Source organism: Cricetulus griseus, chromosome 2 (genome assembly GCF_003668045.3).
Source record: "Cricetulus griseus strain 17A/GY chromosome 2, alternate assembly CriGri-PICRH-1.0, whole genome shotgun sequence".
Classification (NCBI taxonomy): domain Eukaryota; kingdom Metazoa; phylum Chordata; class Mammalia; order Rodentia; family Cricetidae; genus Cricetulus; species Cricetulus griseus.
The window spans coordinates 5,410,710-5,481,831 of NC_048595.1; the positions used below are offsets into that span (position 1 = coordinate 5,410,710).

Consider the following 71,122-nt stretch of genomic DNA (forward strand, 5'->3'; position numbering starts at 1 on the left):
ACATGCTAGAGTCATCAGTTAGGAGGGAGTCTCAATTGGGAAAATGTCTCCATAAGATCTGGCTGTAGGCAAACCTGTAGGGCATTTTCTTAATTAGAAATTGATGGGGGAGGAGCCAGCCCATTGCGGGTGGTACCATCCTTGGGCTAGTGGTCCTTGGTTCTATAAGAAAACAGCTGAGCAAACCATGAGGAGCAAGCCAGTAAGCAGCTCCCCTCCATGGTCTCGGAATCAGCTCCTGCCTCCAGGTTCCTGCCCTGTGTGACTGCCTTCAGTGATGTGGAAGTGTAAGTCAAATGAACCCTTTCCTCCCCACGTTGCTTTGGTCATGGTGTTCATCACAGCAATAGTAACACTAACCAGACTGCCTTTGCGTTTAGAAGCAGTCAGGTAACCATATGAGAGGTGACTTCGCCAGCTGCACGCAGAAGCCACAATAGTCCTCTAGGGGCTTCAGGTGGTGGTCAGTGTCTCTGGACCAGGTCCGTGAATGCTGATCTCATAATTTCTCAGGAGACATTTACAGTCATGAGCACTGACTGTCAGAAGGCAGGGCCAGGGGAGACCCCTCAGAAAACAGACAGTGGTCCCCACTAACTTCGAACCACATGTGTCTATCCTGTCACTCACCCATGCCCCAGCCTCTGCACCACTTTTCACTGAGGGGAGCACATCATCCTCCCATTCACTTCCCATGGTGCCTAGAGGCGCCCCGCACTGACTAGAGTTTCAGCCCCATGCAGATCTGCAGAATTACAAGTTTGATTAGTAGGGCCGTGGTGGTGCAGAGAGCATTCATTTCTCACCAGCTCCCTAGTGACAGTGCTGTGGCTCGGGCCCCACGGCAGGGCAGTGGTCCCCACCTGCCGCTCCCTTCTCTTACATATCACTGTAGTTTGCCCAGCACAGGTGTTTGCTTGCTGCGTTCATGTTACAGTTACATGTTCTATGAATCAGTTTAGGAAAGTTAGGTTTGGGAAGAACACTGGCCAGTTACTTTAAGATGTGATTTCCACCAAGAACACTCTTGGGTCATGAATTAAGGGTCCTAGAAAATCGAGTGTGCGAAGTTCATCTCTTCTCCCTCAAAACCCAGAGTTCCTTACCTTTCTCAGGCTTCCCCGTGGGGTGGGAGTGTCAGCACTGGGATCTGGAAAACAGTGTGACACCAAGGCATCACATCTACTGTTTCTTGTTTTTCTTTTTATAAAGCAGGGACTCATTGTGTAGACCAAGCTGGCCTCACAGAGGTCTATCTACCTGTGACATTTGCCACCACACCCAGCAGCTATGCTTATTTTAAAACATGCAAACCTGAGATTCCAGGCTTGAGGACCAGAGTTCCCATCCCCAGAACCCATATAACATCTGGGTGAGCGTGGAGGCTGTCTTGATCCCTTAAGTACCCAGAAGGTAGAGACAGGATCCCTGGGACAAACTGGCTCACTAAAACAGCTGGACTGAGGAGGTCCAGACTCAGGTAGAGACCCTGCCTTAATAAAGTGAAGAGAGCTGGGGGGGGGGAAGAACCAGTGTCAGATTTGCCCCCCCACAACCTCACATGGACCCACATCCATATATGCATGCCACACATGCAAAGAAGGAAAAAAACACAACGTCCCTAGATTATGTCTGGTTTGCAGCCCTTCCCAAGCCAAGGGATGTGGACTTGAATGCAGAGGAGTACTCTGACACTCAATTTTCCTCATTAGCCATTCACAGCTTGTCAAAACTACAGCTGGACTGTCTGTCAGCAGTGTCTTCTAAAAAACTCTCCATTCTGTACCGGAGAGTTCTGAGCACTGTGTCATTGTGAGGAGGAGACAGTCAACACTGTCATCTCTTCCAAGGTTGCTATTGTTGCTGAGCTGGGGTCACAGGCTATGTGCAGACTTGGGGTTACTCATCAGTCTGGCCTACGAAACATTTTATTTGCATTTTATGCATTGATTCTTCAAAGTCACTCAAAGAAGTCTTTTTGTCTTTTTTTTTTTTGCTGTTTATTTTGTTTGGGCGTGCATGTGTGCATGAGTGCGTGAGTGTGTGTGTGTGTGTGTGTGTGTGTGTGTGTGTGTGTGTGTGCGTGCGCGCGCGCGCACTCGCGCACACACTCGAGAGCATGTGTGTGTCATTGGTAGCCTAGACTTTCCTCAAACTCACAATCCTGCCTCAGCCTCTAAGTGCTGAGGTTACAGGTGTGTACCATCATGCCTGGCATAGACTGTCCTTACCATTCCTTTGTACTGACTGAGAAACTGAGATCCAGAGAGATTAAATAGTTTGTAAAGATGGTAGTGAGACACACAGATTGACACATGACCTCAGTGGCACTGGATAGCCAGCACTGCCTGCCTTAAACAGTCCGTGTATAAAAAGAGTTATGCGTATCCTGGGGAGCCTGGGCTTGCAAGCATTTGCTGAAGACGGAGTGGTGGACAGAGGATGGTGGAGAAGAATAGGCTAAGAAGGGTTTTTTTAGGAAATGTTATTTCACGTAGTTCAGCTTTGTAGAGCTTTCTCTGATAGCTAGAATAGAAGGCAAATTTAGAAGCTATGGAATCCACCCATAAGCCCAAGACGCCTTTACCTGCTTCCCTGAGGCCTTCACCTGCCTCTGTGCCCACTGTCTGCTTCAGCAGTGTCTGCAGGAGGGCAGTCCTCTCCAGCTCCTCCAGAGCCAGGCGAGCATCTTCTTCAAGCACTGTGGGGTAGAGACAGACAAGTAGCCTTCCCTGCCCTTCACCTGGCCATCTCTGTTCCCTGTCTTTGTTGAGTACCAGGACAGGGAGGTGGGTCATGGAACTCCAAATGAGGAGCTCTCGATATCTCACGGTGGAGTGTAGCAGAAACAAAGGTGCTGCATAAGCCAGCAGGAGACTAAAGGGAGGAACTCGTGGACCGCCACAGCCTGCTATCGTGGCCACCCTACCGCCAGCTGCCTTGGACAGGAGGGGGAGGCAGTGGCCCAAGACCCCCAGTGCCCGTTTGGCTCAGAAAGTCTGGTTTGTCTCATCTCCACTGACCCATTGCTACCTGCGGCCCCTTACCTCTGAGGTGAGTGAATGGGAAGCAAAAGAAAGGCTGACGGCCCTTCAACTGCACCTCACAGTGGGGTTCACTTGAGGTTTCCAATGCTGCATTGTGACTTGTCCTGTGTGAAATGTGACTGACACCCAAGGTGTATGGAGTGTGTATAAGAGAGTGAAATGTGGTACATGCATGTAAGGTACGCATGGTAAGTATAGGACACTTGGGGCGTGTGCTATGTGCAAACTGGTGAGTGTGTGGTGTGAGGTGTGTGTGCACCCAGCAAGCGTGGCGACTGTATGTGAGGAGTGAGCAAGTGTGGGGCGTGTGCCTGAGACGTGCACACAGTGTGTACACTGAGCACATGCTGCATGCAAGGGGTGTGGTAAATGTCTGGGTGTGTATGCCAAGTGCGTGCACCAGAGGAGGCTGGCAGTGGGACATGTGTCTTGGGTAGGTACCAGCATGTTGCTTCTCCGGGAGTCTGGTTGGAAAGCCACACACGACACTGGAATGCTGCAAGCTGACAAACACGCATGTGCAGCCTTCATGGGAAGACTAGGCAAAGTGTGTGTCATAACAGCACGTGGGTGCACTCACAGTATTCCCTGGGAGTACTGATGATAACCTTCACACCCCCAGAAGGTGGAGATGTCTGCGCCGAGGGTGTTTGTGGAGGGGCCAACCTGAGGGAAAATTCTGACCAGAACACTAATCTCCCACCTGTTTGGAACTTGAGTAAGAGGCTGCCCTGGTTTCAGTTCTTCCATTGTAGACGTTTGAGCTGGCGTCAGCACCTGAATACCCTTCATTTCTTTTTGCAGTGTGTACTGGCTCTTCTAAAATAACAGAATCGGCTCCTGTCCGGCTTTGACCCACAGGCTCGGTGCCAGAGTGAGCTCAGTGACGCCAGAAGCTGATTGACAGAGTGTGAGTGATACTCAAAAATGATCAGAATGCTGGCGAGAGGACGGCACAGAACAGACTAGAAAGTGTCTAGTTCTCACAGCAGTGGCTTGGGAGAGAACCTACGTAAGAAAATGTCTGAAAGTACCCAAAGGCAGGGTCAGGGAACTGGCACCACAGAGGAAGGCGCTTGCCACCAAGCCTGCCCACATGCTGGAGAGCCAGCTCCATCCGGTCGTCCTCTGACCGCCATGGGGTGTGCATGCATGTATGATAAAGCGTAAAGGAGATTTTGCTTTAAGTAGCCAAACTAAATATTAAATCCAGTCAAATTTTTATGGACTATAATACAATAACCTAATGCCAAATTAAGGGGTTGTGGTAACATTTGTATTTTTTCTTAAATTTAATTTGGACTTGAATAGAAAATCAAGTCATAAAGAAAACATAAACACATTGGTTGTCTATGAGGCCCCCTGCTTCAGCTGCCACTGTGCTTAACTAAGCCTTTTTGATTCATGCAACATGGATGATTGTTTTCTAGCTCATATGATAAAATAAGGACCCTAGAGAAGACCGTGACCATTGATAAATCTAAGGCACACAGTCAGGGTCCCCTGATCCTCTCTTCAGAGCATGGTCACACCTACAGCAGACCCCCATTTAGCCAGAATCCCTTCCTACTCCTGAGTGGCACCTAGAACTGATACCAAAAAAACCCAGTCACCTCACCTGGAAGCTGAAGGGTCTTTTCACCGGTGTCAGTGACGGGAAGGGACAGGAGTGGGTTCAGGAGTCCTATGAAGAGCAGGCAGCAGAAGGCTAGCCTATCCATGATGACGGAGAGCAGTCCTGCTGGGCTTCTGCTCCGGAAGATTTCTGACTCTCTCCTCATCGAGGGATTGCCCGTTTTATCTATCATCCTGTGACCTCAGATGTCCCCTCCAAAAAATAAAATGAAATTATTGGCTAGGGAGGCTAAAAGGCAATCACTTTGCATTGATGTAATTTTTCAAAGTAACAATTCATAGACAATAAATTTACTGGCTTGTGGGCTGGTGTACAAAGTGGGTACTCCGAAAAGTACTGCACAGTTTATAAATCTGGCAAAATAAGGAACTCAGCCATAAATCACAAATGAAAGACAGGGAGAGACATGATGTGGCCAAGGCAGAAGGACAAAGATTTATGAGTCGTAGAAAAAGTGATTCGGGGTATGACGTGAAATATGACGGCTTCCTTTTTAAAAAAATCTTTCACTTGTGAATAGATGTGTTGTTGTGTTATATTAAACCGTTTTGAAACAGCAAAGACATGTAGCAAGCATGGCTCGGAGCTCAAGTATGGACTTGGCTTCTTGTAAAGTCATGAGCACTTGAGTCTTAGATCCAGGTTTCCTGAGAGCAGGACGACACTGATCAAGGAGAACTAGAATACCTCTCCATGCTACCTGGCCGGGATCAAGCCTGGGCAGCGGCTTCCCCAAACTCCACTCAGCCCAGCAAAGCTGCTGCTTGAGGCCAGTTCACATTGCCTCAGTTCTCTGCTTACAAGTGTGTGAGAGTACGTGCGTGCGTGCGTGCGTGTGATAGTAGCAGCAGTAACCGCAGCAGCAGCAGCAGCAGCAAACTGGTCCAACATGCCACAGCCTTAAGCAAGAAGATCCCAAATTTAAAGCCAGTCTGAACTACATCTATGAGTCTTCATTGAACACCAAATTTTAAACCTAAAACTCCAGCTGAGTCTGTAAGTTAGTGGATGATAGATACAAGAAAATGGCAGTAGAAGACAAGAGTCAACCCAAGACTTGTATGGGATAGGTATGGAATATTACAAAGCTGAAGGTAGATTGTTTCTCGTTTCCTAAAATACTGTGCCATAGTCTAGGGATGCAGCACAGTTGGAATGCTTGCATGAGGGCCTGGGTTCAGTCTTAAACATAAGCCAGATATGGTGATGTGGTAATGCCCACATTTGGGAGGCAGAGGCAGGTGGATTTCAGAGAGGCCAGCCTGATCTACAGAGTGAGTTCCAGGACAACCCCGGGCTACACAGAGAAACCCTCTGTTAAAAAAAAATTAAACTAAAAGTCTATGACAGCTGTGTTTGCATATATGCAGTCTGCACACACATGCATGCAAATCCTTCGTGTTCTGCCGTTGCCAACAGGTGGGGGAGCGGCCCACCAGTCTAGGGGTCCTTGGTGACCCTTGAGGACAGTTGTGGGAGGAAGAAGTGAAGTCACCCTTTTCCCTCCCCCAGAGGCTGGTTGCTTGCCAAGCTTTGTCATTCCCTGGTGACTCAGGGGTCCTCCTGACAGTTATTAGTGACGGTTTTACTGCATGGCCTAATTAAGTTATGGAAGGCCTAGGCCTCAATGAGAATTAGCATCTTTTTCAATAGGCTGTCAATGACAATGTCACCTTGTCCCAAAGAGCTCTGAGCCTTCAGCCCCCACAGTCGGGGTGTGAAGGTGTATAATCATTAATTGTAGATGCTGCTCTCTGAGAACCTTGTCCATCAAGATGAGGCCTCACAGAAAAGGGGCGGGAAAGGTCACCTGAGAGCCCAACTCCTCCAGTCTGTCCCCCCACCACCAGCAGCTGACTGATTCTGTGCCCAGAAGTACTAGAGTGCAGGCAGTTGGCTTCAGGAAGGACCCCAACTATAACGGGGTGAGCCTCTTCGCTGATGCAGGTGCTTTGGGGTGACCCATGCTCCTATTGGCTACCCCTCACTCATGCTCTTGTCAGCTCAACAAATTCATTGGTTCTCCAGGGTTAACTTGTGTGGCGCTGCAGCTTTGGTCTGTGCTTGTTGGGAGCACAGGCTTGTTCGCACTTCCCCAGGGAGAGTCAGAACTACACTACAAGAGTTATGGCTTCACATCCATGCTGGGACACCTGCAAATGGTGACCACCTCAAGCAGCATCATATCTTTAGCTGGCTGCAAAGGTCTTTCTTAAAACAGAGAGATCCGGGTGTGGTGGTGCATGCCTGCAATCCCAGCATTTGGGAGAGTGGCAGGAGAGTCACAAAACAAAACAAGATCCTAGACTACTGGCGCACAAAGAGACCTGTAATGTATCACAGCAAAGTAAGTCATTGTAGGTTTGCATTTTGGGTAACTGGTTACTGGTTATTCCCTCTACTGAAAATGTGGTCCACTAGACAGCTGTATAGCTAACTCATACCCCTACTTTAATGGGCAAATTTTATCTAAAACTGCAAACTGTATTTCCCATCCTCTTGCATATTTTCCCTCTCTCTCTTCCTCTCTCTCTCTCCCTCCCTCCCTCCTTTCCTCTCTCTCTCTCTCCCCCCCTCTCTCTGTGTGTGTGTGTGTGTGTGTTACACACGTGTATTCATGTGAAGGGAGCTGTGCATATGTCCCTGAATGACCATGGAGAGGTCAGAGGTCAACATCAGGTATCTTCCTCGACAGCTCTCCACCTTATTTGTGAGGAGCTCAGCAATCAGCTAGACTGACTGGCCAGCAAGCTCCAGGGATCCTCCTGCCTCCATCACCTAATGATGATCGCCAACCATTGGAGTTGCAGGTGTGGCAGCTGCACCCAGCTTTTTTATGGGAAAAAGAACGAAGAACCTCATGCTTGTCTTATAAGATCTTTACCCACAGAGCCGTTGCTCCAGCCCCAATTCTACATTCTTTTTTGTTGTTGTTGTTTTGTTTGTTTGGTTTTTTTGCTTTTCTTGAGACAGGGTTTCTCTGTGTAGCTTTGGAGCCTATCCTGGCACTCACTCTGGAGACCAGGCTGGCCTCGAACTCACAGAGATCCACCTGCCTCTGCCTCCCGAGTGCTGGGATTAAAGGCGTGCACCACCAACGCCTGGCCCAATCCTACATTCTTAATGGGCAAACTTACTTAACTCTTCCAGTTGGCCTCTCCTACCCCTGTATTCTCACCCTCTCTCCTTGCATTTTAAGTGTGTCACATTCACAGCCCAGGTCATATTTTGTTGGTGTGTTTTGCTCACTGGGGTTGTGATGGCATGGATGGCCGTTGTGTGCTGCCTGCCCACTCCTTGCACTGTCAGTGCTCCTTTAGCCCTTGAGCACTGTGCTTGGGCTCTGTGGGTCCTTTCAACCTAGGCTTTGTTGCCTGGTTATCTATCAACCCCTGCAGTGCTTTGAATGAGAATGGCCTGGGGTCATCACATACTTGCATGTTTAGTCCCCAGCTAGTAGAACTGTTGTCCACCCTTGACCAGCAAGAACGACACAACACCAAGGAATCTTCTTCACCACAGTTTAATCAGGAACTTCTTGATTTACAGTGAAATGGCAGCCCCGGGTAGAGGAAGACGGGGCCTGATATAGTCTACATCTACCAATCACCTAACCCTATGTGGTGCGCCAGGATTGGTTGTCTCCAAGCAGAATTAAGAGGATACATGACCTTTACCAAATTAGAAGTTGTTTACCACAGAGAGCACTCGCCATCGGGCTGGCGGAAGGCGGAAACCGGCGCCATCTTTTGGGCACGGTACTTTGCAGCTCCCAACAAACTATTTAGGAAGGATCAGGAGGTGTGGCCTCATTGAAGGAGGTGTGTCACTAGGGTGGGGGGAGGGGGTTGCTTTCAGGTTTCAAAAGTCTGTGCCAGGCCCAGACACACACACACACACACACACACACACACACACACACACACACACACACACCTGCAACTCAGAACCATATGTGAGCTCTCAGCCACTGCTCCAGCACCAAACCTGCCTTCCTGCCGCCCCCATGCTCCCCGTCATAACGATCATGGACTCACCCTCTGAATCTAAACCCCAATTAAATGCCTCCCTTCATGGTGCCTCCTCACAGCAGTAAAATAGCAGCTAAGACCCACCCCGCCCCCCAAATGTGTCTTCAGATAGTAGCCTTCATAACCCTGTAGGTTCATAACTCTGGCATTAACCAGACTGTTGAAAGCCTGTTGCTGGCCTTACTGAAGAAATGACCTCATTGCCCACTTGGAGGCTAGCCCAGGCTAGCCACTGGGCCTCTCTTCCCTTATGTGTTATCCCCAGCAGTTTAACCTGGAGAACTCAACAGGGCATCTTGAGACAGACTTTGGACAAAATCAGAACTTTTGAGTCCAGAGCTCGGAAGCTGCTCGAGTCCACTGTATCCTCTTGGTCCAAGCAAGCCCTTGGGTCAGCCTCAACTCCAGGACTTCAGGGCTGCTTGATCAAAGCCTCACTGGAGGGGCCTCGGAGACAGGTGAGGCCAACAGAATGCAGGACTGGTTTCTGCTGAGGGCAGGTGGCCCCTGCCTCCTGGTGTGTGTGATGCTTGTCCTCTGCTTGTCTCTACTCTGTTTCCTTGCATGTGTGTGCACATGTGGAGACCAGTGGTCAACCTCTGATGTCATTCCCTAGGAGCCACCCATGTCGTTTTTGAGACAGTCTCTTACTGGCTGGGGCTCACCAATTTGGCTAGGTTAGATGGCCAGTGAACCCTAGAGGTCAGCCTGTGTCCACCTCCCTGTAGTGAGATATCCACCCACCGCACCTGTTGCACTGACCATGTTCATTTAGGCGTGGTCACATGTGCAGATGTGATGGGGGAAGGCTAGGTCTGGGGCCCCGGACCCCATCTCGAGCTCTTGGTTCGGGTTGAGTCATGGAGAGCAGTCTGGGTGTGGATTCTCGGAGCGGGAACTTGCAGGTCATCAGTTTCTCATGTAAGTGACTTCTCCCCGAATAAAATTAACCTATATTTAACCAAGTCCCATGTATCTTAATCTGTGCATCTACACCTTCCCAGTGCTGGGATTAAAAGCACGTGCCCCCACACTCAGCTTTGCCACGTGCATTCTGGGTAATTATACTTGCCCTCATGCTTGCTTTACTGAGCCATCCCCCCCAACCCATCAGACTAGAGTAGGGCCCACCTACCATAATGACCTCAGTTTTTACTTAATTACCTCTGGCTCCTCAATCCAGCCACATTCCCGTGTGCTGGCGGTCGGACTTCAGCATGTGAATTTGTGGGGGTCTAAGTCAGTCCCTAACAGGGTCCCATGTCTCAAAGGGAGGACAACAAGCACCATAGACCAGCCTCCTATCCCACGGGCTCCCTTCCCAGGAGTTTTCACAGCCCAGAGTCCAGGTACCACTACAGAAGGGACACACGAACACCTTGGCCTTGGGCTTCCAGACTCTAGAACTTTGGAGAATCACCTCTGTCGATTCACCCACCCTGTCCACAGAGCTTTGTAACAGCACCCAGGGCCACTCATAAGAGGGTGCTGGATGACTGTCTCATTGCCAAATTGGTAGCAACCAGAGTCATCTCGACCACTGGGTGTGTCTGGGTACTGGATTAACCAAATGCAGGATACACATGGCTGGCCTTCCAGTCTCTGTTTCCTCTCTGCTGTGTACTGAGCGGCTGTGCCTCCCACTGAGATGTACTGAACCCTCTGAAAGCATAAGCAAAACAAGCCCTTCCCCCTTCCTGACAGGTGTGTCTGATCACTGCAACCCAGAAGTAATTGACACAGATGCCTTAAACGATACTAAAAAAAATCATTTACAAGATCGTAGCACAAAAGCACCCAACTGTACAGATTTTTTCCTCCTTTCCTACAGAGTGGTTTTCACAGACAGAAGGGAATTCACTGATCTCCCAGGGGAGCCCCAGGAGAAATGTGTTCTGCTGTTCTGTGCTCTGGTCCTTTTAGGGAGCGGCCTCCTGGTTAGCATGCCCCAGAAGTGTGTCCACATTCACTTTCAAGCAGGTCAGCTGGGTGACATCTGCCGTGGTTGCACATGGGGAGGGGGCCCATTCAGGAGCATAACTTACAAAGCCTGTGGATCCACCCTGGCTTTGTGTGGGAGGATGGCAGAGAGAGAGAGAGAGAGAGAGAGAGAGAGAGAGAGAGAGAGAGAGAGAATGTCTATTCTTGTTTTGTGTGTATGTGTGTGCATGTTTGTCTGTGTGCCATGTACCTGTCGGTGCCTGTAGAGGCCAGAAGAGGCCATTAGATCCCCCCAGCACTGGAGTTACAAATGGTTATGAGCTGCCTTATGGGTGCTGGGAACTCAACCCAGGTCCTCTGCAACAGCAGCAAGTGCTCTTAACCATTAAGCCATCTCTCTAGCCCCTCATCTCTCTTTATAAAAGCTTTTTTTAATGAATCGTTTAGGTTAGTAAACAAAATAATGAATTTCATATGGCATCTTCATAGACATGTGTCCCCATACTTTGTTCTCACGATCCCTCTCCCGGGTTCCCTCCCTCCCATCCCTCTCCCTTCCCATAGCATCCTACTGAGATAGCACACAAGGACTGTCGGTTCTGGATGCCAGGCAAGCACAGGCAGACATGAGGGGACCAAGGGACAAGGACATCCTCAGGGGACACTCAACTGCACAGTCAACTCTTGAGGCCCAGCCTGCCCTCCCCAGTCCAGTCAGAATGTCCATGTCCCCACCACCCTGTGTGAGTGAAGCAGATGTCTTAGGTCACATTCAAGCTTTCTCTCAAGCTGAGCAAGTTTTAGCATCGCATGCAGGAGCCCTAAGGCTCTGAGCACAGCCTCCATGCATGTCTGTTTCAACTCTAATGCCCAGTGTGATGGGGGCCTCGGGAGAAAGAGTGTGAGAGAAACAGTGTGAAGTAAGATCAGGAGGCTGGGGCTCTCAGAGTGTGATCAGTGCCCTAGAGAGGGAGAGGGGAAGGGAGAGGCAGGGGGGGGGGAGGGTAGGTGAGAATTCTGTCCGTGTAAAATCATAGAAAACTCCATTGTCCCCAGAGCAGGAGCTGAGCCCTCACTAGGACTGAATCTGGTAGCACTTTGGACGTGGTTATCCAGCCTCCGAGACAGGGAAGCCTTGTCTGTGCGTAAGTCACCTCAGGCTATAGTATGCTGTTCTGGAAGATGGAACAGACCAGCAGGCAACACATGTCTCCAGAGCCTAGGAATGAGGTGCAGAGCTGTGATGACGTCCCTGCTTCCCAAGTGACAGATGCCAGCTCAGACCAAGCAGACTGTTGGTTGTTTGGCTGCCTTTGATGTGACCCTGACCATATTGGAAGGTGGAAGGGGTGTACTAGTCCCTTTTAAAGGTAGGCCCTGGGCTCGGGGGCCCCTCCACTGCAGGGTACCCAGGAAGAGCAACTCATGACACTTGACCATGTGGCTCTGTCCATCCCATTGACAACAGATGGCACACAGGTGCACATGGCCACGGTCCACATTGGAGCTCTGTTCCACAGAGCCCAGTTCACACACTGAGGTCGCAGCATCTAGTGAAAGCCTCTAGCACTCACCAGATGCTTCAGGCAGTATATGCAGGCTGGTGCTTTGATTTGGGACATTGTTTTTTCAGGAGAGGTATCTACAGCTATCCTTTCGACCCAGAAGGCTTCCTCACAAAGAACAATGAGCTGCCAAAGGGATGGTGCCGCGCGCATCTGGGCACAATCCAGCATCGATGTGTCACACACCCGCATGACGGGGACAGGAAGGGTGACGTACAGTAAACATCCGCTCTAGTTATTGATTTGATTCATCCCATTACCCAATGACTCAAATGTCACCTCGCTGGGGCCGGTACAGCTTCGCCAGTCCATTGTCCTATTATTGATATTAAAGGAGACTGAGAGCCAGCCGTGGCACTAAACGGAAATGAAAAAACCACAAGTAATACTCGGAGGAGTGCTAGGACCAGCCACCCGCATGCTTTCCTTTTATGATTAGTGTGGTGTGTGTGTAATAGGTGTACACATTCATATGGGTGTGTGCCCTGTGTTTGCTTGCATATGGGGACAAAGGCCAGTGTTGGGCAAATTCTGCAGTTGCTCTGCGCCTTGTTTTCCCAACAGTATCTCACTGAACCTGGAGCTCTTTGGTTTGGCTAGAAGATCTGGCCACAGTACTCCAGCTTGCCTCCTCTTTCTCCCAACACAGGGATCCTAGGTATGTGCCACCACACCTGGCTTTTCCATGGATGCTAGAGATCCACACTCAGATCTTCACGTTTGCATGGCACCCTCTGAGCCCTCTCTCTAGCCCTGTTTCTTGATTTTGACTGTTTCCTGTCTGTAACTCAATGGAATGGAAGGGGTGGGCTGAGATAGGGCCCCTAAAATATATGTGTCACAACCCTTAAACCTGGATTCTCCAAACAAGACTGTGTTTAGAGACAGAGTTTTTTGACGAGGTGAGTCCAAGTGAGGCCTTGAAGGTGGACCCTGAGCTCAGATGGTGTCCTTGCAGGGGGACACAAAGGGACAGCTGTGAGAACACACTGTGGATGACCCCATCTTCAAGCCATGGAGGTCTTAGAAGGACCCACCCGCAGCACCTCACCCCTCAGCCTCCAGAAGCTCCTCAGGTGCTATCCAAGCTGTTTTGATTTTCTGTCTTTTTTTTTTTTTTTTCGGTTTCTCAAGACAGGATTTCTCTGTGTAACAGCACTGGCTGAACTAGAACTCACTCTGTAGACCAGGCTGGCCTTGAACTCACAGAGATCTACCTGCCTGTGCTTCCTGAATGCTGGGATTAAAGGTGTGCACCCCCATGCCTGGCTGCAACCTGTTTTCTTGGGTTAGAGTCTGTGACTGAATCTGGAGCTCAGTGACGAGCTTGTGTTAAGTAAGATTTTAACATGACGTGTTCCCCATAGGTTCGTGTGTTTGAACACTGTCTCCCACCAGGTGGTGCTGTCTGGTTATGAAACTGTTAGGAGGTAGAGCTTTGCTGAAAGAAGTATGTCACCCGGGGTGGGCTTTGAGGTTGTATACACTTGTCCCACTAACTGTTCCCTCACTGTGATTTCACTACCTGTGAGACTGTCTCATTCTCCTGCAGCCACGCCTTCCTTGAGAATGATAGACTCTATATAGCCCTCTGGAACCAGAATGCCAAAACAAACCCTTTCTTCCCCAAGTTATTTTTGGTCATAGTGTTCTCTCAGAGCAGCAGAATGTGACTGGGGCAGCTCTGCTAGGTGGCCAGCTTGTTTCAGCTACCTGTTTCAGCCTCCCAGAATACAAGAATGTACACTATGCCTGGGGTTTATAAGGCTTCTGGGGATCAAACTCAGGCCTCGACATTTACAGGCACTTTGTCAACCTAGCTATTTCCCCACCTGACAATTCTATTTTATTTCAAATCTCATCCTGATCAGAAAAACAAATCCTGCCCGGCCCACCAGAGCAATTGACACAGTGCCCCTGACTGTCCACGAAATGCACTTGGCCCTTGGGTAGGGCCTTTGTTTGGGTTTCTGTAGCTTCCATAGAACACCATGACCAAAGGCAACTTGGGGAGGAAAGGGTTTATCTCCCTCACAGTTCCATACAACAGTTCATCATCAAAAGCAGTGAGGGCGGGAACTCAAGCAGGGTAGGATCCTGGAGGCAGGAGCTGATGCAGAGGCCTTGGAGGGCGCTGCTTACTGGCTTGCTCCTCATGGCTTGCTCAGCCTGCTTTCCTATTGAACCCAGGACCATTAGCCCAGGTGTGGCCACACCCTCAATGGGCTGAACCCTTCCCCTATGTCAGTCACTAATGACCTCCAGTCTGGTGTAGTGGCCCATGGGAGGCAGAAGCAGCCTGATCTACAGAGATAGTTCCAAGACAGCCAGGACCCTCTCTCAAACAAACAAAAACAAACAAATCTGTTGGGTGGCTTGGGTTTTGTTACTGTCTCATCCTCTTGCTAGTCTTCTGTACTTGTTTTACCATCACTTATGAGAGGGCTGCTGTGGGCTCATCTGGTTGTTACCTAGATTTGCTTATGTGGTTTAGGCCTCTTTTTTGAGTGTATGCAGACTTGGAATGTCTTTGGCAGATCCATCCCTTTATCCTTATTAATACCCACTTTCACCTGAGCTTTGGTTCTTGTTTCAAACTCAGCTTTCTTTAAATGCAGCATGTAGGTGGGTCGTGTACTTTCAATCCAACCTAGTAATCTCCATGTTTCGATCAGTGCGTTTGAAGCATTTACATGTAACACAGTTACTGTCGTGTTTGCATTTGAGCCTCCTGTTCTGTGATGCATTGCCCCCTTTTCCCACTCTTTTTAATCCTCCATTAGCCCCTCCTCCCCCATTCTCTTGGATCATTTGAATGCTTTTTAGTACCTTAGTTAATTTACCTATACCTTTTTTTGTTTTTAATTCCTTTTATTGTGTGTGTGTGTGTGTGTGTGTGTGTGTGTGTTTATGTGTGTCCAGCCCATGTGTGGAGGTCAGAGGGCAACTCTGTAGAGTGAAGTCTTTCCCTCCACCTTGACATGGGTTCTGAGGACTGAAATCATGTCCTTGGGTGGCAAGATGGGGGATGTCCTACTGTATATATGTTTCTCTTATTGGTTGATGAATGAAACACTGATTGGCCAGGCAGGAAGGATAGGCGGGGCTACCAGACAAGGAGAAAGCTGAAGAAAGGGAGGCAGAAAGAGGCCAAGGAGAGATGCCGTGTAGAGAATGGGAAGATAGGATACACCAGGCATTCTCTGGAAAGATAAGGCCATGTAGAAATACATAGATTAGTAGTTATGGGATAATAATTAAGAGTGAGCTAGCCAGTAAGAAGCCCTAGCCATCAGCCAACAGTTTATAAATTAATATAAGTCTTTGTGTGCTTATTTGGGGCTAGTTGGCTGCAGGACCAGGCTGTGAAGAAACTCCAGGTACAGTGGCAGGCAAGTGCCTTCACCTGCTGAGCTATCTTGCTGGTTGAGGTTCCTTTTCCTGCTGTCATTCTATATAGATAGAGCTGGTGAGCATAACACAGAGAGCTGACCTGCCTTTCTGTGACCCCCTGAGCTGCTGAAATCTCGCAGAGTGGGAAGTATCCTGTCAACTTTCATGTCAAATTAACACAAGCTAGAGTCACCTGAAAGGAAGGAACCTCAGTGAGGAAATGCCTCTGTGGTGGCTTGAAAGAAAATGGCTCCCAATGGGAGTGGCGCTAATGGAAGGTATGGCCTAGTTGGAGGAAGTGTGTCATTGTGGGGGCAGGCTCCGAAGTCTCCTATGCTCCAGCCAAACCCAGTAAGAGAGACCACTTCCTGTTGCCTGCAAGCCAAGATGGAGGACACTTGGCGCCTTCTCCAGCACCATGTCTGCCTGCATACCACTATGTACCACCATGATGATAATGAACTGAACCTCTGAAAATGTAAGCCACCACCCCAATTAAATGCTTTCCTTTATAAGAGTTGCTGTGGCCATGGTGTCTCTTCATGGCAATGGAAACCCTGACCAAGCCTCTGGAAGATCCAGCTGAGGGGCATTTTCTTAATTAGTGATTGATGGGAAAGGGCCTACCCCATTGTGGGCAGTGCCATCCCTGGGCCGGTGGTCCTGGCTTTTACAAGCAAGCTGAGAGACCAGGGGAAGCTGCCAGTGAGCAGCACCCCCTCCATGGCCTCTGCATCAGCCCCTGTGTTCAGGTTCAGGTTCCTGCCTTAACTTCGCTTGGTGATGGACTGTCACCTGCAAGTGTGAGCTAAAATAAACCCTTTCCTCCCCAAGTTGCTTTAGTCATGGTGTTTCATCAAAACAACAGTAATTGTAAGCAGGACGGGAAGCAATCCATCATCATGTCTTCGTAGACTTTTCTACACCGTTATGGAATGAATGTGCCTTCCAAGTGAGAAATCACTGCAGCACTTAGATATAAACAAGGACAGATACTTCTGGCTAATGCCCAAAAGGGAGCCAGCCGTCAGCTTAACACAGAGTCATGGCCCCGACTTACACTCCAAACAACTGAACATGTTTCCCAACAACACAAGTTTAAGGTTGGCTGTTGGGACAAATGGAGAGATTTACAGTGTAAAGTGTTGTCACAGTGATCCCTGAACACACCAGGACTGCTGTCCCCAAGCAGCCCTAACCAGGGCTGTCCTACCTGGCTGGCAGAGCTGTGCTCTTCCTAAGAGGAGAACTGGGGAGTGCTCCTTTATCCAAATGCGACTTTCTTTCCTAAGCAAGTCTGGCAGCTCCTTAGTAACATCGATGAATGGCTCCCAGTTTATCACCTTTCTCCTTATTTCTGCAACTCTAGTAACCCTCTAGATCTTTCTGTTACCCCAGAAAATGCTAAGATTTTGTTAGATAGTTTTTTTTGGTAATCTCTGATCCGCTTTTCAAGTGGAATACTTTAATTTCATTCCACTGGGTTGTTTTTTTTTTTTTCTGTGTTGGCTCTTTTCTGTTATATTTCAGATATTGAATTTTCAGGTTATAACATTTCCATTCCTTTTCGTAATTTCCGTTTTCTGTTAAAAGCCCAGAGCTTTCTGTTCATGGGACATCTTTTCCTCATCCTAAGGAGCCACTCTGAGGCCTTTGTCCTGCTCCAGGCAGCTGATATTGGTAGCAGTCCATTTTCCTTTTCCTGGAGAATGGCTCACACTTTCCGGGTTCTTTGTGTGTCAAATAACGTCTGATGCCTCGATGTTGCAGGGCTCTGACTTCTTATAGCTCCTGGCAGTCCGAGCAGATCCAGACAAGACCCATCTTGTTGTCCCTGCCAAGGGTTCTTATGTCACTTAGGCTGTCGCAGTCTCTCCTCTGCTCCTTTGGGTGTAGCCCATGCCTGTGTCGTTCAGAGGTTAGCCCAGGGCCCAGGCAGAAGTTTCTGTTAAAACTTCAGCTCCTTCAGCTTTGATGTGCCACACTGGGTTTGAGCACACTCACATTAGCTGCTCCTCCTACGGCTGTGACAAAGTGCCCGGCCACAGCGACGTCAGACAGAAAAAGGTTAACTTTAGCTGATGGCTCGGTCCATTGTGGAAGAGTCCCGGAGCATGAGGCAGCTGCTCACACTGCAGGCTCAGGAAGCAGAGGGAAGTGAACCATGGTGCTCCACTCACACCTGTCCTTTTATTTGTTTGTGTTACAGCCCAGCTAGGGCCCAGGCAGTGTGGGAGAGAGAGGGCAGTTCATAGCTGTCTGAACTCCTGGTCACAAGCCCCATGAGCATTTTATGTATTCATTCATTCGTTTGTTTGTTTTGGCCTTTTGAGACAGGGTTTCTCTGTGTAGCCCTGGCTGTCCTGGACCTCTCTTTATAGACCAGGCTGGCCTCGAACTCATAGAGATCCTCTGGCTGGGATTAAAGGTGTGCCCCAACACACCTGGCTCCATGAGCATTATAAATGCCACCCTACACTTTAGACTGTGGTGCTGTTACACAGCCTGGGAACTGGACTTTGAGACCAGGGCAGTCCTTCTATCCCCCAAGGCAGCCCAGGGCTCCTTTCTATCTGTTGTCCACGGTGATGCCCCTCCTTCACTTCAGATATTCATTCCATGAAGAACAATAAGCCCCCAGGTGTCTGGTCCAAATTTTCAAGGTCAGCCAGGCAATACAGGGAAATTCTGTCTTGAGATAAACATCAAAGGGTCTGAAGAGATGGCTCAGTGGTTGAGAACATTGACTGCTGTTGCCAAGGACCCGAGTTCAGTTCCCTGCACCACTGGATGGCTCATCCCTTCCTGTAACTCCAGCTCCAGAGGAATCTAATGCCCCCTTCTGGACTCAGTGGGCATGCACACGTATACTTGGCACGATGCCAAAGTTAAGTAAGCAGGATATGGTAGTGGTTAGAAGCTCTGCAGCTCTTACAGAGGACCTGGATTTGGTCCCCAGCACCCACAGGGCAGCTCACAGCCATCTGTAAGCCCAGTTCCAAAGCATCTGATGTCCTCTTCTGCCCTCCATAGGCAGGCATGCACGTGGGGCACAAACATACCTGCAGGCAAACACAAATGTTTAAGTCCATAAAATATAAATGAATAAATTATCCTTAAAGAGTATAACGGGCTGCAGGTGGGTGTCGCCCAGGGACTCACGTCACACTGGTTTGGGAAATAGTTCGAGTGGTTAACCAGGATGGCTTTATACTCTTTCTCCGATTACCAAAAGTCGCACCACGTCCCAGAGTCTCAGCTTGAAAGACTGTTGGCATCCAGGAGAGTGGGAGTTTCTGACACCAGATGGCATCATCTCTCCTGCTCTCTCTCCTCTCACTCTCCCACCTCCCCTTCTGCCAGTCCTCGGTCAGCACACCCTGACATGCCTCAGAAGCTATTATGTTGCTTTGTGTTTTTTTTTTTTCCGGGGGGGGGGGGTAGTCAGAAAGTAATTTTCAAGAGAAGACTCTAGTCTGGTCATCCTTGTGGGGAGCCTGTGCTCCTTCCTGTCTGCACACTGCCCAGTCTCCACCGCCAAGTGGCATGGCATGGAACTCTGTGAGTATGACAGAGACAACATTATAAAAATTGTCAGGTAGTTGCATGCCATTTTCAAGAAGTTCCAAGATGGCGTTAAGTCACTGGAGGGGCCTTTCCCATCTGGGGTGCCTGGAAAGCAGCCTTCCATGCAAGGGGCACCTTACAGTGTGGTATCTGAAGGAACCCTGATGTAATGCGTGGAGCCAGACGGGTACTTAGGACCTGGAGGCTGAGCAGAGCTTGGAGCAGAGGGAGTGGCTATTCTGCTGGATGATGAAGGTAACCACTTGCCAATCTGTAGCAACAAACACTGTAAAAGATGCCCTGGGCTTTGGGTATGGCCTCTGTTGGTAGAGTGCTGGCCTCTCATGCATGAGGTCCTGGGTTCCATTCCCACAACTGCAGAGACCAGGTGTGGTGGTGCGCACACACCTGGAATCCTGGCACTAGGGAGGTGAGAGTAGGAAGGTCAGAAATTAAAGAGCATCTTATCAGTCCCCCCAACCCCCGCCGTGTGTGTGTGTGTGTGTGTGTGTGTGTGTGTGTGTGTGCACAGCTGAAGCTGGGATATATCTCAGTAGTAGAGTATTTGCCTAGCATACATAAGGCCCTGGGTTTCAATTCCATCATGGCTACACACGCACACGCACACGCACACGCACTCACGCAGGCACGCACGCACGCACACTCGCGAACAAACACACACACACACACACACACACCTAGAATTTAAAGCAGATTAAAAGTGAACTTGGGCCCGGCGATCATTATTTAAAAGCACAGCCACTTCAGGGCTGCAGTGTAAATCTGTCAGGGACTTAATTAGCAAAGGGAAACTGAGTTCAATTCCCAGACCCCAAATCAAAGAAAATAAATGCCACTTAGATGGAGGCATTGTAGAGTTGAGCTCCAGGCCAAAGGGAAATGAGATCTCCCTACAGGAGAGCCCAGCCTCTTCCCAAGCCCAGGGTATGTCCGTGGAAGAAATATTTCCCTGGCACTGCCCTAGCTCTTGCCTTACAGCTCTGAGCTCCTCAGGGGTCAGCAGGAAGTGGTGTGGGGGGGGGGTCTCAGGGCTAAGCACTGGCTTCTCATCTGGATGGAGAGCAGAGTGGCCCCCAGTCCAGGCCGGGTCCCTTTACTGTCCAGCTGGGTCACTTGACCTTCAAACCTGACTTTTCCTCCTCTGCTCCCGTCTCCCACCTAAGCTGTTTCCAGCCGCACACGTTATTCATTCAACACCTTTCTCCTCAATGCAGCAGCTACAAGATGGCTCTGCCACCTGTGCCACCTCCCCAGGGCCAACTGTGCTGCACCCAGGTTCGGACTCAGCCTCTGATGTGTCACTGCTGAGTCATAGTTCTTGTTCATTTTGTATCAAGGTTGGCATCCTGGCTTGTACCAGAAGATGCCAGCAGCCTCTCTCCCTTCTTGCTCCATCTGGGCAGAATCCCCATGCCACAATCTTCACCATCTTAAGGAGCCAGCCTGAGGACCCTGTCTCAAACAAACAAATAAATAGATCTCCATATGAGGGTAGATGGTATACTAACTAATCTTAGATAATGACGGGCTGGAGAGATGCCTCAGTGGCTAAGGATGTTTACTGCTCTTGCAGAGGACAAGGGTTCTTTGCCAACACCTACATAGCAGCTTACAGCTCCTCAAGTACAGCTCCATGGGATCCCCTGCCCTCTTCTGGACCCCAAGGCTTTTGCACACATTGTGCACATAACCACACATACATACACACACACACACAATTTTAAAAACCTTAATAATTGCAGGTTCTGATTTGGATTTGATTGTGGCCTGAGAGTTTATATTTCTAACACTCTCAAAGTGAAACCCATTTAAATATTAAATAGGATGTACCTTTTATTAAAAGATTTGTTTTAAATTTATGTGCATGTGTCTATGTCTCTGTGTGTATACCATGTGTGTACAGGTGCCCACAGAGACCAGAAAAGGATGCTGAGTCCCCAGGAGCTGGAATTATAGGAAGTTGTGAACTGTTCTAGGTGGGCTCTCTGCAAGAGCAACAAATGCTCTTAATTTCTGAGCCATCTCTCCACTCCTGCCTCCTGCTTTAAAAAAGAAAAGAAAAAGAGGAGGAGGAGGAAGAGAAAGAGGAGGAAAAGGAAGAAGGAAGGAGAAGACGAGGAGGAGGAGGAAGAAGAGAAGAGGCTTGCTATGTAGCCCAGGTTGGCCCCAGACTCACAGCGTTGTTGACTTAGCCTCCTGAATGCTGGGGTTACAGGTGTGCACCACCATGTTTAGACAGGATGTATGCACCCTTGTAGACCCTGGTCATTCTGTGGGTCATCTATGGGGGAGATCACGTGGGAAAGAAAGAAACAGGGCACACAGAGATCACAGGAAGAATGCTGTGGTCACTGAGAGAGGGGACTAGAGGAAAACGTCCCTGAAGTCTGGAAACAGTTGAAAGTTTTTTACTTAGTTTTTCCACTTTTGCCTCTTTTCCTCTTTTTATATCATGGTGACTAGTTAGACATCTAAGTCATGTTAACATGTAATCTTGTTTTAGGACAAGATTTTATTTTTCAAGACTTGTTCTCTTTGTGTCGGCTGGCGTTCTAAAACTCATTCTGGGGCTGCAGAGATGGCTTAGGGGTTAAGAGCACTGACTGTTCTTCCAGAGGTCCTGAGTTCAATTCCCAGCAACCACATGGTGGCTCAAAACTATCTGTAATGAGAACTGGTGCCCTCTTCTGGCATGCACTGTATACATGATAAATAAATAAATCTTTAAAAAAAAAAAAAAAAAACAACTCATTCTGTATACCAGGCTGGCCTTGAACTCACAGAGATTCACCTGCCTCTGCCTCCCAAGTGCTGGATTAAACACCAACACCCTGCTTAAAATTATATTTCTTGAGCCGGGTGGTGATAGTGCATGCCTTTAATCCCAGCACTGGGGGGGGGGCAGAGGCAGGTGGATCTCTGTGGGTTTGAGACCAGCCTGGTCTACAAGAGCAACTTCCAGGACAGCCTCCAAAACCACAGAGAAACCCTGTCTTGAAAAAAATTGTTTCTTTTATGTGTGTGTGTGTGTGTGTGTGTGTGTGTGTGTGTGTGTGTGCGCGCTCATGTATGTCACACATGCCATGGTACAAATGTGGAGGTCAAAGGACAACTTGCAGGCGTCAGTTCTCTGCTCCTATCATGTAGTTCCTGGGGATCAAATCTGGGTCACCAGTAGCCCAGGCTGGCCTCCCACTCACTTTGTGGCAGAGGCTGATTCTGATTATCTTGACAAGGATTTTTACTTCTGCCTCAGTTTTCCCAACAATAGCTTCATTTATCCATTTCCCGTCTTTTCTTAAGTCTGTTTTAGTCAGTTATGCTTTCTTTAAAACATTGGTCATTTTGTCCTGGCAGGAATCTCTTCCTAGAAATTCTCTCTCTCTCTCTCTCTCTCTTCTCTCTCTCTCTCTCTCTCTCTCTCTCTCTCTCTCTCTCTCTCTCTCTCTCTCTCAGTGTGTGTGTATGTGTTTACACATGTGTGTGCCTTGGGTGTCATACTTCAGGAGCCATCCGTTTTGATTTTTTGAGGCAAGGTCTCTCTGGCCTGGTGCACTCACTGCGTAGCCTGGCTGGCTGGCCAGCAAGCACTGTGGATCCCTTTGTCTCTCTCTCTACCTCTCTGGTGCTGGATTTACACCCAGCAATGCCATGGTCCGAGCACCCCTAATAAGAAGGAACTTCCTGGTTCCAGACGTCTAATTGAGGGCAAGTTAGCCTCTGTGGACAATAGACCCTGGCCAACAATGTGATCTCATTAACTCCCCCAACTGTCATTTCTCCACTTTTTCCCAAGAAGGACAGACTTGAATTAGATGGCCCCAGGGCTCGGGTTCATCCTGAAGTCTCCGGGTTCCCAGGGAGCCGCCTACTCACTGCTGGCGTCTACCGCCCTCTTGTGGTGGAGGGGATTTTTGTTCTTTCCAGTTTCTCATCTGACTTAAAATTCCCAACAGCCAATGTGGCAACGTGTGGGTGTCAAATATTTATATTTAAGCGTCACACTTAGTGACCGCAGTGGAAAAATGGGGGAGGGAGAGAGGGATCCAGAGCCCCCTGGAAACTGAACACATTTAAGCAAGAGTTCGACAAACAACCTGATGCCTGTTTCTGCTTATTGTTGATCCCAGGTTCAGATGTCAGCAAAGAGGATAAAACAAAACGAAACAAATATGGTGCGTGTGACTTAAAACGTTTTGAATCCTAGAATGGACATCTTCTGATACTTATATTGGGATATATTTTTCATCACTTTTGCTACTGTTCAAATTTTATGGCTCTGTTTTTCTTTTAGTATTTTTTTTCTGGCTTTATTTACATAGGAGTGTGTGCAAAATTGAGCCAAGTGCATGCAGGTGCCTGCAGAAGCCAGAGAGAGTGTCAGATGCCCCGGAGCTGACCTGCAGAAGCCAGAGAGAGTGTCAGATGCCCGGAGCTGGCCTGCAGAAGCCAGAGAGAGTGTCAGATGCCCCGGAGCTGGAGTTACAGGCTGAGATAAGCCACCAGACATAGGTGCTGGGAACTGAACCTGGGACCTCTGAAAGAGCAGTATACAGTCTCAACCACAGAGCCAACTCTCCAGCCCCTCAAATTTGGTGGCTCTGTGAAAATACTTTAAATTTTATTACCATTAATAATAATCTGCATGGCGTTTGGACTGTGCCTTCATTTGTGCATTGCCCATGGAGGTCAGGCGATGCCATCAGACCCCCGGAACTGGAATTAAGAGATGGTTGTGAGCCATCATGGAGGTGCCGGGAATTGAAGCCGGGGCCTCTGCAAGAGCAGCCAGGGCTCTTAACTGCTGACCCATCTCTCCAGTCCCTACTGCAATATTGTATAATACTGGGTTTTTTTTTTTTTCTGATCTTTAGGAGAGAGTGTGAATGCAGCTCCCCAGCTACCACAAAGTATGTAGTTAAGTTTCCCACATTTGGGGGAAATCTCAGGGGTCAGCACATCCGAGGGCAGCGTTTGAACTTCACCCTGGGAAACCACCTTGTTCGGGTGATTTGTTTTTAACCTGTTCTCATTTCGGAATAATTCTGATTACTGGTAGTTATTGCTGAGTCTTAAACGTGTATGCCGTGCAGCGTTTGCTACTGAAGTATAGAAAAAGAATTCGGAGAAAAATCTTCTGGGCCGAGAGCCGCTCAACCGCTGAGCACGGTAGCCTGGTGCAGAGCTCAAACTCTACTCTAGATGTCGCTGTGGAGGCGTCTTCCCACGTGTGTCTCGCTTAAACCGGCCCCCTCTTGTCGAATGGGGGAACTCGGCGGGTCCCACTTCTCCCCGAGGTCGTCAGAGGCAGGAGAGACATTTCCCTGGGCGCTGTAGCCCCGGGAAGGCGCGCGTGCTCCTATGCGCATGCCTCACGCAGCCCACGGGAAGTAGAGGGGCTGCTAGGAGGGGACTCGAGGGGGGTGGGGGGCAAGAGAGCAAAGGGCAGTGCGAATGTCACAGAGATGCATAACATACAGGGGAGCCCGTGACTAGGGACAATCAGTATACCCTCATAAAAACACAAATACCACCACAGGGTGAGAAAAGCAGAGAGCAGCGGGCAGGTCTCTCGACAGAGGAGCACAAGGAACACACAGACCGCAGTCCTAGCCCTCGGGAGGCCGGCAGTCATCTTTGAGCTCCGTCCCGTCCCGGGAGTTTCATGATGTGGTGGGCGGTGTCCTCGGCCCGGCAGCTGGGACACAGGGTGGCATCAGTGGCTTCAGATCAGGGGCAGAAATCTTATCAGAACAGCCGGAAGCTCTGCCCATTCGACTTCCGGCTGAGTAGTGATAAGGTATTTAGCCAGGGGGAGCCTCCCCAGCTCCTGTGGAATTCAGAGAAGCCTATCTGGTACTTGGGTCATCCCTCTGTGGGGAGGGGCACTTCCTGTCTCCTAAAGTTTCGAGGAAACCTATCACCGTCGGTTGATTTAGTGACACTCAGAATAGGAGGAGGCCGCACCAGCCTTCTCAAGAGTGCCTAGTGTCCCGGGCCTGAAGCTGGTACCTGCCCCTTTCCTCGCTCTCAGGCTCGGTGTCAATTGCCTTTACCTGTTGACATTTCACCAGCCCTGGAATTTCCTCCTTGACTTTCTAACTACCCCCACGAAGGAGGCAAGCCAACGTAGAGACTCGGCACATTTCCCCACCTTAAGCACAGCTTGGACAAAAATAGTAAAGCAATGTCAACACCAGGAACCAAACACAACACCAGTATCGACCCAGCACCAAAACCCTGAGTCCAATGCTGATGCCAATCCACACCAACACCGTAGACCCAATGCCAGTCAATTCCAGCTCAGTGACCCCAGATCAATATCAATGCCAGTTCCAGAAAGGGCATCGCTCAGTCGGCTAATTGTCTAACATGCACCTCAGCACTACAGGGTAGCACACACCCAGAATCCCAGCACTTTGCAGGTACAGGGAGAAGGATCAGTAGTTCAAGGTCACCCTCAGGTACAATGAGAGTTCAAGCCCAGCCTGGGCCATGGGCGACCCTGTTTGGAACAGAAGGGGGAGGGAAGCTGGAGGGATGGCTCAGTGGGTAAGGGCACTGGCTGCCCTTCAGAGGACCTGAGTTTTGGTTCCCAGCACCCACATGGCAGCTCACAGCCACCTGGAACTCCAGCTTCAGGGATGTGACACCCTCTTCTGGCCTCCTCAGACCCTGCATACACACACACACACACACACACACACACACACACACACACACAGTTAAAAAAAAAAAAAAAAGACCTTATTTTAAGAAAAAAGACCTGGTGGTTTGGGGTGGCAGCACCCTCAGCAGAATTGAGCTGGCTCAGCTGGGTCCAAGTGACCATCAGCCTGTCCATCCTCAAGAGAGAGTTACTTTCAGACCTCTTAACTGTCTCCCAACTACAAATGGTCTGTGTTGATCTTGTGGGGCAGCTCACATCTCAGGCTAGCTTGGTCTTTTTCTTTATCCATAGCTTTGTCAGAGGATTACCCAGAATGCTCCAGGAGGAGAAAAGCACATCCATCTAAGCCTCAATCAACTGCCTCACTGGCTCAATAGAATTCAAACCAAACCCCCTGAGCCTCACAGCCGTGTGCCTTTCTTTGTTCAGACATTCTAGAATATCCTATAAGAGATGGCTGCTGGCAATCTTCCAGAATAACTCAAAACTTAATTCAGGAGCCGAACATCCTTTCCCCTGTAGTGTATCTTATAGTGGCATTGAGGCTGACTGGTGACACACACGATTAATCCCTTCAGCAAAGTGGCAGGATACAAGATTAACCCCCCCAAAATCAGTAGACCTACTATATATGGACGATAAATGAGCTGAGAAAAAAATCAGAGAAACATCACCCTTTACAATAGCCACAAATAACATAAAATATCTTGGGTAACTCTAACCAAATAGGTGAAAGACCTGTATGACAAGAACTTTGCGTCCTTAAAGAAAGAAATTAAAGAAGATACCAGAAAACGGGAACATCTCCCATGCTCTTAGATAGGTAGGATCAACATAGTAAAAATGGTAATCTTACCTAAAGCAATCTACAGATTCAATGCAATCCCCAGCAAAATCCCAGCACAATTCTTCACAGACCTTGAAATAACAATACTAAACTTTATGTGGAAAAACAAAAAACCCTACAATAGCTGAAACAACCCTGTACAATAAAGGAACTTCTGGAGGCATCACCATCCCTGACTTCAAGCTCTACTATAGAGAGAGCTATAGCAATGAAAACAGCTTGGTATTGGCACAAAAACAGACGGGTTAACCAATGGAATCTAATTGAAAACCCTGATATTAATTCATACACCTACGAACACCTGATTTTTGACAAAGAAGCTAAAATTATACAATGGAAAAAAGAAAGCATCTTCAACAAATGGTGCTGGCATAACTGGATGCTGAGATGTAGAAGATGGCAGATAGATCCATATCTATCGACATGCATAAAACTTAACTCCAAATGGATTAAAGACTTCAACATAAATCCAGACACACTACCTCTTAGAGAAGAAAGTGAGAGGTACCCTTGAACGAATTGGTACAGGAGACCGCTTCCGGAACATAACACCAGTAGCACAGACACTGAGATCGACAATTAATAAATGGGACCTCCTAAAACTGAGAAGCTTCTGTAAGGCAAAGGACACAGTCAGCAAGACAAAACGGCAGCCCACAGAATGGGAAAAAAATCTTCACCAACCCCACATCTGACAGAGGGCTGATTTCCAAAATATACAAAGAACTCAAGAAGCTAATCACCAAAACACCAAATAATCCAATTAAAAAGTGGGGTACAGAATTAAACAGAGAATTCTCAATAGAGGAATCTAAAATGGCTGAAAGACACTTAAGAAATTGCTCAACATCCTTAGCCACCAGGGAAATGCAAATAAACAACTCTGAGATACCATCTTACACCCCTCAGAATGGCTAAAATCAAAAACACCAACGACAGTTTATGCTAGAGAGGATTTGGAGAAAGGGGAACACTCCTCTGTTGCTTGTGGGAGTGCAAACTTGTACAACCACTTTGGAAATCAGTATGGTGGTTTCTTAGGAAAATGGGAATCAGTCTACCTCAAAATCCAGCAATTCCACTCTTAGGCATATACCCAAAGGATGCACATTCATACAACAAGGACATCTGTTCAGTTATGTTCATAGCAGCATTATTTGTAATAGTCAGAACCTGGAAGCAACCTAGATGCCCCTCAACCAAAGAATGGAGAAGGAAAATGTGGTACATTTATACAATGGAGTACTACTCAGTGGGAAAAAAAAAATGAAATTCACAGGCAAATGGACGGAACTAGAAGAAACCATGCTGAGTGAGGTAATCCAGACACAGAAAGACAAACATGGTATGTACTCATTCATATATGTATTTTAGATACAGAGCAAAGGATTACCAGCCTACAATCCACACCGCCAGAGAAGCTAGGAAACAAGGAGGACCCTAAGAGAGACATACATGGTCCCCCAGAGAAGGGGAAAGGGTCAAGATCTCCTGAGCTAATTGGGAGCATGGGGGGGGAGGGAGGAGAAAGAGAAGGGAGAAGAGGTAGTGAGGAGAACATGAGGGAGCAGGAGGGTTGAGTCAGGGGAAGAATAGAGGAGAGCAAGAGAAGAGACACCATAGTAGAGGGGGCCACTATAGGTTTAAAGAAATCTGGCACTAGGGAAATGTCCAGAGATCTACAAGGATGTCCCCAACTAACAATCTAAGCAATAGTGGAGAGGCTACCTTAAATGTCCTTCTCCGATAATGAGACTGATGATACCTTATCTGCCATCCTAGAGCCTTCATCCTGTAGCTGAAGGAAGCAGAAGCAGACACCCACAGCTAAACACTGAGCTGAACTCTTGGAATCCAGTTGCAGAGAACGAGGAGTGATGAGCAAAGGGGTCAAGACCAGGCTGGAGAAACCCACAGTAACAGGTGACCTGAGCAAGTGGGAGCTCATGGATCCCAGACTGACAGCTGGGGAACCAGCATAAGACTGAACCAGGACCTCTGAATGTGGGTGTCAATTAGGAGGCCTGGGCAATCTATGGAGCCTCTGGTAGTGGAACCAGTACTTATCCCTAGTGCACGAACGGACTTTGGGAGCCCATTCCCCATGGAGGGATGCTCTCTCAGCCTAGACACATGGAGGAGGGTCTAGGCCCTCCCCCAAATGATATGACAGACTTTGAAGATCCCCCACCGAAGGCCTCACCCTCCCTGGGGAATAGATGGGGGGGTGTGGGTGAGGGGGATGAGAGGATGGAAAGGAGAGGGAACTGGGATTGATATGTAAAATAAAATCATCTCTAAATTAAATAAATAAATAAATAGTGAAATTGTTTAAAAAAAAAATACTGTGGTGCCAGTTAGGGTTTTGGACTTGTCATAGACTATGGTTATCTGGGACCCTCGACTGAGACAGTTCTGCATCAGATTAGTCTGTGGGTAGGTCTATGGGGCTTTTTATTGACCGATGATGGGGGAGGGTCCAGCAGCCTGAAGGCGGTACCACTCTGGGCAGGTGGTCCTGGGTTGTGTAAGAAAGCAGACTGAGTGAGCCGTGGGGAGCAAGCCGGTGAGCAGCACCACTGCACGGCTCCTGCCTCGGCTTCCTTGATGGCGGACTAGACTCCGTAAGTCAAACCTTTCTTCCCCCAAGTTGTTTTTGGTCAGTGTGTTATCACAGCAACAGGAACCAAACTAAGACAGAAATTGATACTGGGTCACAAGGTATCGTGGTGACAGACCTGGCCATATTGTTTTGGGGAGGACGTTGGAAGTGTGGAGGACTTTGGGTCATTGAGTGTTCCACGCTGCTCTGCGGGATCTTGGAAGATAAGAGTGTTAAGAGAAACATGCCTGGCTTGTGAAGTTTCAGACAGAAGCAAAGCCCCTACAGGGCCACTTGTGTGCTCAGCTTGAATAGGAATCTGTGGTTTCTGGTCAGCTGGAGCTGAGGGGTCAGCTGGAACTAATAAGAGACCAGCATCACTGAGGTGAACTCGTCTGGGAAGTGTTTCCTCAGGGTCAGCACACACAGCTGGGGTTCAGAGAGGGCCAAGGCTGCATCTCGAGCCGGAAGTGAACTTGGGTACTGTGTAAGAGTCTCCTGTGTGGTCGGAGACTTGGTGGCATGAAGGGTCGTGAAATGGTCAAGGAGAGAAGCTGCTGAGGCACTAGGTGGTAGGGTCACTCCCTGAAGGTGTCAGGAGAGGCCCCTGATGAAGTGAAAACTCAGCAGTAGTGGACATTCCAGCCTATTGGGCATTCCAGGACTGTGGGACAAACACCAGACACAGGGTGGCATGAGCCAGCCTATAAGACCAGCTATTTATGTTGTGGATGGCAGAGCTGGCAGAGCTGGGCCATGGTAGGAGCTCATTTCCGGTTCATCGATGGACGCTGGTAGCCATGTCTAAACGAGGTGTTCCTTTCAGCCCTTTGCAATGGTGCTGACAGCACGAGTGAAGGCTTCACCCTCAAGGCCTACTGGCCTTCTTGTGCTGCCATCTCGGGATTAGATTGCAGCCTATGACCTGGGATGGCACGTAGGAAACCGCCCACAGCTGTTTTCAATGGAGGCTCGGCCAGTGGAGACTCTCGCGTTGCTGGATGTTGGTGTTTTGCTTTGGTCTGATCTAGCTGTGCTCTGCCTCCTCCTCCTTTGGAAATAATGAAGCACATAACTTTCGTTTTACAGGAGTCCACAGTTAGGAGACTTTGGACTTTTAAAGAAATGTTGGGCATTTGAAAGAGACTCAACTTTTAAACCAAATTTGCTAAAGACTTGTGGGATTTTTAAAAGTTATGCCGTGTCTTATATTGTGTTAGTAATAAGATATTAGGGATAAAACAGAGCAGGCTGGCCTCAAACTTAAAGAGATCCACCTGCCTCTGTCTCCTGAGTGCTGGTATTAAAGGCGTGCATCACCACTTCTGGCCAGGTTATAGTTTGATAGCAGTGCTAGTGTGTCACATCAAGGGGTCAATTGTACTGGTTAGTTTTTGATACAAGTTAGGGTCACCTGGGAAGAGGGAACTTCAGCTGAGAAAACGCCTCCCTCAGACTGGCCCATAAGCAAGTCTGTGGGGCGATCTCTTGATAAATGATTGCTGTGGGAGGGCCCAGCCCACTGTGGGTGGTGCCATCCCTAGGCAGGTGGGCCTCGGCTGCCTAAGAAAGTAGACTGAGCAAGCCATGGGGAGAAGCTGGTAAGCTGATGGCCAGTTTGATTCTTACACCAGAGGGCCCTCCCCTCTCCCCGGCACTTCTGGAGGTTTTCAACCGAATGAAAAACAATCCGGTGCCATCATTGAATCACTTGTTCCCTTGGCTGGCCTTCTTGCGCTCAACCCTAACCACTCTCAGGGTGTCAGTGATCTCTGGGGCTTCCAATGACTGTCCTCCTAGCTGCCCCAGCTGAGGCTACTTTCTGATCTCCAGACAAAGCCTTGCCCAGCTCCCTCATCCATCTTCACACTGGGCTCTCACACTGTCCCCCCACGCAACGGCGTCTGGTGATGACTCCCTTGAATCCATTTTCCTTATAATCTAGGAGGTTGTTCTAAACTGTAAATCCCCTCAGATCCCTTCTGGGGCTTCCCAGAGCCCACAGGTAAAGATCCCAGCTGCTTCCTTCAGTGTAGACAATGTAGACACCTGGTTCCCGCTCACAAGCTCTCTCCCCAGTTTCACCCTCCTTGCCTGGCCCTAGGGTGCTCTGTGACCTCTGACCCCAGCACACCTCCTGACTTGTGCAGCCCCAGAAGCCCCTCTCAGCTTGCTAGCATGAGCTCCCTGTACCCTCAAGATGCAGGCACCAGGCAGAAAACCTCCCACCAGCCTCAGGCTGCCCCAGGCTGCCTCACTGTCTAGTCCCAGCACCCAGTAGGGCCTCAGGAATACTGTGTGCTATGAAGGGTCCTCCCACAGAACTTATGCCCTGGTGTGGCTCTGGTTCCCCTGACTCAGAGTTCCCAGTTTGGAAAGAATGTGTCTTGGCTCTGAATCTTACTGGCGTAGCCCTTACCCTGGTTCATGTCAGCTCTTTCTGTGAACTTGGCAGAATCAGCGTTCTTTTATGTAGCTAATACGTAAGTTATCGGTGGAAAAGAGTCTAAAACATGAAGTCATTTCTTTTTTTCTTTTCTCTTTTTTTTTTTTTTTTTGGTTTTTTTTCGAGACAGGGTTTCTCTGTGTAGCTTTGGAGCCTATCCTGGCACTCGCTCTGGCGACCAGGCTGGCTTGGAACTCACAGAGATCTGCCTGCCTCTGCCTCTGGAGTGCTAGGATTAAAGGCGTGCACCACCAACGGCCGGCCACAGGAAGTCATTTCTTGAGCAGGAAGAGCCGAGAACAGGGTCTTGTTTTGTGGTCCAGGCTGGCCTCAAACTCATGGGTCTCCTGCCTTAGCCCCTGCCTCAAATTCTGGGACCGTAGGTATGCACGGTGCTCAGCTTCACACTCAAAATCTGTAACATACTCGGTACCAGTCAGTTCCCGTTATTTAGAAAGAATTTGTCTTAATGGGCTGATGTTGTGAGTGGCGGGGCATAGACCCGTGTGTTCCCGAGTCTCACTCTGCTTATATTGAAACAATGGGCCCCAGTAAACTGGAATTCCCTCTAGGAATCTCATCCGGGATGAGGTAAAGGCTGAAACCCGGTGCCAGAGGGGCAGCTTGCCTCCCAGAAAGAGATTTCAGAATGCTGACGACATCTACCACCTTGCTGGAGAGACTGGAGCCCAGACAACAGAGTGCCAGCAGTGGGCAGGCCCACACCTTACCAACAGATTGCTGAGCTGTGCATATCTCTAGCTCCTGTGTGTATTTTAACCTCACTATAGGACTCCTGACAAGGGAAGCTTTCCATGTCCCTCTCCCCACTGTGGCTGCATTGGATCAACTTTTTCTGCCTTTTGTTTTTGTTTTTGTTTTTGTTTTTAAGACAGTCTCTCTGTGTAGCACAGGCTGGCCTTGAACTCACAGAGATGGCCTGCTTCTGCCTTCGAGTGCTGGGATTAGGTGTGTGCCTTAAAAAAAAAAAAAAAAAAAAAAAAAGTCCTGGTGTGACTTAAAAAACAAACAAAACAAAACAAAGAAAAAAAAAAGAATTTGGCTGCTTTAATTGGCTTTTCAAGGACAGATGGCCACTTGGCTTCTCAGGGTACAGAGTGTGACCTCAAGTTTGGGAATGCTGTTGCAATGATAATGCAAAGTTCTTAAACATATGTTGTCTAACTAAGCTCGAGATAGCTTAGTTAGCTAAAATTCATGTGGTACAAGCATGAGGATCTGAGTTTGATTCCCCTGCCCCACAGAACAATCTGGGTACAGGTGCACACCTGAAATCCCAGTACTAGGAAGGTAGAGACCGGTGGGGAGGTCCCTAAGGCTTGCTGGCCAGTCAGACTAGCGAGTTAGTGAGCTCCTGGTTCAGGGAGAGACCCTGTCTCAGAAACAAGGTGGAGAGCCATCAGGGAATACACCTGGCACTGACTGCCCTCCACATGTACATATACGCACAGGTACACCCCCCAAACACAAAGTTAGCCTTTTTAGCCTCTTGTTTTTCTTTAAAGACAATCTTGGCTTTTATACAGTCTTTTTTTTTTTTTAAGCACTGATAATGATCAGGGTTCTAACCCCAGCACATGCAGAACACACGGGGCCTCGCTGGCCGTGGTCTGTGGTACATCCTACCCACAATGGAAACATCTGCTTGGCACAAGCGAAGGCGCCCACTTGAGTGGCCAGGCATCCCTGAGACCTAAAGTTTCCATCAGAGTGACGTCTTCCACGAAGAACAAAATCAAAACCTGTTTCAGAAATAATGTGGGCTTGTTTCTGAAGAATCTGAAAGCTTAAATAATTTCATTTATTTGGGTCATTGAAATGTATGTTTTTTTTTCTATTAAAAAAATGATTGGATTTCCTAAATAAACTGCCTTCTATAGGGAACCATTTTCTCCCTTCTCCGTATTCTTTCTTTTCTTTTCTTTTTCTTTTTTCTTTTTGTTATCTACTGAGGAGACAGTGACTCATATCCCAGGTTCCTATGTTTTCCATTTACTTACACACAATGCCAAAATATACTGCTGTGGTTTGAATCTGGAATGTTCCATACAGGTACATGTCCTGAGCACTTGGTCCACAGTAGTACTGTTCCCATAGATTAGAGAACTTGGGGAGCTGGGACATAGCTAGGGGACGTAGGCCATTCAGGAAGGGCCTTTGAAGATTGTACCAGCCTCTGCTGACGGTCTAGCCTCCTGTTCACCAGTGCCTGAGAAACACTGTAACATACTCCCACCGTTGCCAAGGACGGGTCACTCACGCTGCTGTGTCTTCCCTACCACGATAGCCTGGATTCCTCTGAGACACAGAAGCAAAGCAAACCTTCCCTCCACTCAGCTCCTCTGAGGTGCTTGTCACAGGGATGAGAGCGGCAGCCAACACAGCCTCCATCCCGAAAGCATATGTTCCCTGTGTTCCTAGTTAGAAACAAATGAGTCTAACTCGGTTACCCAGATGCACCACACTGATCAAGTCAGAGGCCCCATTGAATGTGATGAGTGGCACACACAGACCAGGACACAAGTGCCCAAAGGCAAGAGATGCAGGGTTTCCAAGTAGGTGATTTATCTGTTGTCTCAGCCACTCAGAAAGCTAAGGCAAGAAGATCCTTGATCCTGGAAGTCCCAGCCCGGTAACAAACTTGACACAAAACAAACATTCGTTAGGAAAAATAAGAACTTCCCGGCGTTAGTGGCGCACACCTTTGATCCCAGCACTCTGGAGGCAGAGGCAGGCGGATCTCTGTGAGTTTGGGGCCAGCCTGGTCTACAGAGCGAGTGCCAGGAAGCCACGGGTACATGGATATGTAGCCTTTCTCAAAAACTGAATAAGATCCAGCAATGGTGGCGCACACAGGTAATTCCAGCACTTGAGAAGCTGAGGCAGGAGGATCAGGAATTCATCACACTTCCTACCAAGTTTAAGGCTAGCCTGGGCCATGTGACCTCCTATTTCCTAAATGCCCTCCGGCCCCCCCCCAAAAAAAAAGAGGACAAAGATGAAGAAAAAATTTTCTGCACAAACTAGGAACGGGAGGGAACTTTGTTAGCCTGATCAAGGAATCTTACATTTGCTCTGTAAGAGAAGAAAAGGCTATCATATTGAATTAAGTCCTAGCACTTCTGTCAAAGGTGAGAAACAAGGAACTAGAAAAGGAAGAGACCACTGTCATCATAAACAAACTGACCGCCAATGGGGGAAAGAATGTATCTACTTATCAGACATGACTAACACTAAAAAGACTGTCCAAGAGGCAGCTGAATACACCAACCACAGCTCAACTTCCAGCAACAAAGCAAACCATTCAAAGGCGACAACAAAGCAAAAGTCTTAGAAATTTTTCTAAATTTCCAAAATGCTAAAGGGGGCTGGGGAAGTCTCAGTGGCTAAGAGTTCATGCTGGTCCTGCAGCTGTTCTGGGTTTGAGTGGTCACAGCCACCTGTAACCCCACCCCAGGGGATCTGGTGCCGCCCCCGGGCCTCCGAGAGCACCTGTACACACATGCACATCTTACATAGTAGATACTACAATAAATCTTAATTCTAACAAAACTGTAAGACCAGTAAGTAAAGGACCCTGCTCACCCTGAGGACATTTGACAGCGCAGTAGACACATTCAAGAGTGCTGATCTTGCTGGGCGTTGGTGGCGCACTCCTTTAATCCCAGCACTTGGGAGGCAGAGGCAGGCGGATCTCTGTGAGTTTGAGACCAGCCTGAACTATAGAGCGAGTTCCAGGACAGCCTCCAAAGCTACACAGGGAAACCCTGTCCTGAAAAACAAAAACAAAACAGAGTGCTTGTCTTACGTATAAAGTGCTTTTCTCTCTTGAAATAACCACCAGCTTTTCGAGAAAACATTTGGCAGACAACCACACTGCCTCTAAGACAGCCCAGGTATGTTCAGATCGCCCCTCACACTCTGAGGAACCCTTTGCCCCAGCTGTAAGGGCCCCTGCAGCTGAGCTTGGATCCCTGCTCCAGGCATGGCTGCCCCTCAGGCCGTGTGTTGGGCTGGGAAGACACACTCCAAGATTAGCATCTATAAACAGGTGACCCAGCTCTCCCATCAGCCATTTTCACTCACAGGGACCTGAGGGAGCACTGTCAGTCAACGCTGGAGGCTCTGCAGAGAGTTAGTGACTGGTGCAACAAGAGCCCTGTGATTGGTGTTTCTGCAAGACCTCTGCTGGAACTGAAAGCTGTGTAGTGATTGGTGCAAATTACAATGCTTTATTTACACGCCACACCTATGGCAAGTCTTTCTTCCAGCTTTTATAGCCAGGCTGTTGGGCTCATCTTTTATTTACTTCTTACCTTTATTATACTTGTTTGTTTATTTCTGTGTGCATGCACATTCAGGCATATGTTTGAACTTAGGGCATATATGGGTGTCAGTTTTCCCCTTTCATGTTGTTGGGATTGGTGACAAGTACCTTTACCTGCTGAGACATCTCACCAGCACTGTCAGAGGACTTTATTGCAGCAACAGGAAAAGAAACTAAGATAACGGACAATGATTTTGAATTTTTTTTCTCAAGACTGAGTTTCTCAAGGTGGCTTTCCTGGAATTCACTATGTAGACCAGGGTAGCCTTGAACTCACAGAGATCTGCCTGCTTCTACATCCTGAGTGCTGGAATTAAAGGTGTGTGCTGCACCATCCAGCTTTGCCTTGGCCAGGGTTTATTGTCTAAAATTTATAAAGATTCTTTTTACAAATTTATAAGAAAAGGGCAAGTTATTTTTAATGGGGGAAATGAGCGAATATTTTATTTATTTGAGAAGAAACACAAGGACAGAGTGATGGCTCTGTGTTAAGAACACTGGCTGCTCTTACAGAGGACAGAGGTGGGTTCTGTTCCCAGCATCCTTGTGGGGCAACTCACAACCTCCTGTAACCCTAGGGGGATCAGTGCCCTCTTGTAGCCTTTGTGGACATGACATGCATGTGATGTACATAAACATAGGCACATCAGAAATAAAAATAAGTAGATCTTTTTATTTCATTTATTTTCAATTTTATTTATTTCATTTTTTTGAGACAGGGTCTCTCTGTGTAGCCCCAGCTGTCCTGGAACGCTCTATGTAGACCAGGCTGGCCTCGAACTTACAGAGATCCACCTGCCTCTACCTTTGCCTCTGCCTCACAAGTGCCGGGATTAAAGGCGTGCATTAGCGTGCCCAGCTAAATCTTTCTTTTGAAAGGATCAAACAGTGTATGACTATATGACAGGACGCTTATCAGTCAAGAAAGAAAGGCAAAGCAGGACCACAGGAAATGCCATCACACCACCAAACTGACAAGAGAAGGGAATCGGCTAACAGCCGAGGGCAGGGAGGGTGTCAGCCACCAAAGCAGCTGGAGGGTAGCAAGATGTCAGCAGCAGCGTGCAGGAGACCAACCCTCGGGAGAGCATGTGCCACCATGCCCACCTAATTATTTATTGTATGGCTTAGCTACCAGCCTGGCTGCAAAGGTTAGCGCCTAACTAACCAGTCACACACAGTCTGAAGTGACAAGTCCCCCTTTGCCAGAGATATACAACACTCCTGGCAGAAGCCACTCCCTCCACCCAGGTCCCAGAGAGACAGCTCCCAGAGGACACACACATTGTTCACAGTGTTGCTGAGACAGAACACCCAAGAGAACAGTCTGAGAGAGGAAGGGTTTGTTTAGGCTCATGGCTTCAGGGGGATCTTGGTCCGTCATGGTGGAAAGGCAGGGTCCCAGGAGCACACAGTGGCATTCACGGTAGCAGGAGCAGATGCGGAAGACTCCTTCATGCTGAGTGGATCAGGAAGCAGAGAAAGCAGGCAGAGCCCAGGGATATGTAGAACCATCAAGGGACTGCCAGAAGTCTCCTGTCAGCCATGCTCCCCTCCTAAAGGCTCTACAGCCACCAGGCGGGAGTCAAGCATTCAGAGCAAGGGCTTGTAGTGGACACAGCCACAGCTAGAATGGGCCTGAAATCACCCAGGAGGTAGAAATCACAGTTACAGGGCACCTAACTCCACGGTAAGGATTCTAGGAATCAGAGAAAAATAGAGGGGGGGGGGTCAAATTTTGCAAGAGCCCATTTTTTTATATTTTTGGGGTGGTTTTTAAAAATTGAAAGGATAGCTGGGCATAGCAGTGCACAGTTTGAATTCCAGCACACTGGAGGCAGAGGCAGGTGGATTTCTATGAGCTCAAGGCCAGCCTGGTCTACAGAGTGAGTTCCAGGACAAACCAGGGCTACACAGTGAGATCTTGTGTCATAAAAATAAATGAATAAAATTTAAAACCATTTTTAGCTCTTGAGCTGTACAGGAGCCATACAAAGGCAAGCAGCCATGACTGACCATGGGGGTGGGGAGAGGTGGGGAGAGGGGTGAGAATGGGAGTGGGGTGGGGGTGGAAGCCTCGTTTGAGTGAAGTCACAGGCAAGCAGCAGCGTGTCTGACCGTGGAGGAGGTGGGGTGGGGGTGGAGGCCTGGATCCAGTGAGTTCACAGGTGTTCCCCTCCTCCTCACATGCTTTGTGCCTACCTGGCCTGTTAATTGACGCGCCTGACACAGAGACACAGGCACAAGTGTGGGGAGGGAGAAGACACAGGCAGATGTTTGAACTCCTCTGAAGCTCCCCCTCAAACTCTGACAGGCCTTTTCCAGCCCGGGACACAGTGGAGGGAGGTGTTGTAGTAAGTGAGAAACCAGGGGGAATCCGGGTGGGGAAACAGACTGCGTCTTATGGCTTATTGTCATGCATCCTATTTACATATACTACACACACACACACACACACACACACACACACACACATAATACATGCATGCAGAAAAAACACAAAGCACTCTTACAAAGTTTAAAAATAAAAATAACTTTAAGGTGGTAAAGACAAATACTTTAGCATTACAAGAGGTTTGGGCGGGGGTGCTTGCCTATATATTGTCTAGGATGGTGTTTGAGAAAGGACAGTGGGGTCCTTGTGCTGCTTCACACTTTTCCTGAGGGACCCCCCACATCTCCTGGCTGGCACATCACAGCTCATAGCCGCCTCCTTCCTCCTCCTCTGGAAATCGGCAGCTACAAGCGTCTTCCTCTTGAGCCATTGGAATTGCCACCTTGAATGCTAGGGAACAAGGGAAAGGATGTAAGACACTTCAGTCTGCTGTCTCAGACATGGCTCTGAGCCACAAGTCACACCCACAAACGTTGTTCTCACCCCTAATTTGAGCAAACTTACCCGACAACCAGGTAACAGCATCTAACAGCTTTCTAGAGATTGCTTATTTTGTCTTACTGTGTTCTATTTTATTTTATGTGTTTGGTTTGCAGACAGGGTCTCCTTCTATTATCTGGGCTGACTTATAACCCTCTGTGCAGATCAAGATGGTCTTGGACATGTGGTAATCCCCCTACATCAGCCTCCCAAGTGCTGGCATTTACAGGCATGCACCAACGTGTCAGGACTTCCTTCCTTCCTCTTTAAAATCCATTTTCTATATTTTATACAATGGCTTAAAAACAGCAACAACAAACCAAAGCTTGAACCTAACTCCCAGCAACATAAAGCACGGCCTGTACTGCAGGCACAGTCGTGAATTCAGTGCAGCAGCACCCCCGCCCCCATTTTTGTGTTTGTTTTTCGAGACACCTGTGTAACAGTCCTGGCTGTCCTGGAACTCTCTCTGTAGACCAGGCTGGCCCTGAGCTCAGAGTTCCCCTGCCTCTGCCTCCTGAGCACTGAGATTAAAGGCGTGTGCCACCACCTCGGGCTACCAGCGCCCCTATTTTATCCTCAAAAGTCATTTCACGTTGGCATTTCTCTTCCGTGTGATCCTGTGGCGCCGAGTCATGCCCTACCACATCCGCCTGTGAAAGCAGAGAACTGATGCCTGTGGCATCTGCGGCTCTCTTACAGGCAGCTGTGACCCATCTGCCCTTACAGCTCAGCAGCCACCCACCTACAGTTCCTCTAAACGTAACGAAGCCAAAGGCCCTGTCCCAAGGCCATGTCTTCTACATCCTAGATCTTACTTTAAAAGGGAGGAAGAGGAAGGGAAGGAAGGCTGGGGGACACTGAAATTGTTGAAATTGTGTCAGAGATTATCCAAAACAGTGGTGATTTGTGTCAGGTAGGAGAAGCCCTACCTCCCTGTATCTGCTGCTCTGCTCTGTCCAAAACTCCATATACAACCCACAAAACAAGCCCAAGATGGCTGGGAGGTAGGGAGGAGAGAGCAGGATGGCCAAGAACCTCAAGCATGAGGTCTAAGGTGCAACATGGCAGGGGGTGGTCTGGGTTTTCCTTCAGCCTCCTGTTCCCAGAGGGGAGCTGAAAGAGTGGGGAACCTGGGGTGTCAGCAAAGAGGCCAGGAAACCCCGCCTACTCCAGCTACCAGACGGGGGGGGGGGGACAGAACAGCCTAGCAAGATGGGAAACTTCTAACCAACCAGGGATTGGTTAGAAGGCCAGGGCCAGGCCTAGGCCTAGGGAAGGGGGTCTCTCACCCTGGCTAGACTGTGTCCAGCTTCACCTGCTCTTCCTCAGAGAAAGCCAATGGAGAGTCACACTGTACTGCCTGCCACCCAGGGTGGCACCCTTGTGACCTCAGTGGAGGCTACCTGGACAGTAAGTAGTAAGCAAGTGCGATTGTCATCGAGGCCAGGGTGATGACTGCTGAGGCCTGGAAGGATCTGCATACAAGGGCAACAGCAAGCTCTTCTCTAAGAAGTTTAGAGCAGAGCTCCCTGGGAGTGGCCTCAGGGGAAGTCTGAGAAAAAAACGGAAGGTTTAAATTAGGCTCTAAGTCTCATAACATGATGGCTTTCAATGAAAAAAATCACTTAGGCAACCTGGAAGATCTCTATGTGAGAGAGAACGGAGTCACAGGTGCTAGATTCTGGGTGAAGCTGGTGTTAGGAATTCCAGTGAGCAACTATCGATACATTAGAAACACATGAAGACTAAAGACTGGAGAGCCACACACAGTGCATGCCGAGAGTCCCAGCTACTTGGGAGACCGAGGTGGCAGGTGCTTGAAGCCACGACTTCAAGACCGAAGACTGCTCTGGGGAACTCAGTGAGACCCAGAGAGAAAATCAAAAGGAACCCAGTAGCTATTTTAGAACTGGGAAATTATGATAATTGAAACTTTGAAAACCCATGAATGGCTTCACAATAGAATGGGGCGGGGGGGTTGATGTCATTATCCAGTCTGGGGAGGCATAAATGGGTGAAATGGATGGAGCCTTAAGGACAGGTTGGTTCTGACAGGGGAGGGGGGTCTAAATTCACGTCACTGGAGCCCGGAGGGCAGGAGAAAGGAAATGGGGCTCAAAGCTTCCAAGCACATTTGAAGAGATAATGACAGATTCACCACTGCCCCACCTGCCGCTGCCTCCAGCTGGAAAGAGGTAAAGCCTGCATGTTCTAGAAGTTGACTGAACCTCAAACCGGATGAGTCCAGGAACCCACAGCACATCACAGTCAAAGCTCTGGAGACAAAAGAATCTTGAGAGAAACCCTGCTGGAATAAGTGCAGATCTCTTGTCAGAAACCATGGAGGCCAGCAGGAAGTGTCCCCCACCCTATGGAAGGGGAAGCACCATCTTGACTTGTAGGTGACATTGTGGCCTGTGCAGAACATCCCATGGAATCTGCAGAGCGCTCTTAGAGCAAGTGAGTGTGTTCGTCAGAGACACGGGACACAAACCAGTTTCCCAAGTATCTAATGAACGCATGATGTAAGACATGATATCTCCAGGCATTGGTGGCGCTCGCCTTTAATCCCAGGACTCAGGAGGCAGAGATCTCTGTGAGTTCGAGGCCAGCCTGGTCTCCAGAGCGAGTGCCAGGATAGGCTCCAAAGCTACACAGAGAAACCCTGTCAACAACAACAACAACAACAACAAAAAGACACGATATCATGTCCAATTGTTTAAGGAAAAAAGAGGGAGGCTGAGGTGCCAGGCAGTGGTGGCTCATGCCTTTAACCCCAGCAGATCTCAGAGTTCGAGGCCAGCCTGGTCTACAGAGTAAGTTCCAGGACAGTCAGGGCTACACAGGGAAACCTGTCTTGAAACTGAAAAACAGAACAGAACATACACACAAAAAAAAGGAAGGAAGGAAGGAAAGAAGGAAGGAAGGAAGGAAGGAAAGAACTGGGTGGCATAGAAGGCTCAGTGGTTAAGAGAGCTTGCTGCTCTTACAGAGGGGGGACCCAAGTTCAGTTCCCAGCATCCATGTCAGGGAGCTCACAACCACCTGTAACTCCAGCTCCAGGTCAGGTTCTGTCACCTTTGTCCTTTGAGACACACAATGCACACACATGGCACTTACATGAGCATGTATCCATAAAAAAGAAAAACGTGATTTAAGAAAAGTTTGGGGTTTTTTGTTTGTGTTTTGTTTTGTTTTGTTTTGTTTGTTTGTTTGTTTGTTTGTATTAAGACAGGATTTCTTTGTGCAGTTCTGGTTTTCCTGAAAATTGCTCTATGAACCAGGCTGGCCTCGAACTCACAGAGATCTGTCTGCCTCAGCCTCCTGAGTGTTGGGATTAAAGGGGTGTGCCCACTTCCTGACAAGGAAAGACTGAGGAGACAGACTGCTCAGTGATTAAAGCACTGGCCACCCCTGGTAAGGACTGGGGTTTGGCTCCCTAGGATCCCACAAAATGGCCAAGTATGTGTGACAGCCTGGCTGTAATTCTAGCCTCTTTGGGGAAACAGAGAGATGAGCCCAGATCCCCAGAGCAAGCTGGCCAGCCAGGCTAGCCATATTGTGAGTTCTGAGTTTGATTGGCAGACCCTGCCTCAATGAAAAAGGTGGGAAAGCAATCAAAGATGATTCCTAACACCAACATGCAGCCTCCACATACACATTCATACACACAGGTGTGGCCACGTGTGTGCAAAAATACACAAACACATGCACCACACAGACACACACACACAAGTGGGGGATGGGGTGGGATACTCAGGCATGAATCTAAAAAATGCATACAGGACTACATTTTGAATTAAAATAGTGGTAAGGTGAGAGACAGTATAAATGGAAAGTCACACTGTGTCCACCTTTGGGATCGCTAACCGTGGAAAGTCACACTGTGTTCACATTTGGGATCGCTAACCCAGATTTCCTGCCAAGGTCTCATAGACTTCTTGCAAGCCCTGTCAGGACCCCAGCTGGCTTTCTGTGGGCACAGATAAGAGTCTCCTAAGGTTTACATGGAAATATTAAACAGGATAAAGAGCTACAGCAAACGTGGAAAAGAAAGACAGAGTGGGAGGGCGTGTCCCAACTCTACTCAGTTTCCAGACTGATTTTATAACCACAGTAACCACGCCTCCACAGTGCTGCAAGAGACTCACAGCTGTAACAGGAGGGTCGGTCTCTGCTCCCCCACACGCACAGCCAATGATCAGGGGTAGACAGAGGAGTGGAGGCAGTGTTTTCTTTGAGTGACACTGGAACAACTGGGCACACACAACTCCCCACCCTCCTGAAGGAAAAAATCTTCTCACACTTTAAATCTCGCTAACACAGCTTTAAATGTCAAATTCAAAAGTGTGAAACATTCAGACACCAACAATGGGGAAAGGGCTTAACCTTTCAGAGCGAGGCTGTAGTGAAGGGTCCCTGGATGTGGGCTGGGGAGGCAGCTCCGGAAGTAAAAGCACTTGCTACACACATTTGACAGCTTGAGTTTGACCCCGGGGACCCACGAGGTAGAAAGGAAAGTACCTACCTTCACGGGGGCTCCTCTGACCTACACACATGCACTTGCATGTGACACACACACACACACACACACACACACACACACACACACACACACACACACGCAAACACACGCACACGCACACGCGCAAGCACACACACACACGCGCAAACACACACGCACGAACACACGCACGAACATGCGCACGCACGCACGCACACTTTTAAGCCAAATGCAGAGGCAAGCATCTGCAATGCTGAACTCCTACAGCAAGCTGGGTGAAGGATGGAGAGGATGGCGGTGGGGAAGCTCGAGGGCCAGCCAGTCTACACAGCTTGGCAGAAACAAGAGCGTGGTGATATATTGTTTATGATTTATTAAAGCTTGTCTGAGGATTCAGAAAGCAAAGCCAGCCTCAAGCTATAGAGACCAGGTGGTGGTGACACACAATTTTAATCCCAGGACTCCAGAGAAAGGCAGATGGATCTCTGAGTCCAAGACCACAGTGAATCAGAGCTCACGCCTTTAATCCTGGGATTTGAGAGGTATAAAAAGTAGAGACATTCAGTCTGAGATTATAGCCACATTGAGGAGAGCAGAGCAGTCTGAGTGAATCCCAAGAGCAGTGGGAACAGTTTGAGGATCGTCCCTTTGGTCCGAGCTGAGGTAGAGGTGAGGGATAGTACCTGGCTGCTTTGCTTCTCTGATCTTCAGCTTGAAGCTTGAACCCCAATCTCTGTCTCTGGTTTTTTTTTGTTTGTGTGTGTGTGTGTGTGTGTGTGTGTGTGTGTGTGTGTGTGTGTGTGTTACACAAGAGAGACTACCTTGACCAAGGGGAAGAGGAGAATTTACTTCTGCAGGTTGTTTCTGACCTCAACATGCTCAAGGTGGCATGTGCACACACACAAAATAAATAAAAATAAACTTAAAAACTAAAACATAACCCTACAATTGCATTTCTCTTAAGAGACACAAGAACTTACGTTCTCATGAAACCTACATGTTAGTATCCGTAGGTTTCTTTTTAACATGTAAGAGGAAAACAAAAACAAAAACAAAAACAAAAACAAAAATGGGCTGGAGAGATGGTTCAGTAGTTAAGAGCATTTGTCATTCTTGCAGAGGACCCTAGTTCAGTTCCCAGCACCCATGTGGTGACTCACAACAGCCTTTAAGTCCAGTTCCAGGGGATCTGGCCTCCATGGGTTCCTACCTGCAAGTGATGCACGTAAAAATCACGGAAGCAGACACACAAAACATAAAATAATAAATACATTTTAAAAAACTAACCAAGAGTCAAAAGTCAGAAATAGATGAGTGGCTGCCAGGCAATGAGAAGGACTGAGAAGGGCCAGCAGGGCTGACTGAGAAGGGCCAGCAGGGCTGAGAAGGGCCAGCAGGGCTGACTGAGAAGGCCCAGCAGGGCTGACTGAGAAGGGCCAGCAGGGCTGAGAAGGGCCAGCAGGGCTGAGAAGGGCCAGCAGGGCTGACTAAGAAGGGCCAGCAGGGCTGAACTCTGGTTGTGGATAGTTTGGGTTCTTCTTGTTTGCTTGTTTTTCACTGAGTCGTGCAACCTATGGCCTTAAACTTGAGAGCCTCCTGCTTCAGTCTCCCACACGCTGGGGCTCCAGGCAAGCTCTCCACACCCCACCTTACAAGCTCTGTATTTCTGTACATGAATCTATAGATCTGATAGAATGACGTACAGCTAGCTATGTGTGCTCTGTGCACCGTTGTCCTGGCCTCCGTGTGATGATGGTAGAATCTTGTGAATGGCACGTGATACTGTTCTGCTCCTTGTTTGTGACTTTCTATGAATGGGTAATTATATAAAAGTGAAAAAGTTTTCTTTTTTTTTAATGACTCCAAGTCACTCGTTACTGATTAACACCTTTGAAAACACATTCACAGGAACCTTGCTGCCACTCTGGGAGGAAGCTTAAAGATCTCCTCCAGAGGTAGAGGCCTGGGATGTAGGGGGAAAGGCCACAGAAAACAAGAGTCTCCTTCATTGATAAGGAGAGGACAGAAGGCCCTGTGGGAAGACTTCTCAGAGTAAGAAATCCAAACAGCCAATCAAAGCGAAAAGCCATCTAACCTCAAACATCATCAAGGAACTGTAAATCAAAACCACAATGAGCCACTATTCCCCACCCACCAGACAGATAAAAATAGTGCCGCTACACCCAGCATCACACGGAAGTGGGGCACCCCACTTTGCACCCCACTGAAGAGGCGTTCAATGTGGTCCTCATTATTTCTGGAAAACAGTTTGACCTACCTACTTGGACAGGGCTCAAGTTACTTATTTCCTCATCTTTTCCCCTAGGTTAAAAAACAAGAAGCAAAGCTTGGGAAATGGTTCTGTAACTAGTGCTCCTTGCCCTGAGCCTGAGGTAACTGGTGCTCCTTGCCCTGAGCCTGAGGTAATTAGAGCTCCTTCCCTGAGAGCATGAAGAGCAGAGTTCAGATCCCCAGTACCATATAAAGGCAGGGTGGTAGTCACTGTGACCCTGGAAGGCAGAGACAGGATCCCTGAGGTAAACTGGCTAGAGCGTCTATGATCAGCTTTGGGTTCCACTGAGAGGACCAAGTGGAGGGTGATCTAGAAAGTTGCCTGACACCAGCCTTGGTGTCTACATATGAACATGTGCACACCTACACAGGCAAACACGAACACATATGCACATACACACGCCATACACAAATACTCACAGAACAGAGCCATTTGATAAAGAATGTAGAAGGCTGGGACTGGAACTCAACCTGTGGGTGAATCCTCTCTCTGTCTCTCTGTCTCTCTGTCTCTCTGTCTCTCTGTCTCTCTGTCTCTCTGTCTCTCTGTCTCTCTGTCTCTCTGTCTCTCTTTGTCTCTCTGTCTCTCTTTGTCTCTCTGTCTCTCTGTCTCTCTGTCTCTGTCTCCCCCCCCCCGTATCTCTCTCTCTTTTTCTTTCTTCCTTCCTTCCTTCCCTCCTTTCTTTCTCATTTTAAAACAAGGTCTTGCTCTGGAGACCAGGCTGGCCTTGAATTCACGGAGATCCACCTGCCTCTGCCTCCTGACCTCTGGGATTAAAGGCGTGCGCCACCACCACCTGGCCTCCTCATAGAATCTTTTTATTTAGTTCATTAGTGGATGAAATCTGCCTTTGGGATTTTCCTTCTCTCTGTAGTAGTCTGCCTTACCCCCACCTCAACACCATCCAGTTCTCCCCTCAAGAATAGACCAGAGCTAAGGCCAAGGGTATTTATTGTGTGTGTATAGAGGTCAGAGGTCTGCCTTTGTTTGCTTTCTTGCTTTTTTTGTGAGACAGGGTCTCTCACTGGCCTAGAGTTTATCAGCTAGGTAAGGCTGACTGGTTATCAAGCCCCTGGGATCTGCCTGTCACTCCTGTCACTATCTGTCACTGCATCGGGATTACAAGCACACACCACTGCTATTTTACATGGATCTGGGTATTAGCATATCTTTGTGCTTGCAAAACAAAGTCTTCACAAACTGAGCTGTCTCCCCAGCTTCTGAGGTAAATGTTCTCTTCTGGTTCCTGTGTGCTGTGGGCACAGGCTGACTGGGTGCCCACACTTACAGGTGCACCACAGTTTATCTGGGCCTGTGGCATACATGTCTGTTGTTTTCCCCACACTCTGGGTCCTGTTCTTTCTCCATCTCTTCCCTAGTGACACACGGAGCCCAATTCTCGTGCCCAGGGGGCTCTCCCTGTGCCTTGTGGGGGTGGAGAGCCTCCCCGCCCCCTACTCCAAGTCATAACTATACATGCCTCCCAGCACCAAGTAGTTGCAGCCACCCCAGCTGCCTCCAGACAATATCCTGTGGGATCGAGCTTGTCCTGGCTCTGCAACCATCGTGATAGCCAATTGTGTGCCCATAACTTACAAAAAAAGATCCAAGCCCTCAAGAGGCCAGGTGAGTGAAGACCCCTCCCACGCAAGCCTGAGGCCCTGAGTTCGCCCCTGAGACAGGAGAGAACCCACTCTGCAAAGTTGTCCTGACTCCAGACGTGTGTCTGCCTCCCCCACTCCCCTCGCTCTGTGGGCCTTACGTTGCTTGAGCACGTAGGGGAACCTCCTTCTACCCCATTTGACCACCAAGAGCCCGAGGATGACGAAGAGCAGGAACAGCAGCATGGCCGATGTCAGCGCCAGCAACAAGGTGAGCACCTGTAGGGGTTGCCCTCCTTCTAGGGCAAGGAGAGACATGCATAGTGTTTAGTAAGGACAAACTTGACCTGAACACCGCCCCCCAAAAGACAGGGGCTCCAGGGAGGCAGCACCCTGGGCACCCCTAACCCATAACTTAACAAGGCTAGATGACTTTAATGACTTTTGTTTGTTTGTTCTGTTTTGTTTTTGAGACAGGGTCTCATGTATCCCGGGCTAGCCTCAAACTCCATATGTACCTGAGGATCTCCTGATCCTCCTGCTCTACCACCAGAGTGGGGACTGCAGGTATAAAGCACCATGCTCAAATTCATACAGTTCTGGGTATGGAATCCAGGGCCTTTCCAACATGTGAGGCAAGAGCTCTACCCACTGAGTCACATTCCAAGTCCCAAACCTAAGTGACTTTTAAAACGGAACCCAAATTTAGTGATTTTCCCAGAAACAGACAGAAGCTAAGCAGCCTAAACTACTTACTGAGCTTGGAGAAAGCATAAGGCCCTTTAGTTCCCTGGACTCGGCCTTAGTCAGGGTAGGTTATCTGTTTGGGATGAGGGTCACCATTACTGACTACCGATTGAGTGACAACACCCAGGAAAACAAGGCAGAGCTGCCTGCCGTGGGCAGAGCTGGGAGCCCCAGCAGTGCTGAGAGCATCCCATACAGTCTGAATAGCCATCAAGCATTTGTTTGGATAAGATTTTTCAAGGAGTCTTACTACATAGCCCAGGCTAGCCTGGAACTTGCCGACCTCCTGACTCAGCCTCTGTAGTGCTGTGATTCTAGTTGTGCGCCACCATATCTTACTTAATAGCAACAGAAATGTTTATTTAATAGCAATAAAACAACCACCTGGTTTTCTCACCGAGACAGGCACCGTGGTGGTAGGGGTACCCGGAGAGAAGCTGACTGGAGTGGGTCCACAGACCACATCCGTCTCTTTGGTCCCCTTCTTAAGCTCAAGTTTTCCGTCCAGAGAGCAGCTTAGACAGGTCAAGAGAAAGAGTTCAGATGATTAATTTAGGACTGGAGGACAGGATGAAGCGCCTGACACTTGTTACCCCATGAAGTTACCGAGTGATGCAGTAGGTGGGCTCGGGCTCACAAGCAATGGGCAGAGCACGTGAGAAAGTCCTGTGTGACTCTCTGGCCTCCACCACTTCCCTCTGCTTTCAAGGTACCGTGGCCTTACCCCACTCCACCCATTCACCAGGCTCTTCTCTCCCCGGGTTGAGGAGCCATGTGCACTCTGTCTTATACCACGACAGTGTAGTTCAGCCAATGTGGCTCAACATGCTTTGCCTGGTCCCCCCCCCCCGACCCTGCCCTGAGTTCTTGCTCCTTTGACTGACTTGGCCACATGCGGAGCATAAATAGGGCTTCCAGCAACAACATCGGACAAATCAGGGATGACCCTTGGGTCGACCACTTTACAGAGTGACCATCAGCAAGTTTGGAAAGCCCACGTAAGCCTTGGTTTGTTCAGCAGCTTAAAAGAGGGGGAGCCTGTGCTCCCTAGACTGGGGTTAAAGCAAATTAATGAGTCCCAGGGATACAATCTCACATGCTAAACACACTTAATGAATAACAATTGTTGCCATCATCTTCAGTGACGTCATCACCACCGTCACCATCCTCACTATCGTCACCATTGTCATCACCACCATCATATCCTATCCCTATCACCGTCACCATCCTCACTATCGTCACCATTGTCATCACCGCCATCATATCCTATCCCTATCACCGTCCTTACATAGACGTCTTCTTCTTCTTTAGAGCCCTGTTCCCACTTTCAAAACATTCTAGTCTGTTATCCACCAGTACGTTTGTGAAACATTACAAATATGTAACCAAAGTAACAATAAAACTCACTTTCTACCAAAGGAAATCAAGCAGGAAGAGATGACAGGCACTAAAACTGTGATTTCTATCATCAGAGTCAGCAGCCACTTTTCCCTCACAGTCTCCGAGCCAGCGTGTTCCACGCCCACGGTTGTCCTGGGCACCAGCAAACCTCACTGGGCCAGTGCCAACCGTGCAAGTCCAGGAGCACATTTGGACCTTGGCTGCTGGCTGTGTCTCTCCAGTGGCTGGCACACCGTGTGTGTGTGTGTGTGTGTGTGTGTGTGTGTGTGTGTGTGTGTGTGTGTGATGCTGGAAAGACAGAAGGCTTCACTCTTCTGTGTCACACTCAGTGATGACCCCAAACACTCGATATGGGCCAGCCTGTCAGGGAACGTAGCGATCCAGAGACCAGAAAGAAACAGAACTGAAGACCCGTCAAGGGAGAGGGCAGCAAGCTCCACCCCAGATCTGCTCGCTACACACTGGCTTGTTTTCTTAGGAACGCCCACATTCATACAAGACTCTGTGACCTCACAGAGTTCCCCTGTCACATAAGGTGTATCACTGCAGATCTGCACTCCAGTGACAGTGTCCTTTTTTCAATTCGTTTTTTCAGTTTACCTTAGGCTCTTCATGTTATGACAGAAAAGAGAATATATACGTACTTTGTCCAGGGTCGGCAGGTGCCACCACCACTCTGATCATTGAATGTCCCAAAGTCACAGTTTTTACAACCTTGAAGACAAGTTAAGAATCAATAGAAGGCTTTTTACCATTTTAAAACTTTCCTTGTGATATACAAATGGCTTGGTGTCTTAGGTTAACCTCTGCAAATTGCTTCATGAGCATTTTAAAGATATAATTTTTTATTCACGTGTATATATGCATGTATCTGTATGTGCACGTGCCTGCAGAGGCCAGGAGAGGGCATCAGATTCCCCCGAGCTGGAGTTACAGTCCATTGTGAGCTTCCTGATACGGGTGCTGGGAACTGAACTTGAGTCCTCTGTAAGAACAGTAGTCACTGAGCCATCTCTCCAGCCCCAGCTTAGTGATTACTGAATTAAAACACTGAGATTGCTCCTTTTCAATCTGATCATATGAGGAATATTGTGTATATCTAAAGTGTGTGAAAACGCATGACTCTGATGATTAACAAAATGTCCTGGCTTCTAATCACGTTCATTTATAGAAACGCAAAAGAATATATAGTGGAATATAGTTAAAACATGGTATTAGCCCCCATACTGCATCTCTGTTAAGGTTCTCAAACCATAAGAAACGCATCTCCATCACAAACTCGGGCTGGGTGGAGAAAGAGCAAACCTACCCTGATTTGTTAACTCTTGACCCGGCTTGCAGTCCTTTTCGCACCAGGCACACTTTGGTCCCAAGCAGTGGAGTCCCTCTGTGCACTCACACTCTGCGTTGCTGGTCGGGGAGCAAGGCTTCTTGAACCTGAAATAACCTACAAAGCCCCAGCTCTGTGTTACCCTTGACCTCCGAATCAAGAAACAAATGCGTATTCTGCATTATACACACATTTAATATGTGTGTGTGTATATATATATGTATATGTGTGGGGGTCTATATGTATGTATGGACATATGTGTGCATATATGTATCCATTGCTCTTCTTATTATGTTAGTGACAACATTATAACTTTAGAAATGTAGTATTCACCTATTTACTGTCTTTTCGTGAACACAACACAAGCCTCTCGTGTCAAATGAGTATTTTCTCAATTATTTAAAAAATTCAGCTAAGATGATAGCTTACTGGTGGCCGTGTCAGAGGGACAGCAGGTAGGAATTGACTTCAGAGGACTGGCCCACCGGCACGCAAGGCACTGATGGGTGGATCTCGGATAGGCGAGGCCCAGAGAGCCTCGGCCCCAGAATGTCTCGGCTGCTGCTGTGTCTTTACATGCTTGCCACTGACATTTTTCTCTGGTGGCTGGCATGGTGTGAATGGGCTTGGCAAGACCCCCCACTGCCCTTAATGTGGTGTGGTTATCCCAGGGAAATATCCCGATCTACTGGGCATTTTTACCCATGGATCATCATGAAGATGATTTCTTCCTAAGCTGTACTGTTTAACTGAAGCAATGGTTTAATATAACAATAATGTTAGTTTAAATAGTATTTGGACAATTGAAGGTCTCGAATAAATGTACTAAGGGATTATGACAGACTTTAGTTTAATGGGAAAACTAATATAGGTGAAAGCAGGGTATGGTGTTGCCTCTGCCCCTGATAAAGCTGGGGCTAGCTACAGAGGATAGAAAATTAGAACAGGGAAGTGTCACACAGTTTCTCTTGAGGAACCATATGGCTCTGTGGCTTAGATTAATGATTAAGGAAAACAATTGAGTCGCAAAAGCTAAGCTAGCTCAAGTTCTTTTCATCTTAATTTTGAGAGATGTGTTCACGGGTTTCAGTGTGCATCAGAGCTGAAACAAAGCTTTAAATAATGACTTAAGGTTAGGTTAAGATGATTTTGTTAGTGGCTTTGAGGTTACAAAAATCTTAGGAAACAATTTTAAAAGGTAGACTTTTGATAGTTGAGTGAGGGACTCATTGAGGTCAGGGAACAAGAACAATGACAGTCTGGCTATTGATGACTGACCATGCACCTTTGCTGCTAGGGTGGGTTGGTGATCAGGGGGATGATTGATTCCTTGCATTCATTTCCGCCCTCAGCTTCCTGACATAAAAAAAACAAAACAAAAAACAAAACAAAACAAAAACCTGCTGATGAATGAGCAATGCACCCTGAGGATTTAAAAAAGAGCTGACTGATTCTTTTTCACATAAAAATTTAGATTTATAATTCTTCTAAGATTTCTTAAGAGATTGCCTTTTGAGATAAAAATAAAATAAAATAATTGGTCCTTTCTCTGTAACTGCAAAATACAGCTTGCTAGCCCAAGAATTGACAGAAAAACAGCTTGTTTGATTACACTCTGTTAATCTATAACAAGCTGGTAGTGGTGGTGGTGCACGCCTTTAATCCCAGCACTCAGGAGGCAGAGGATCTCTATGAGTTCGAGGCCAGCCTGGTCTACAGTGAGGGTTCCAGGACAGCCTCCAAAGCTACACAGAGAAACCCTGTCTTGAAAAAAAAATCATGTAAAGGATATGGAAAGCATGCTGTTTTTCACTTGTATTCAGTGTAATCATTCACTTAAAATAGTAAGCAGCCTCATAATCTCTGTACTGCCTGAAAGGTTTTGCTGGAGTAGGGTATATAAGCTGTAAGGGAGAAGTTAAAAGGAAGACATCCAGAGAGACAGAAGGGATGCATCTGGACAGGAGTAAGAAAAGAAATAACAGAGAAAAAAATGATGACGAGACCCTAAAGAGGTAGGGGTGTGTGTGTGTGTGTGTGTGTGTGTGTGTGTGTGTGTGTGTGTGTGTGTGTGTGTTTCCCTTTTTCAACAGCCCCAAGGAGTTAAGTTTAGCCCCTATCACCAGCCCCAGGGAGTTATGTTTCACTCCCTTAGATAGAAAAGTCAGGTTGAATGATCAGGTTGATGAGGGATCCCCCTCAATCCCTGAGCTATTCCATGAAATAATTCGACTACACCTGCTGTGGACAGAGGAGTCAGCACCCCTGTGAGGCTCAAGATTTTAAATAGAGACCCATTAGTAAAAAGGTTACTAAACCTGGTCTCTCCCCAGCAATTCTAAAGACAGAGCTGACTCAGTTTGAAGCAGACCTCCAAGACTGGGGAGCCTGAAGATCACAGATTCCAGTTCAGCTGGGGCAATGGCAAGATCCTGTTTCAAAGCGGACAGACAGACTGACTCACCTTCACACACTCTGCAGATGTTGCAGTATGGCTGTCCACCCTTGCTGGAGTAGGTGCTTGGAGGACAGCTGGTACAAACCGGATTTTCTTTCTTGCAGAAGGTACCTGAAAGGCATCATGGGTGTCCGTGTCTGACAACACGAGACATCACTCAAGTCATGGGCATCCACGTCTGACAACACATGACATTGTAACAACACTCGACCATCACTCAAAGCATTGTGATCTTTACAAAGAAATCAGTATAAATGCTCCATTTGTCCTCTCCACATCATGGCAATAGACATTTAAGATTGGCATTTAAGACTATATGTTTGCAGGGTGACACTTGGCATAACCAGCTAGCACTAACAGCATGTAAACGCTAGTAACAAAGAGATCAAGAGAAGAAAACCGTGAATCTGTTGCTCCCCTCTGGGAGGAGATCAGAGCAACAGGCTGGGACCCAAGAGAAGAGCAACGCTGCCACCTGCTTGTCCTTTGCTGCAGAGTGCACCTTGTATACACAGCTACAATTACCCAGTGCTGTTCTGAGACTGTCCTGGGACCTTCCAAGCACCCCTGAGACAGCTTCTCTGATTGTGCTGAGGTGCCGAGATTAAGTGAGCCAGCCGGCTCCCCACCGCCACTTCGTTGTATCCAACAAGCCTTTGCAAGGGAATGAGTGGTCTTCTAGCCAGGCTCACTGAACTGGCTTTTCAACAGGCGGAAAATGTGCCCGTCAGTGAGGGACTCACCGGCTTCACACTCCTCACAGGAATCACGCAGGGCTCTTGTCTTTTCAGCACCCACCACCAACAGCACAGTCACCACCATGTTGTAACAGCCATTCCCCATGGCAAAGTCTCGCATGCATACGACACTAGCAAAGGAGATTCCAAAAGAATTTCAGTCAGATGGGCTGCCCTCTGGTTGGCTGTGTAGCTCAGTTGGTAGAGTGCTTGCTTAACATGTACCAGTACTTCGGAAACCATAGTGGTGGTCCATGCCTGTAATCCCAGCATCCAAGCGATGGGGCAGGAAGGAGTTCAAGGTTATCCTCAACTGCAAAGTAAGTTCCAGGCCAGCCTGAACTACTTGAGACCCTATCTTTAACAGATGTCATTCTGCAAAATATAAGCAGCCTGAAGGGTTTTCCTTCCGGAACTATCTACATTGCCATCAATACTTAAGCAGTTCTGCAGGGTTTTAAGGAGAATTAAGACTGGAATATTGGGGCTGGAGAGACCATTCAACGGTTGAGGGCACACACTGCTCTTGTAGAGGACCCAGGTTTGGTTCCCAACACCCATGTCGGGTGGCTCACAACTGCCTGTAACTCCTACTCCAGGGGATCCTATGCCTCTGACCATAAGCACTCCAGTGTACATTCCCACATACAAACACACACACACAACTTAAAATTTAAAAGTCTACTTTTTAAAAAAGCCTGGGATATTATGGAAACATAGTCAATCCCCAGAGAGTCCGTTCTACAACAGCCACTGGCTTTGTGCGTGTCTGTCAAAGCCCAGGATGAAGTGAGAGCAGGAACATTAGGGACTTTCAGATTCTAGGCATGGGCATCGATCCATATTGCAGCCATGCTGCCCTTGAAGCAAAGTTCCGATAACGAGTGCCCTCAGTGACAGGGAACCCATAGTTGTTGCTCTGCCCTCTTTGGAAATTTAATTGCTCCAATTTTGAAAGACCTCTGCTAAAATTTGCTATTGGGGAGTTTCTAAAGCACAGACCTGCAGTTGCCAATTTTGAGATTTGAAGCTTGAAAAAAAAAAGAAAGAAAGAAAGAAAGAAAGAAAGAAAGAAAGACCAAATAAAAACTGCAGCTAAAAAATCCTGGGGCTAGGGATGATGCTCAGTTGCTGGAGTGATTGATTGTGTGGCATTCGTGAAACCCCGCCCGGGTTCCATCCCCAGCACTCAGTCAGGCTCAGTGGTTCACATCTGTAATCCCAGCATCCAGGGGACAGAAGAGAACAAGAAATGCAGGATCATCCTTGGCTATAGAGAGAGCTTAAAACTAGACTGAGCTACCTGAGATCCTCTCTTGAAAAGAAAAGCTGAGGTTTGGACCAACTACGTTTTTCTGGGTCTTTATATGGTGGGCTAGGAGAAGTTATAAATTACAAGAGGAGAAAAGTCTAGAACTCAGTAGCGAACACAGTCCATCCTTACTTCTCTAGCCCCCCACCAGTCCCGAGTAGACAAACCTGTGATCTCAGGGCAGCAGAAAACCTTCTCCTCCTCCAGAAGCTCAGCGAGGTTCTGCCGCTCCAGAAGACCACAGGTCAAACACAGGACTTGGGTGACTCAACTGAGCAGGGCCTCCTGGGAAATCCCCACGCGGCTGTGAGGGGCGGTTCATCCTCACTGCTCTCAAAATCCCCAGAGCCCCAGTCTCCACTTTAAAGGGTTTCTTGGAATCAGCTGTCTACCGTTAGGACATTTCCTAAACGATTTTAGGGAAAAGATTTGGTCACTTAACACAGTCCTCTATCCATGCCAAAGCTTTTGAGGTGTCCTTAAAATTTTGGAGACTTAACGGGTGAGTCCAAACTAAACAGTGCTTTTGCCACAAGCCATAAAAACAGAAAGACATGCCTCTTGAACCTAGAGTGGAGGTGGCCCGTGGAGAGCCCTGCGCAGCCTCCTAAGGGACGCAGGGATCAGTCTCTCCGCCCTGCAAATGAGAAGGCTCTGGCTGTGATCAGCAGGAGACGCTGCGCTGTCTGTTCTGTGTGCCTGAGACGGGAGGAAGGGAAGACAGGGCGGGGTGGAAGGGAAGGGCAGTGGGGCGTTCACAGGCTCCAGTGAGGACTGGCAAAGTGAGGACCCCTGATGACTTTTAGAAAAATATTAAATTGAGTGAAAAAAAGGAAGTGGAAGAAAAGGAAGAAAGGGAGGGTGAAGAAAAGCAAAGATGAGGAGGAGACTAGAGAGGGGAGGAGGGAGGGAAGGAGGAGGGAGGGGAGGAGGGAGAGGAGGAGGGAAGGAGGAGGGAGGGGAGGAGGGGAGGAGGGAAGGAGGAGGGAGGGCAGGAGGAGGGAAGGAGGAGGGAGGGGAGGAGGGAAGGAGGAGGAGGGGAGGAGGGAAGGAGAGGGAGGGGAGGAGGGGAGGGAGGGGAGGAGGGGGAGGGAGGAGAGGGAGGAGGGAAGGAGGAGGGGAGGGGAGGAGGAAGGAGGAGGGAAGGGGAGGAGGGGAGAGAGGGAAGGAGGAGGGAGGAGGGGTGAGGAGGGGAGGAGGGAGGAGGGAAGGAGGAGGGAGGGAGGAGAGGGAGGGAGGAGGAGGGAGGAGGGGGAAGGAGGAGGGGAGGGAGGAGGGAAGGAGGAGAGGGAGGAGGGGAGGAGGGAAGGAGGAGGGAGGGGAGGAGGAGGAGGGGAGGAGGGAGGAGGAGGAAGGAGGAGGGAGGAGGGAGGGAAGGAGGAGAGGAGGAGGAGGGAAGGAGGAGGAGGGGAGGAGGGAAGAGGAGGGAAGGAGGAGGGAGGGGAGGAGGGGAGGGAGGAGGGAGGGCAGGAGGAGGGAAGGAGGAGGGAGAGGAGGAGGGAAGGAGGAGGGAGGGGAGGAGGGGAGGAGGAGGGAGGGCAGGAGGAGGAAAAGGAATGGAGGAAGCGGTTGCTAAGGAAACGGAGGCGAACTTGTTCGTCAAGTGGCTACAGGCGCTCAGGAGAACCTAGCCTGGGTGGGAGGGGTCATAGTGAGAGAGGCTGTGTTGGGCCCAGAGTCTGGACCCCCGAAGACCACCCAGAGACCACATTCAAAGCAGAAGCAAAGAGTCTTTGTAATTACAAGTTCAAACTCGGGTCTCTCATCCGTCTGATGCAGGAGAGACCCCGAGCTGCAGTGGGGCAGGACATTTATTAGGGGTAGAGCAAGGGGGTTATCTGGAGGTCTGCAAGTTGCGTAGGAACTTTTAAATAAGGAAAATTTTAAATAAGCCTGGGTCCAGTGAAGGAAGAACCAGCTTTCCAGGAAAGAACAGCATAAGACAGTTTCCCAAACCATTTCTGTCCAGCTCCATGCTTGCAACAACACTCATGAACACACCAGAAAACACCGACAAAACTCCCAACAAAACAAGCATACACAACCTTCTCGAGAAACAGACAAAACTTTTCAACAAGAAAAACAAAGCTTTTTAACGGGAATCAACCTAATCTGGTCAAATTTTCAGCTTATTTTATGGTTTCTTTTTGAATTCAGTATTTGCAGGTATGAGAAACCACAGCAAACATAGATCACATCCCTCTGGCCTTCTACAACTTTTTCTATACCTTCAGCCCATTCGTCTGGTTCCCCGGGCAGTTTTTTACAGGATTCCTCTTTCCTGTTCCCTCTATTGTTTTAGTCTCCTGCCTCCTCCTTTGCTTTCCAGACAACATAAAAACTTTTACCAAAGTCTTTCTTGTGGTTTCAATAACTCTAAATTTGCATCAACACATAAAAACCTGTGCCAGATGAAGCATCTGAGACTAACAGTATTTTCTTAACCTAATTAATAATAATTTGTAAGCAACCCTTCTAAATGATGACAGATATTTATAATCCCGTGCATCTGAATGACTAGAGCAGCCCTGGTGGACAGAAGTCTGGCTACTGCATCACCACACTGCCATAGCTTAGCCCTGAGCCATGGAGCCAAACCTGTTTGGTGTAGACAGAAGTTTCTGTCCCACCTGGTCCTGCAGCCCTTTAGTCCCAAATAAACACACAGAGGCTTATATTAATTTCAAACGATTTGGCTGATGGCTCAGGCTTCCTATTGGCCAGCTCTCTCTTAATCATTGACCCATAACTATTAATCTGTGTATCTACATGGCCTTGGCTTACTGGTGATGCCCCAGGTTCTTGCTTTCTTGGCAGCTACATGGCGTCTGCCTCTCAACTCACTCTCTGCATTCCTCTTCCCAGCTTTCTCCTAGCGTTCTTCCTGCCTGTCCATTGTCCAAAACAGCTTTATTCATCAGCCAATGAGAGAAACTTATATTCACAGCATAATGAAGGACATCCCCCATCAGTTTGGCCAGAAGTTGAGGGGGGCCAGTCCTCAGGGCAGCCTGTGGGAACCGCATCCACCAGCATGGGAGAGGGAGGCATAGCGTGGCAGCAGCATGGGAGAGGGTGGCATAGCGTGGCAGCAGATTATTAACTTCTCCGACCATAGCAATTAACCCCAGGTTCTCTGCTCAGACACTCAACATGGTGGGGTGACGAGGAGCTTGGCCCATGATCCAGCATTCAAACCACCAAACCAGAGGGACAAACACAACAAGAAACACACACACACACCCAGTAACAAACAAGATAGATGGCTGTACACATATCCAAAAATGAGACGCCAGACTAATGGTTTTGCGATTGCAACCCACTCAGTCTCTCCAGAGGAACTAGGGGGATCCAAACACCGCCCCCCCACCCCCCAAAGGGTCTCTCGACCCACCCGCAGGGCAACTGGGACATCTCCCAGCCGAAGGCTGCTGCTATGGTTACTGCATTCCATCCTTATCAGGAAAGCAGTCAGCTCACTTCTGATTGGTCCATTACCATATATACAGGATATCTGGCAGTTTCTTCCCAGTAATTACGGTAAGATCATGGGCACAGCCCATCCTGCTGAGGCAGGGGCGTACATCCTGAGGGCCTGGGCCCTTCAGTGGGACACAGAGGCACACAGCTATAATTCCAGCACTTGTGAGACTGAAGCACTTGAGTTGCAAGCCAGCCTGGGTTATACAGCAAGACCTTGTCTTTAAAAAGGGCGGTTTTATCTAAAACAATTGGACTTCCCACTAGAGTTCAAATGACAAGGTAAATATATGTTTCCACAAGAGAAATGGAGGCTTGCTCTTGGACTGAGGGATGAGGGGACAGAAAGGAGCTGACATTTAGTAATACACGCTGAACACGTTCTAGGAGTACATGAGGCCAATCAAGTCACCGCCCTCCTTAGAAACTTCCAGTGGAGGGACTGGAGAGTTGTCTCTGTGGTTACCGTTGTGTGATTGTGTAGTGTTCTTACAGAGGACCTGGTTTAGTCCCCAGCGTCCACACTAGGCAGCTCACAACCACCTGGAATTGTAACTCTAGGGGAAATCCAATGCCCTCTTCTGGAGTCCTTGGGTACCTGCATGCGAGCGCACACACACACACACACACACACACATACACACACACACATACACATACACACACACACATACACACACACATACACACACACACACATACACACATACACACACGCATACACACACACACACACACACACACACGCATGCACACGCACACACACACGCATGCACACGCACGAATACATAATTTAAAAATCAAAGGGGCTGGAGAGGTGGCTCAGTGGTTGAGTACATACTGCTCTTGCAGAGGACCCAAGTTCAGCTCCCAGCACCCAAACCAAGTGCCTCGTAACTGCCAGTAACTCCGGCTCCAGGGGAGTCCAGCGCTTTTGGTCTCTGCAGTCACTGCTGTACACATACATGCACATAGCCAGCCCCCCACACACACATACATAATATAAAAATACTTAAATAAATCTCTAGAAAAATGAATGTTGAAAAATAAACTTCCAGTGGCTTCTTGTGCCCACATATAAGACCTGGAACCTATAGCTCAGGGCTGAAGGACCTCTGGGACCTGACCCTAATAAGGCCCTTGTCCCACAGCATAAATTTCAACCTTCAAGCTCACAAAGTTCAGTAGATTTTAGTATAGTCACTATGCTATGAAGCTCTCACCTCTAGTTAATTACATAACATCCCCATCAACCGAAAAGAAACCCTGGGACTAGAGAGTTGGTTTTATGGTTAAATGGCACTGGCTGTTCTTTTACAGAACCTGGTGTGATTCCCAGAATCCCACAAGTCAGCTCATAACTACCTTTAACTCTGGTTTAAGGACATGCGATGCCCCTTCTGACCTTCTCAGTCATTACATGCATGTGGGGCACATATACTCACACAGGCAAGCACACACACATGCATATACTCACACAGGCAAACACACACACACATGCATATACTCACACAGGCAAACACATACAAACATAACTTTCTGATTTTTTGAGACAATGTCTCTCTTGGCTGGCCTGTCACTCACTATGGAGACCAGTCTGGCCTCAGACCTCCAGAGATCCTCTTGTGCCACCATGACAAGATTTTAAGAAATATTTAAAAACAGAAATCCCTAAGGCTGGGTGTAGTGGCAATCACCTTTAATTCCAGCACTCAGAAGCCAGAGGCCAGCCTGGTTTACAGAGTGAATTCTAGGACAGCCAGGGATACACAAAGAAACCCTGTCTCAGGGAAACAAACAAATAAGCTGAAATCCCACATATACTGTGACTCCCTGAAGCCTTAATCTTGTCCCTGAGACTAGTCTTGTCTCTGCATACTTGTCTCTTCCAGAAATTAATAAAATATAATTAGCCAATCTGTAGTTTTCTGTGACTCGCTTCTTTCACTTAGAGTATTTTTTAAAGATCCATTCATGTTATAGAGTGTATTGATATGTCATTCCTTTCTTGGTGTGTTAACATTCCTTAGAAGGGCATATCCCGCTCTGTTTATCCATTTAGCAGTTGACAGACATTTGAGTTGCTCCCGCTCATGGCCTTCGTGCTGCCACTCAGGGGTGTCAGATGCACCCCGGAATCATTCTCCTTGGTGTACACTTAAAGGTGGAACTCCTGTGCCAAGTGGTGGTTCAGTTTCACCTGGGGGTTTTCCACAGCAAACCAAGTTTTCAAGTTCCCCATGTACTCACACCCGTGATTTTTCCCACTAAAGGAAAGTGGGAGGCCACCCTGGAAGGTGTTGGGGTCCTCCAGATTCTGATGCTGGCATTCTGCAGGGAAGCGTTGTGGGCAGGGGGGCAGCAGGTCTGGTGGTTACAAGCCCACACTCACCCGTCAGTCTAACCTGGATGAATCTGGACATTTGTGGTTATGTGACCTTAGACAGGTCACATAACAATGCCCGGTGGAAACAGAACTCTTAGGAGATGTGGTTTTGAAATATTCCACCTCTGGCCTCCTACCACAATCATCAATAAAACAGCTACAAGCCGGGCATGGTGGTGCACGCCTTTAATCCCAGCACTCAGGAGGCAGTGGCAGGCAGATCTGTGAGTTCAAGACCAGCCTGGTCTACAGAGTGAGTTCCAAAACAATCAGGACTGCACAGAGAGAAACCTATCTCAAAAAAAAAAAAAAAGACAAACAACAAAGAAAGCAGCTCCAGGAGAGAAGCAGTGGGAAGTGACCATCTAGGACTGTACCCTGTGAGCTTTGCAGAGTCATCCTGTGCTGACGTTGATGACTGGAAGTCTGTCACACCATAAAAAAACATGCAGCCACACTGCCAATCAGATCCCCTGAAGTTTTAATGTCCTAGGCCTACCCAGTGGCCTTTTCAGGTATCATGTGCACGTGCTCTGTGCCCCTGCGCACGGTGACATTTAGTTGAGTGCTGCCTACTCCTGCCATCAGGGCGGTTGTGGGCAAAGCTGTCACCTCCCCTGAAATGACGTCACTGCTTTTCCAGCACGGTGGTGACATTCATTTGGGCCCCTGTGACACATGTCTCTCCACTGAGCTAAGAGATTCTCAAGATTAATTTTTATCAGCCTGCAGCTGAGCCAGACCGACTGCTTCAGGAGTGTTCAACAAAAGGTTCTGGTTGGCTTTCATCACATACCTATAGTTTTGCATGATAAAATCACCATGGCAACAAAGGGTAGATGATAGCAAAGAGCTTAGATGGTCATAAGATTTATCCATTTTGTCTTTCTAACCTTCCAAATGTAAAATTTAAAAAAAGAAACACAAAACTACAAAATCTTCCCAAGTCCAGACAGAGCATCAGCCCTTGACAGTATCCATAAAACTGTTCCTGCCACGTTCTGAGATCTTTTTTTGTTTGTTGTTGTTTTTTTTTTTTTTTTTTTTGTGAGGGGTGTTGAGACAGGGTTTCTCTTTGGCTTTGGAAGCTGTCCTAGAACTAGCTCTTGTAGACCAGGCTGGTCCCGGAACTCACAAAGATCCACCTGCCTCTGCCTCCCGAGTGCTGGGATTAAAGGCGTGTACCACCACCCCCCATCCCCGCCATCGTTCTGAGATCTTATAGTCTGAGCCAGGGGTCAGCTCTGTATGGTTTAATTGCCTGTGTGTCTCTGAACAAGTGAGTGTGGCTCTGAGACTAGGCAGCATGAAGCCTCATCCACTCTAAGGGGATGCAGGAGATGTTTACAAGATGAAAATGCCAAGCACAGGAGCACACACCAGCAAACAAAGTACTTGGAGGAGGATCAGGAGTTCAAGGATCAGGTTTGTTCAGGACCAACCTGAACCATTGGAGATTCTATAAAAGAGAGAGAGGCAGGGAGGGAAAGACGGGGGTGGAGAGGGGGACAGGAGAGAAAAGAGAACTAGAAAGGAAAATGGCCCCCTCCTCTGAAAAGTGCCTCTGTTCCCTCAGGACTGTTACCTGTCCTTGTGACCTTTACCCCATCCCTGGGCAACTATCCAGTAGGCAGTCATCAGATAAGACATTCATTCACTTGTGATGCCAATAGGAGCTAACCTGTAAGAGAAAAATCAAACAGAACTTGGACAAAGGAGAGCGGATAAAAAGCCGTGGAGAAGAGCAGCCCGGAAGAAGAAAGCAACACGTGAGGTGAGGTGAGGTGAGGTGAGGTGCTGGCAGCCAGCCTGCTGGGTTTCCTCTGGCTTCTGCGCTCTCCCTGTGGGGTGTCCACTGCACATTGATGGCTGGAAAATATTTATGCCTTACTTCAGACCAGCCACATTGTCCCAGTCCCGCACAGTGCAAAGGACAGAGTATCCATGGAAACCCACATGTTGCATGCAAATATTTAGAAGAAATCTATCACGTAACATCTGCTACTAAATAAGAGCCCTCCAGCCCAGGCCTACAGACACACAGTTAGCAAGCATCTGTGCCTGTGACTGGGCCCTGGCAGGTGGTGCCCACCCGTCACCATGCTGGGAGGGCTGGTAGTGGGGCTGTTCCTGCCTCTTAGACACAGAGGGTGCAGCACACTCCTGTACAACCAACTTCTATGTAGGAATGTTCAGGAAATCCTGGTTCCCACATGTCCCGAGCACCCATTGTCTCCAGCCTGCTGCGTTCCATCCTGTATCTCTAGAAGAAAAGCCTGTGACCCTTGTGACTCATGGACTTTGTAACCACTGCAGCAATACTCTGTGGCCTGTCACAACATCCTCAATATGAATGGAGGGACAACACAGCACAAAACTTAATCTTTACGAGGATCATCCACAATAAAAGTGAAATCCAGAATTGTAGATAAATTGAAGTCTTATATAGCCGGAAGTGGTGGCTTCCCTCTCTAATTCCAGCACTTGGGAGGCAGAGGCAGGCAGATCTCTGTGAGTCCAAGGCCCGCCTGGTCTATATAGCAAGTTCCAGGACAGCTAAGGCTATCCAAAGAGACTGATTCCTTTTTTTGAGACTGATTCTTAAAAAGAAAAAAGTATCCAACACAACTTAAGAACATTTTGAAACATTAAAAAAAAATCCCCTATTTGCTAGGTGACAGTAGCCTGGCCTACAGACCTCATTTTAGGACAGCTAGAGCTACCCAAAGAAACACTGTCTCAAAAAAAAGAAAAACAAAAACCAGCAAAAATCCCATATTATTATTTTAAAATAAATACTTTATTAAATTTTAGTGTTTAATAGTAGAGATATTTGGTATTTATTCATTATAGTTTGTATTTTAATAGGTAATTTTGAAGCCTTTAGAAAAATATACCTTAAAGTCAAGTATGAAATTTAAAATAAGTTATTTTAATTGTGTATCTTTCTGTCTTTATGTCTGTGGTGAGTATGCACAAATGGTCCCCAGGAACTGGAGTTAAAGGCAGTTCTGAACTGTCTCTTCTGGATGCTAGCAAATACTTTTACCAACTGAGCCATTTCTTTAGCCCCTAGTAGGAACTTTAAATACCAATGTGGGATTTGGTACTGTATGAATTTCTTCATTAACACATGCCTGCCATAATTTAAAATGAATCCCAAAAGCAAAGCTGGGGCTGGTGGCACATGGTGGGTCTATGCTATGGCCAGCAGAGAAGCAAACCTTGGGAGGGAAGAAGGAAACACTGTTCAGCATGACTTAGTTAGCCAGGTTGGATCAAACTTCTGGAATCTGACCCCAAGAGGTTTATTGTAAACATATTTAAACACAGTACAGTTTGGAAAAAAAGTTCCCTGGTATAATACAATTCCCAGTGTACAAGGAGACGAAGTTACATCAAAGCTCAACTCAAAGTACATGTCGTTTCTCCCAAGAAGATGGGTTCTAAAGTTAGGCTACCTGTGTTAGCTTAAGGGCCTAGGGAAGGAAGACCTGTCGTGGTTTTGGTCATACAGATGGTGGCTGTTAGCCACCTCCTGTCCTGCTTGTGGGGCTTGTGGGAGGGCCTTGATATACAGATAGCATAAGGGTCATCTAGAGGCTTCAGCACCTCTGGCCTCGTTGTGGGAGCTTGGTATGGCCCCGGCCCTTCAGATAGTACAGATCACCAGACTATTAATCACCTCCTGTTCCCAGCCTTCTAGAAGAACAGATTGGTTACACGTCTTTTCCTTGGAGGAGCAACCTGCCTGCTTAACATTCCTGGTTTCCCTAGCAAGGACTTCTGTGCTCCCAACAGCATCTATGTGATTCTTAGTCCTTGGAAGCAAAGGCAAGTTCGAAGACCTCTGTGAGGCATGAACAGCTGTGGCACACTGTAGCTCAGGCTGGCCTTGGAGAGGCAGTCATCCTCCTGCCTCAGTGATGTGTGAACTAAGAATGGGCCCCATAGGCGCACATATTTGAATGCTTAGTCACCAGGGAGTAGCCCTGTTTGAAAGGATTGGACAGATAATCAGGTGTGGCCTTGTTGGAGGAAGTGCGTCACTGGGTGGGCTTTGAGATTTGGAAAGCCTATGCCAAGCCCAGCCCTCCCTCCTCCCCCTGCCCTGAGGACCAGGATGTAGTTCTCAGCTGCTTCTCAAGCACTACTCGGTCTACTGCCATGCTTCCCGCCGTGATGATAATGGACTAAGCCTCTGAAACTGTAAACGAGCCCCCAGTGACTGCTTTCTTCTGTAAGAGGTGCCTCCGTCATGGTGTTTCTTCACAGCAACACAACCGTGACTAAGGCACTCAGCTCCTGGATGCTGGGATGACAGGCTTTTAATTAAGCTCTCGTCCACTCAGAACGGTGGTTACCATTCTAATGTGAGAGGGAGAGAAGCCTGTGTTTATTGCAGGTCACCGTTCCAATGTCTGCTGCTGCGACCTCTTCATCCTCATGACAAGACTCTGAAGCACACAGATACCACTACAGTGTTTTATGGGCAGGGAGCCCGAGGTATGAGGGGGTTACCAATTTGCTCAGGAATACTCCAGGCTCAGGCCTATGCAGGCTGCCACCAGAGGGAGCAGGGTTTCCAAGTACAATCATCCAGCCAGAGTTGAGGAAGAGAGATGCCAGGGATGGAACCCCGACTTCTCATTCGGAAGCCACCTGAACTGCGGGCAAGAGTGATGACTAACTCCAGAGCTGCTCAGCAGGTTTTACTGTGAATTAAAAAAAAAAAAAAGTGTGTTGACTCAGCAGCCAGGAGTGGACTCAGTGGTAGAGAACTAAGACAGAAACCACAGCTATGTGAATGACTACCCAGAAACGGAGTCCACACCACCAAACAGCAGCATCAATGGTTACATGGGAGCCATGCTTCTAAAAAGGGAGGGAGAGAAGGCTGTGTGTTCTGTGTGTTGAGAACTTGCTGGTCTTCCAGAGGGTGCCATCCTAGCACCAATGCCAGGCAGCTCACACTGCCTGTAATTCCAGCCAGAGAACATCTGTGTAGTTGGCATTTCCTTTGGGCCACCACAGCTCCCAAATAAAGACACGGAGACTTTTTATTATGAATGCTCAGTCTTAGCTTAGGCTTGTCCCACTGGCTCTTTTAACTTAATTTAACCTGTTTCTATTCATTTACACTTTGCCTTGGAGCTTTTAACCTTCTTTAATTCTGTATGTCCTATTTTCCTGCTTCCTCTGTGTCTGTCTGTCTGTCTGGCCCCTGGAATCTCCCTGTCATCTTTTTCTTTCTTTTTCCCCTGAGCCTAAATTCCTCCCCCCCTTATTCTCCCTGCCTGCAGATCCATTTATACCTTCTCCCTCACTATTGACCACTCGGCTTTTCATTAGACCAACCAGGTGCCTTAGGCAGACAAGGTAAAACAGCAACACATCTTTGCATAGTTAAACAAATATTCCACAACATAAACAAATGCAACACATCTTTGCATAAACATTCTGCAATAGATGTGAACCCCTCTTCTGGCTTCTGTGGGTACTTACACACATGTGGCATTCACACACACACACACACACACACACACACACACACACACACACACACACCTTTTTTTGCTCAGCGACTGTCCTAGTTTCTTTTCTCTTGCTGTAATAAAATAACCCAACAAAAAGAAACTTAGAGAACAGCTTTATCTGGTCCTTTATATCACGACTCAGGATTATAGTCCATCCAAGGAGGGCACTCACAGCAGCATGAGCATATGACAGCTGCTCACATCATGTCCACAGTCAAGAGCAGAGAGACATGAATGCACCCATGTTTGCTTGCTCCGTTGTGCTCAGCTCTTTTACTCATACAGTTCAGGACACCCTGCCTAGGGATTGGTGCTGTCCATAGTGGGCTGGGCCTTCCCACACCAATGAACAAGACACTTCCCCACACCCCCCAACCTGATCAAGAGTGACCCTTGTACTCTTTGCAGGTGACTCTAGGTTGGGCTGACAAAGTTAATACCAAGTGATACGGTCTGTACTTACATGTACAAGGAGGCCCAGGGTTCAAATCCCAGAAAAAAGATGAACGTGCATAACCAAAAACTATTAAGTAAATAAACATGCTGTGTCTATTTTGCACAGTAGTCGAATGTCACTCAGGAGAAATATATTCCCTGGGCTGCAGTGACAATTGTGATTACAACAGAATCACTCCCAAGCAACACCCAGAATTGCATGACTTTGTGTTTCCAGCAAACTCTACCTGTGAAGTGCAAGTTCCCCCTCCCTAACACTCACTACAGCACAGGGTGGGGATGAGGGTGGGAGGGAGACTATCCAAATCAATCTCCAAATTCACCTAATTACCTCATAGGTTCAGCTTTTGTCGGTTAACATTTCATTTTTGTTGTTGTTCAAATGAAGAGCAGGACAATCAGGAGACAGATCCCCTCCCCAACTATTTATAAAGTCTCTCACTGAACCCCGACTTACCACTGGCTGGACTGGCTGGCCAGAGAGCCCAGAAGATCCTGTTCCCACCACCCCAGTATGGGGGCTACAGGCACACGCCACAAGTGCTTAGCTTATTTATTTACTTTGAGCTCTAGGATAAAAACCAGGTCCCTGTGCTTCTGCACAAGCACTGAGCCGTGTGCCCAGCCAGCCCCGGAGCTTTTAAATAATTCCAACTATTCTAGTTCTCTCTGCATGTCTGTCTCCTGCTCTCTTGCATTTCTTTTTTGATGAAGGATTAATGCATTGGTTTCTGTTTTGTTTTTTCAGTTAAATGCCACCACACTAAATCAAAATTCTAAAGTGTGTGCAACTTGTTTTACACACACACACACACACACACCTGTTACATTTAACCTCAAGCAATGTCCAAGATTCATATTACAGTCAGTCATTAAGTTTTCTTAGGGCTCTCGGTGTCACTTGGAACCAAAGTGTGTGCTTAGCATGCCATTGAGCAAGTACCAAAAATAGACAGAGCCAGCATTTTTCTCAAGCCAGCAAGTTCAGTTCACCCAGCATCCATAGACTGAGTGCGTGCACAGGGTGCTGGCTGTCCACTTCTGTTTAGCACGCCACCAGGTTCTCCACCTTCCTTGCTTGTCAACACACCAAACACACTTCTGTGGCAGGCAGGCTGGCCTGTCGGCTGCTGCTCTCTAGCTTGGAATGCCCTTCCAGAGCTGTGTGATTCATGCCCTAACCTGGAGGAAATAAGAGTGTGTCCCTTGATGTATTACAGATGTGTACACACACACACACACACACACACACACACACACACACACACACACACACGCTCACCCTCCCCCACTCATCCCCTCCTGTCCTTCTCTATACATCCGAGAGCCTGACACACATATAGTGATATGCTGTGTATAACGGCACCAGACCACACACACCAGCTTAATGTCGACACTGAAGCTGAGTGTGCAAAAGTACATCTGTGACGTCCACACACAAGCAACGATGCGTTTCTCAGAACACCTCTCGGTCATGGGGTGACATGTGACTGGATTTATCTATGCTGGCGTTCACTGTCTTCCCCCACCACCAAGAATCTGCTCTATAGCTAAGAAGGACATCATTCGTCTACTGTTACATCCCCGGCACACGGAGGACCGTAAAAAAAACTTCATGAACGTGTTCCTGTTTTGTGAGGCAGGCACAGCACTGCTCAACTGCTTCGCAGCCAGGAGAGGCTGAAGCAACATACATATGTGACACACTGCCCTATAATGTTGTTGGGACAAAGGACCATGAGACTACAGAGTTTTGAGCCACGGTGGCAAGGGTGGAATGTGGCTGGCCTATCTACTATTGATTTCAAAGCCTGCATAGGCGTCGCTGTCCAACAGCAGATTCAGAGAACACGTACACCATCATCACTCAGGTATTCTTTGTCCTAGGGGTAACCACTGCTCAGCCTGGAGTAGAAGGGGCCTATTTATATTTACTCTAGTAATCCATCTTGCCTGTTTCTCAGTCAGATCTGGCCACTTGTCCTCAACAAGCTAATTAAGAGTTGAATTAATAGTGAAAAGCAGATTTTATCCAGTGTGGCCACACTGGGGGGAGAGGCAGAGACATGCAGAGAACTGCCTTAAGTCCTCTTCGCGGTCCTGGAGTTTGCTCAGTCTTCCTGGAGGGCGGAGGAGGATGGGCGCGTGTGCGCACCCCGACCACGCAGTCTGGGCTTCAGTGTCTCCCTGCAGGGCGGTCTGACGAGAACCGTGTGAGAACCGTGTGCAATAGGCGAGGGGAACGAGGCGCCCTCGGCCTGGGTCCCCCCCCCCCCGGGAACAGCCCATTTCTTTGGGGCCACTGGTCCCGCGGCCTGACAGACGGGGACGCGGCGTCCCTCTGCAGTCCGTTCATTTCCGCCGGGCCGGTTGCAGAGCCCGGCAAGCCGAGGGCTCGCAGCCGCCTGAGGAGCATGGCAGGGACGGGCTGTCAGCACAGCCCGGGCCGCGGAGCCGCTGAACGCGTCACTCTCCGGCCAGCGCATCCCCGCGGTCGCCAGAAGCGCGTCACACCTCCAAGCCGCCGTCTTCCCCGGAAGTCCGCCAAGAAGCTGCTCTCCGTGACTTCGCAGCGGACGCGGCGAAGAGGGGCCCTTCCGGCGGCGGCTGCGCAAGCGCACTGAGTCCCGCGCGGGCGGCTCGCTCGCACCCCGCCCACTGCGGCTAGATGTAGCCAATGGCCGGCGCCGCGGCCGACGGAAGTCAGTCGTGCGTCTCTGCGGCTCAGCCGACCCATTTCCGGCCGCCGGTGGTCCGTCGGAGGCGTTCCGGGTGGCCCGCCCCCGGGAGGCTTGTCACACGGTCCGGGCCGAGGCGGAGCGGGGCTCGGGTCCTCACAGGACTGCGAGTCAGAGTTTCCCCCTCGCGCCAGCGCCGCCTCAAAGGTCAGGGCTCGCCCACTCTCCGGTGGCGCCCGCCTGACCTTTCGTGGGCTCCCAGGGAAGTTCTCCGCGGCGTTGGGAACCCGCCCATCAGCTGGGCGCCGAGGCCCCAGCCTTTTATCTCCAGCACTCGGGGTCAGAGGCAGGAGGATGGCCGCGAGCTCCAGTTCTAGTCGAGACTGAGCTGCTATGTGGGACAGTCTCAAACAGGCACACGCACACCAAAACAAAAAACAAACAAACAAAAAAACAAAACACTTTTTTTTCTATTTCGGTAAATGTCCCAACGGCCTCTCTTCCTCACAGAGATGAAAAACGTTAACTTGACGCTGCAAGTGCACGAGTCACAGGCACCGTCTGCTCGGATGACCGTGACGTGAGAAAGATGAAACACAGCGATTGCTGAACCGCACCGACTTCCTGAAACCTGGGAGGCTTTTGGCTTGTGCTTCTTCCCACCTTGCATAATGACTTGTCAGCTGTTGAGTGAAAAGGCTCGTGGATAGGATGGGGCTGTTCTGACAGACTAACAGGTGTCTTCATGACCAGTGTCACAGCAGTCTGTTTTGGTAAATGGCTGGATTTTTTGGCTTTCTTCTGTAAATGTGTGATGAGAAGTTTCTTTGAATTGTCACCAGAGTTACTGGCACTATTTACTAATGCTGGCAGCGTGTATGGTGGGCAGAGTGTGAATCCTGGCATTAGAATATCTGAGTTTTCCCCCAAGACTGCAAAATCTTACATTCACTCTCCTCTACCTCAGTCTTCATATCTGTAAAATGAAAGTTATGATGCTGTATTAGTTACTTTTCTCCTTGCTGTAACAAAGTATCTACAGCAACTTGAGGAAGGGGGCCGGTATTCTGCTTAAGGAAGGGGTTGGAGTCCATCACGACAGGCATCTGGTCACACTGCATTGGCACTCAAGAAGTGGGTCTATGGATGCCAGGGCTGTTTGCCTTGCTTTTGTGCATTGAGGGACTGCCCCGCCCCTCACCCACCCCAT

The 71,122-nt window shown here is 48.5% G+C and overlaps 2 protein-coding genes and 1 pseudogene across 5 annotated transcripts in view; all 3 read right to left on the minus strand.

Annotated features, from left to right (window-relative positions):
- The window catches only part of Uts2 (urotensin 2), a 5,381-nt gene extending 528 nt beyond the window's left edge, over positions 1-4,853 (minus strand). The window contains exons 1-3 of the mRNA XM_027398317.2: positions 4,666-4,853; positions 2,588-2,701; positions 1,107-1,150 (exon numbers count right to left, since the gene is read on the minus strand). Coding sequence (XP_027254118.2) covers positions 1,107-1,150; positions 2,588-2,701; positions 4,666-4,828 — 321 coding nt within the window. The 5' untranslated portion in view covers positions 4,829-4,853. The remainder of the gene's footprint in view (positions 1-1,106; positions 1,151-2,587; positions 2,702-4,665) is intronic.
- A 19,219-nt stretch (positions 4,854-24,072) lies between these two features.
- LOC113831721 lies at positions 24,073-24,210 on the minus strand (annotated as a pseudogene).
- Positions 24,211-38,628: 14,418 nt separating this feature from the next.
- Tnfrsf9 (TNF receptor superfamily member 9) lies at positions 38,629-55,733 on the minus strand. 4 transcript variants are annotated; one of them, XM_027398315.2, is made up of 8 exons: positions 55,543-55,733; positions 54,070-54,194; positions 53,333-53,437; positions 50,848-50,985; positions 50,183-50,252; positions 48,519-48,652; positions 47,552-47,686; positions 38,629-38,899 (listed from the first exon to the last, which is right to left on the minus strand). In XM_027398315.2, the coding sequence occupies exons 2-8, from the start codon at positions 54,182-54,184 to the stop codon at positions 38,808-38,810; spliced, it is 789 nt and encodes a 262-aa protein (XP_027254116.1). In that variant the 5' UTR covers positions 54,185-54,194; positions 55,543-55,733; the 3' UTR covers positions 38,629-38,807. The 4 variants fall into 4 exon arrangements, with proteins under 4 accessions (XP_027254116.1, XP_027254114.1, XP_027254117.1 ...); XM_027398313.2 differs by having other exon boundaries at positions 47,552-47,689; XM_027398316.2 differs by having other exon boundaries at positions 48,522-48,652; positions 55,543-55,731.
- Positions 55,734-71,122: the final 15,389 nt, after the last annotated feature.

What these genes read in the sequence shown, in the direction of transcription:
- Tnfrsf9 (XM_027398313.2), bottom strand. Translation starts at nt 54,184, where the DNA reads ATGCGAGACTTTGCCATGGGGAATGGCTGTTACAACATGGTGGTGACT. An exon ending in ACCTGCCGACCCTGGACAAA is followed by an intron (nt 48,653 to 50,182) that starts GTACGTATATAT and finishes GACCTGTCTAAG; the next exon opens with CTGCTCTCTGGACGGAAAAC. An exon ending in CTCGGTGAGAAAACCAGGTG is followed by an intron (nt 47,690 to 48,518) that starts GTTGTTTTATTG and finishes TCCTTGCCCTAG; the next exon opens with AAGGAGGGCAACCCCTACAG.